Source organism: Carassius gibelio, chromosome A8 (assembly GCF_023724105.1).
Source record: "Carassius gibelio isolate Cgi1373 ecotype wild population from Czech Republic chromosome A8, carGib1.2-hapl.c, whole genome shotgun sequence".
Classification (NCBI taxonomy): domain Eukaryota; kingdom Metazoa; phylum Chordata; class Actinopteri; order Cypriniformes; family Cyprinidae; genus Carassius; species Carassius gibelio.
Window position 1 is genome coordinate 7,686,709 of NC_068378.1, and position 67,027 is coordinate 7,753,735.

The 67,027-nt window shown below is 37.1% G+C and overlaps 1 protein-coding gene across 1 annotated transcript; it reads left to right on the forward strand.

The window, feature by feature from the left end:
* The first annotated feature begins 1,670 nt into the window (after positions 1–1,670).
* On the forward strand, positions 1,671–55,558 carry LOC128018304 (transcription factor 7-like 1-B). Its single transcript, XM_052603748.1, has 12 exons — positions 1,671–2,548; positions 2,660–2,732; positions 3,371–3,498; positions 37,723–37,806; positions 46,415–46,547; positions 46,628–46,730; positions 46,837–46,920; positions 48,689–48,829; positions 48,970–49,129; positions 49,336–49,443; positions 51,173–51,224; positions 54,674–55,558. Exons 1-12 carry the CDS (start codon positions 2,363–2,365, stop codon positions 55,120–55,122), a joined length of 1,701 nt encoding a protein of 566 aa, XP_052459708.1. The 5' UTR covers positions 1,671–2,362; the 3' UTR covers positions 55,123–55,558.
* The last annotated feature ends 11,469 nt before the right edge of the window (positions 55,559–67,027 follow it).

A 67,027-nucleotide genomic window follows, 5' to 3' on the forward strand; every position in this document is an offset into this window, starting at 1 on the left:
AATCAACTTTCCTTGATTGAGGCACATCGGCCTCCGAGCGAGTTTCTCTCACAGTGCAGGAAATAGTAAACCCAGAGTGGAATTAAAGTCATTAGAGAATGCTTTGAGTAGAGAAGCGAATCTCAACCACTCCGGTCCACTCATACAGACAATCCAGTCCGTTCTGTTGCATGAGCCCCTTTCACACTGCACGTCGGACCCGCAATATTCCCGTAACATTGCCTGGTCGCCTTCTGTGTGAAAGCAACCACGTCCCGGAATTGATTACCGAATCGAACCCGGGTCGGGGACATAGTAACATTGCGGTAATCGATCCGGAACGAGCGCTGTGTGAACAAAAGCCAGATCTAATTCCGTATCGAAGTGATGACGCGCGTTATCGCGCGACTTTTTTACAGGCTGTTTTGAAGGAAGATCAACGTTCGCGACGAAAACATATGTGCAAACTGTAATGAAGCAGAGATCAGTTAGTTCCTCACTTTCCGCGCTGATGCAGAGATCGTTTGCTTGCTTCAGTTAAAGTATAACGTGCCAAGCTTTGTCGACTCGTACATTACACGTCACGCGCTGATGTCACGTGTCGTTACGGGATCTTCAAGGGTTGTGTGTGAAAGCACGCACATATGCCGGGTCATCACTGGCAGTGTGAAAGTGCCAAATCTAGCGACCAGGGAACAATTACAGGAACACTTTACCCCTGTATATGCCGGAATGGCAGTGTGAAAGGGGCTTTGGTGAGGCAAAGACCTTCATTTGGAGCATTTCATTCATGAGCCCCTTTCACACTGCCATTCCGGCAAATACAGGGGTAAAGTGTTCCTGTAATTTTTCCCTGGTCGCTAGATTTGGCACTTTCACACTGCCAGTGATGACCCGGTATATGTGCGTGCTTTCACACACAACCCCTGAAGATCCCGTAACGACACGTGACATCAGCGCGTGACGTGTAATGTACGAGTCGACAAAGCTTGGCACGTTATACTTTAACTGAAGCAAGCAAACGATCTCTGAGTCAGCGCGGAAAGTGAGGAACTAACTGATCTCTGCTTCATTACAGTTTGCATATGTTTTCCTCGCGAATGTTGATCTTCCTTCAAAACAGCCTGTAAAAAAGTCGCGCGATAACGCGCGTCATCACTTCGATACGGAATTAGATCTGGCTTTTGTTCACACAGCGCTCGTTCCGGATCGATTACCGCAATGTTACTATGTCCCCGACCCGGGTTCGATTCGGTAATCAATTCCGGGACGTGGTTGCTTTCACACAGAAGGCGACCAGGCAACGTTACGGGAATATTGCGGGTCCGACGTGCAGTGTGAAAGGGGCTATGGAGAAAGAAAATAACTAACTTGCCAATTTTGTCAAAGATGTAAGCTACTTGATATTAATGGCTTGTTTAATGAACTGTTTTATAAAAACAGTTCTGCTGTTGTATTGAATGTGAATTACAGCTGTGCTGAACTGCTCTTGTTGATACTGCTTAAATAACGCAATCCCAAACCCTGTGTCACTGAACTATTTCAAGAATCAAGCCCTGAACAAACTGTTCCTTTAAACTTTTCTGAGTGTGTGTGTGTGTGTGTGTGTGTGAGTGAGAGAGAGAGAGAGAGAGAGAGAGCGAGCGAGCGAGAGTGTGTATGCTGAATGGAGTGTCGTTTTTCAGCGCTTAACTCCTCCTCTGCATTCTGCTCACCCAGCACACACACACACACACACACACACACTCTCACTCGCGCATTCCCCATCAGCAGCTCAACGCGCAGGAAAACAGAGCCTCTTCGCGTCCGGACACACTGTTTTCAGTGTTCGTGCCTCAGCTCACCAAACATGACGGTTGCAGATCGCAATGTGGAAGAAACGAGCAGCTGATCTGGGGCGGAATCAGTGTTTTATGTGACTTGAAACACGTCTTTGGGATAGCGACCACGGAGGCACCGCGACCGTTGTTGCAACTTTTGTTGCAGGCAGCACGTACGCGCGCTTACTGACGGTTGCGCGTTTTTAAGAAAGAGTCGCTCAACTTTTTGCGCTCGATTGGTTTGATCATCGTGGAAGGTAGAATCGGCCGAGAACGTGTCTGTTTCAGCCTCTTTTATTTGTGTTTGGTAAGTTTGTTAGCAGCGGACACGGCGCTTCACGTCTGGAGTCGAGTTTGTTGCGGGGATACCGATGAAACTTTCGAGCTTTGTGTGATCACTTCTTAAAATAATCATGCACGACTTGGATTTTAATTCGTGTGTCAAGGATTACTTCTGAAAGCTCTCGTGTGTTTTCCTGCGTTGAGTGGACTGCGCTGTTCTCGTGCACTTCAGAGTCAACACAAACTCTAGATTTTGTTACCGTTGCAAGACGCTCGTAAACATGCCACAGCTTAACGGAGGCGGAGGGGATGAGCTGGGGGCGAATGATGAACTGATCTCATTCAAAGATGAGGGCGAACAAGAGGAGAAAATCTCCGAAAACGTGTCTGCCGAAAGAGATCTGGACGACGTGAAGTCTTCTCTGGTGAACGAGTCGGAAAATAACAGCAGTTCATCCGATTCTGAGGTAAGTCAGACTCCACCGCGTGCTGACAGACGCATGGATGTGGTTGTTGCCGTCGGAAAAATAACTTTTTCGCTTTGTTTTTCTCTGTTACTCGTTCTTTCCTTCCTTCAGCAAACCGAGAGGCGTCCTCAACCGAGAGCTGATCTTGAAAGTTATGAGAAAGCCCGAGAGTATTTCACTGAAGGTAAGAGTAAACTGCTGTTATGGCATGCCCAATTAACAATTAACCCTTAAAAATACCTTGTTTTTCTTACTAGTATTTACTCTTAAACTACTTGTAAGTAATCCAACACAAAATATTTTTTTTCAATTTCACTTATAACTATTAATTACAAAACAGTACTTTTTTAATACTATAGGCCTAACTGTTCAAATAGATCAGTATGCTTCAGTACCTATTAGTGCACCAGTTCCTAGTAGCAATTTAAATACATATTTAAAGTAAAAAGCAACTGAAATGAGTGATATAGTTGTTACAGTTAAAATTTTAAGGGATATTAATATCATAACAAATAGGTATTAGTATCCAATGAGTAGTAGTAAATCTGGAGTAGATGCATTATTTGGATAAAGACTTGTAACAAAAAATAGTTACATGTTATAAATGTGTGTTAGTGTTTAATGAAGAGTTACTAGTGATTAAAAAAAAATCATGCTACCCAATATTAGATTAGTATAAAAAAAAACTACTTGCAACAAATCAGTACAAGTGAAAATATCAGCAATAGGAATAAATGTTGAAACAGCTTGCCATACTTGTTTTTTTGCTTAACTTTTTTGTCCACGCATTGATCCCTAATCATTTGTCTCTCCACTGTCAAGCTTTGAGAAGACAGCAAGATGGAGGATTTTTTAAGAGCCCCCATTATCCAGGCTACCCGTTTCTAATGATCCCAGATCTCGCCAATCCTTACTTGTCCAACAGCGCCTTGTCTCCAAGCGCAAGAACGGTGAGTGCCATTGAACATGCTGTTCGTCTCGGTGCCACTCTGGAGATAGATTATAATGGGCCTCATATGGAATGAAACCAACATCTTTCCTTATAAAGTATTCCTTTTGAAAATCTGTTCTGATCAACCGCTATTTTGAATATTGTAAGGTCGTGTCGCCTTCAGTATCTACAGTTATGATCCTTGTCTGCCATCTACTTGAGAGCGTAACGGATTGGTGTCTTTTCTTTAAAAATTGAGTTTTAGTGCTTGGGATTTAATAGCTCTCCAGTCAGTGTAGGCTGTGTTTTTGTAATTCCAAGTGATTTAGGGAATATGCATGTGGAAGTGGATTGCTGGTGTCATTTCAGCATTAGTTCATAAGTTATTCAACTGTTTAATTGGTTTTAATTGTGTACTTTAGCAGTTTGACTTGAATTTGACAGATTTCTATTCATTTATTTGTGCTCCAAGAGATCATGTGTAGTTATCCCCACCGTTTACTGGATCAGATTGGCCCAAGTCTTGCATAAAGCGTATTTTAAAGCATTTTGGTGCATAAATACGCTGAAGATTCCTCATGTTTGTCTGTGAAATGGTTTACTAATTGAACTAATACCAAGTGAATCTAATTCGGTGCTGTCTGCCACTGGGCTGTAATTAAGCATTTTCAAGCTGCTTGTTTAGCCTTCTTTAAAATAAGATTAGTCTGAGCAAAGAGGTCTGTCACAGTGAAATACTATCTGCAGATAGATAGAAGCTGCAGAGTTTGCCTGTTCTTTCCCTATAGATGTGTTTGAGTTTTGTGTCCGTGTCTGGGAAAGGTTGACTGCCTTTATAGCCCCAGCTTTGGGTCTTTTCAACCCAATTTGCAAAGAACTCCGCAGGCATTCATGTATGGCTTTGCCGCGGTGTTATGCGTCAGCGCTCTGCAGTAAAAGAGAATGAACGTTTGGGTCTTTGAAAGCCTTAACCGGGAATGTTTTTTTGGCTAAACTGTGAGCCATCTCCCAAAATCAACAGCCATTGTTTATTCCAGAGCTCAAATCCTCCTTCTTTACTCTGAATCGCAATGTGATTTGATTGGACCAGGCCAAGCGTTTAAAGCAAAACGTTGCTTTTTTACCCCCTGCCTTCTAGACACTCGTGCAAGTTTTACTTGGCCTCTCCGTTTCTTTTCACTCGTCCGTACGAGCTCTCCCTCCTTCCCAATCCCTTCCATTCAATTCCTAGGCGTTAGTCTTACATTGTCATTCTGACTGAATGCTGATGGCTTCATTGGGATCTCCATAGGTCCTCATTAGCCTAATGCTGCTCCTCACACACTAGTTGCATAGTAGTTGTGGTACCCAGATCCTCTTTTGAGTCTCGGCCTACAGAGTGTTGTTGAAGAGGCTATTTCTTAAATTATCCTGGAAGAGCATGGTTCATCCCACCCTCAAAATCGCCAAAAAGTTCATAACCTCTCAGAACCTGAGCGGTTTGGCGCTCGTATTTAATCTGAAAGTTTCAGAAATCAGGAGTAAATTCCCGAGGAAGACTTTTGCCCCAAAGCAGATCAGACCTGGACCAAGTAAATCAGGAGGTCATTGAGGCAGATGAGCTTAGCCTGTCGTCTGGCACCTCTAGAGCGGGCCGAGCGTCAGACAATGAGCGGTTGGTATACACTAATCTTAAACTCTCGCGCAGACATCCTCAGTCACAGCTGTCAGTATCACATAAGGAGGTTTCCAAACAAAGCAGAGGGACTTGAAGGAGCCCGTCAAAATCTGAATCATCTTCTGTCTTACGCTCAGACAAATGCACAAATGTAGAGCGCGTTTGCCAGGGAAAAGCATGAGACTGTGTGGCTGTATGCCAATCCCTACCCCCCATTTTTTCTTCAGAATTTGACTAATTTGACAAAGTCATCCTAAAAGGTATTCAATAGGTTCAGCTTTTTACAGTAGGCTGAATGTTTTGTAAAGTGGAGAATATGAGGAACTGGATTGATTATAAAATATTTCAATGTTCTTTGTCAGGATGAAAGCCATTCAACTTTTACCATGGGATGAAAAATTGTCAGAAGAAAAGGGTTTTTACCAATAGTGATTTTTTACTTCTAAAATTATTATTATTTCTTCTAAAAGTATTTTGGTCTCTTGCTTTCATATGGTGCGCTTGTGTATACGTAAGAGTGAAAATGCAATAAAATCAGTCTCGGGTTCTCTATATAGGTTTGGTTTATATTTATTCTCGTAGTTATTTTCGTAAAAAAAAACGTCTGTTTGGTTACTACCGTAAAGCACACAAATCATATTACAGGAATCTGAGTACACACAGCGCTTGGGAAGGCAGGCCTTGAACGCCGAAGTGAAGCCCCAAAGCAGTCGCAAATAGAGTGAACTTCTAATCATGTCGCTTCTAAACTAATATGTACGTTTCTTGTGCTTTTGCTCTGATATCCCTGAGGTGGAATTGAAAAGCTCCTCTGAATTCATAGATTTCATGTAATATTTATAGTTGTAGGAAGGGAGGATTTGACAAAGGGAATATGGAGCTCTGAATACCTGTGGCTTTAGTTAAGAAATACAAAGACCATTGCTTAATCCTTAATATTTCGTAACATTCTTCAGTGACAATAACACGCAGATGGGCCTGCACACATATGGCATTGTGATTAATGAGGTTACTGGTGTTGAATGCTTTGTTTTTTTATATTAAGTGATGTTTTGAGATAGAAACTTAAATTTTAAAGATTTTTAATTGGGTAAGATTTTTGCAAGATGACATGTCAATTTAAATTCTAATTTTGATTTGAACAATGTTTAGAGATCGTTGCATTCAGAATGTGGTTCCACCAGATGTTTTTGAGCACAAGAACATTCTAACTCCTTGATTTTGAGATGTGTGTAACCTCTGGGGCAATTAAATATCAGTGTGAAAGCTGTTGCATCTGTCGGTGGGTAGTGAGAGTGTTGAGACCTACGGTTTCATCCAGATAACTATCCTTGAATGCAACTGTAAATGCTGAAGGCCTTCGTCACATATTAATGAAATAAAATTCCGCCCCCACCAAAAACATACGTTTTCTTTATTTTCGTGGCCTGACAGTCAGCTCTACAAGATTAGCCAATGCCGTTGAGCAGTTCAGATCTCATGCTTTTATATTTACATTCATCTAGTCGTGAGAGCAATCGTCCACATAACATTTGAAAAAGCATCATATATAGTGAAAATGGAAAAGTCTGGTGAAAAAGAGCTGAGAAGAGGACCGAAATAAGTGGAAGATGGAAAGAAACAGAGGTATGATGTGACAGAAGGGAAAGCTGTGTGGAAATGGCGGCGTGCAGATTTCCCATAACTGATTTAGGGCCTGCTCCGAGCTGACATTCCTCAATAATCCAGTGGGACTGTTTTTAAGGATTGAGTGTGTTGGCCAACCAGCTCTGCTCTTCTCAATGCTTGTCACTGAGATGAACGCTCAAGCCTGGCCTGGGGAATCGTCTGCTAGGGGCTCGTGTTGGAAGTAGAGAGAACTTGATATGTGAAGTATTCAGAGTATATGCACAATGCTTTTATTGGCAAACAAAATTTTGCCACAATGTGAAAATTAAGTACACTTTTATGTGGCTTCCTAAAAAAAACTCTCTCTCGCGCGCGCTTTCTCTTTCTCTCTCTGTCGCTCTCTCTGCCCTGTTAAACTTGCATGTGTTTTTCTATAAACTTTCACTCTATGATGGTTAAGCTGTGCAATTAATCCGCAAATCACATTCGTCAAGGGCCTGGGGAGCAGTTGGCCCGTACAGTTAATGAATAACGGATCAACTACGACAGCCTACATCGCACATCCTGCGATGTGACTCTCGCTCACGTCACTAAAACACGCCCTTTACACACCTCTCAGGAACAACGTCACGAAACCCCGTCATTTCACCAACAAAGAGAAGTTATCAGAAAACTAAGAAATAAGTCACTGGAACTAGCGTGATCACAAAACGAATATGATAAAGGAGCCGCTTGTTTGCATGCTTTGTTAAATATTCAAATTCAAAAGCAACTATGTTTTACTACAATATATATAATTAATATCTCTATTTTTATAAAAGCTCACGAACAAAATCCATTATTATATTTTTATGATAGGCTACGTGGAGGTAAATTCTCGAGATGAGACTTATGACAGATCGTATAAGTTACTAAATCAATACACGATTGTGACGTCTGATTTTTTTCAAGTGGTCATATTTACCATGTTTACTATGGTAATGCTAATGCCTAGTGTGCATAGTCTTTTGCGTAGTAGTCTTTTGCATCGTTTATAAATATTTCTGCCTTGTATGGTGATTATAATCCACATCGGATCAAGTTATTTCAAACATTCGCTGATGACTGAAAGTGAGTTTTGAGCTCAACTTATTTTAAAAAGTCTTTAATGCTGGTGTTATAGCTGTTATCTTTCTGAAATGATCCGCGGCGCTGAGCTCTCTAGATGCAGAGAAACTCCTCCTCTAGCCACAGCTGGCCTGCTTTGGCCCAAGGTTTTTGTTGGGCCAAAAAACCCTGGCCGTTGACCCCAAGGAAGCCCCGACGAGGCACGATCAAGCCCCGGAAGTGACAGTAGAAACGCGACTGGCTCTGGCACGCACTAGCACGGCCACTTTTGGCCCGACAGTGGAACCGCGGCTAATTGCGCTTCCTAAAAAAAAGAAAAAGAAATGTCGATCCATGCTTTCTTGCAATTTGTAGAAATGAGATTCTGAACAAATGAGATCTGAACATATTGACCTATGATGCACAGTTGGCCAAAATGAGTTCAAGTCCAGCTCACAACAGGCTAAAAAGGCAGTTCTGTTGGTATAGACAGTCAAAGATAAACAGTCATTGTCCTGTACTACAACCTGTTCCCTGTACAAACCACAGCAATGCCTCGCTTCATTTTGATGACAGGTTTTGACATGTAGCATGATAATGTGTTGTAAACATACTGAATGAATTCACTCCTAAATGTTTTTCAGAGGCCTGTGGCGTTTTTTAACATTGAATTTAATGCATTTACATGCTGAAACGATTTTCTGGTCATGTCTTCATTCTTCTGGAACAGCCATTGAAACATTTAGTTTTAATCGGTTTTCAGACTCCCTTTTCATTTGATTCCACTCTCTACCTCTTGTTGCAAAAGCTGTGAGCACAATCCTGTGTTGTCTTAACACAGTCAGGTTTTGGGCCCAAACAAGGAACCAAGCGACTCGCCAAACCTTGTAACTGCAGCTTTTGTGTTGCGGCGCCCACATCGGCAAACAAACACACCTCAGTGGAAACACATTTTAAACTGTTTAGTCTTGTCTTTTGGGGAAGAATAGCACAGGGCACACTCACACTCACACAAACACACGCTTTTGTAATGCCTGAGCATGTCATCACAGCTCAGGCCACATGTCTTTTCCAGCGCCGGGCATTTTTCCACATTCAGGTGTTCTCACTCTGCCAGCAGCTCTTAGCACTTAAACTCTTTGAGACACAGTTGAGTCAATAGTGCTATTGTCAGTGTGTGTGTGTGTGTGTGTGTGTGTGTGTGTGTGTGTGTGTTTTCTGAGTGTTTTTCCTGTACCTGTAAAGAGAAAACTGCAAATTCTCTTCGTTTACACACCCACATGTCGCTCATTTTTTTTTTTTTTTCGTCAAACACAGAAAGCAGAAAGCTGGCAGAATTCTGGACTTCTCTATACAGTGAAAGTGAATGGGGACTGATGCTGTCCAACTCCCAAAATAACATTGGAATACAACACACGTGTCATTTCTACTACGTTATGATAATATTATGGTGATTTTTGTCATTTTTGGACCCGTTGGTTACCATTCACTTTCACTGAATGGAAAAGAGCAGCATTAACATTGTTCTAAATGTCTGCTTTTTTGTTCCATAGTAGAAGGCTTAGGTTTGGACTGACTTGAGGGGTGAGTAAATGATGATGAAATCTTTATTTCTTGGTGAACAATTTCTTTACGTCTCCTGCTGCTACATTGAGTGTAACTGTACTTTCAACAGACTGAACAACATGCTTACACTCCTGATGTGTGTTTGTTCACCAGTGAGCGACAGAGAACGATCTGTTTATGGCAACCTGAAATGAAGTTGCCAAATGTTCTCTTTGTTGATGCTGGTCAACAAATAATCCCATGTTTTAGTTTATGCTTTTCTTCATTCCATTAGATGTTTCACGAGATAACTAGTAGAATTTGAGCCAGAGTAGTATTTCAGTTCAGGCAAATGAATGGTTGTGAGGGATAAAAGTGCAGTGTATGTAATGTCGTGATTTCTTAAGGTCATCTCATTTCACATCCTGTGATTTATTGGTCAGTGGAAATTTTTTGGACCCTTTTGAAAATCGGTTGTAAGATGGTAGTCATGTTTTGGAACACGGTTGGTTTTTAGCTGGTCTTTAGTTGGTCGTCATCTGTTTAACCACACTCTAAATGAAAGTTAAACCACCAGTGGTATGAATTACTAGGAAGTGCATTATTATTGGTCTAAGATGAAGCAGATACAATACAGCTGCCTAATTTACAATGACATATCAGGCTTCTTCTATCAACACAAGCTCATCAAATTTGTGTATTACATTTGTAAATCCATTGAGTAAAGTGTTAAAGGGATAGTTCACCCAGAAATTAAGATTTGTCATCCAAACCCAAAAGACTCCTCTTTGTAACCCAGATAAAGACATTTTTAATGTTCTCTCATCTAGTTTGTCCATCCCTTAAAAGTACACGTAAACACAACTTTCATCCATCAAAAAAGTACAAAAAGATCTGTATGAATTGAGCGAGCCTTCTGAATCAATGAACAGATTAATTTCTCTATCTGTTATTCACGTATAAATACGGATCAATTTACATACATTGAGTGCATCGAATATGGCTTTTGAAGGACGTGCATTAGGTAGTTTCTGTATTTCCGTATTTCTGTCCTTCACAGATGTTTACCTTAGCACTGGAGCGTTGACTTCCTTTGAAAAGACGTTGCACAACACAGAGGAGCAAACGCCTGTTGAATAAACTTTTTCAGGTTTTTCTCCATGATGTCGAAGGTTCTTGTCAAACTCTGCATACACCCACCAGCCATTCAACTAGTGTCCTAGAAAAACTACGAGTGCATCATGGGAGCATGTTCACGCGCTCCATTCTCCGAATTGTGTGAAACACTGCCAGCCTTGGCCTTCCCTCCTCCTTCCTTTCTCTTAGGAGAGCGGGAGTTGGCGTCGCCCCCTTCTGCCACCCATATCTTGCCCATCGTCCCTCCTTCTGTTCCGTCCCTGCCATTACATATTCTGTTTATAGCCTTCGCTGGCTTTTCAAGAGCCGGGCCCTTTAGGAGAGCTTCAAACCCCCGTGAGGACTGGCAAACCAGCCAGCCCTCCTAACACAAGCACACACACACACGCTCGCAACGTTCAGTCACATCAATGAAAAGGCCTTTGAAGCTGCTTGGGATGAGCATGTGTATAAATGTATTTTTTCATCAATTTATTAATCTGAAGCCGGTTCTTAGGAGTCGGTCAGGTTTAGCCAGAAGCGCCACTTTGAGACGCCCACTTTAATTCCACACTGGGATGTTTTTGACAAGACACAAGCTGTTTATATCCAATCTTTAAAGTCTAGATTGGGCTCTCAGCGGACTGTGGTGCTTATTTTTTTTTTAGGAATACATATATCTGAAGGACTGGTGTAGCCAGTCCTGTTTTTCTTTGCCTGAAACTAGTTGTTCATAAACAACTTCTTAAAAGATAATCATAATGAATAGTTCAAGTTGGTCATGCAAATTTGCCATGTTGATTAAAAGAAAGCGGTTTGATTGGAAAATGACTTCTGTGATTCATGCATATTGATAATATACGATGGACATTTTTCGCCCCTTAAAATTTTGCCAAATGTTCACTTATGTGACCACAGTTTAACTGTTCCCTTGTTTCCCATGTTAGTTTTGCCCAGTTTAGGGGAGTTAGCTAAAATCAACATTAGCTCAGCAAATACACCCACTAACCACTATGATCTAACATTAAACAATTATGGCTAAAAACAGGTCGGCCGCATAAGGATACGGTGACTTAAGGGGGGCCTCCATTACTGTGGGAGTTGATTTGTTAGTTCAGTGTCTATATTTGTTAGCTGGTGGTGTGGTGGGCGTTTTCAAACCGTTTACTTCTTGTGATGGTATACTCTCAAAGACCCGGCCTGGTTTAATTGCTGGAATATTCCAGATGCGTTTCTGTTCGCCGTCTATAGAGACTTGTGTACGAGAGCGATGCTTTTATTGAGTGTGATTTGGAGAGTGACACTCCCCTGCATTTTTCGACCTTAGTCAGGAGTGATGTCATATTCAGTGTGATGTGAACAGGATTGTGTGGAGGATTAGTATCGCTTAAAATAACAATGAATCAATCAATTATCAATGTGTTCATATTAGGGATGTCAACGATTAATCGATGATCGATTAATTGTCGATAAGAGATGCAATCGATTAAGGCTATCGATGGTCGGTTAACCGATTCAATGTTGGGCTGCGTGCGGCTCATGCGCACTCAACACGTGCGAGCGGCTGTGAGTGACGGTGACGATATATAAAAGCATCATCATTGATTCACAATGTACAAATTAAGCTTTTAATGTGATTTAAACTTTAAAGTATATTAAAATAGAAACAACATAAAAGTTCTTCAACATTAAATTGTTCTTCAACTGTTTTATATCGTGCGCTTTGCAGGGCTGCGGGACACAGTGACAGGACAGATAGAATTCATTCCTACAACTTGTTAATTCATTCCTACAAATTATTAATGTGGCAAGTGTCCATGTTTCATTAATTTTTGTTCCCTAAATAACCCATGATTTAAGTGAAATAAGGGAACAAATTAATAAATCGAACGAATTCTTAATTCATGAAATCTTTAATTTCCCTTCCCATGTTTACCACAGTAAGAGATGCGAAAACAGTTATTAAAAGCGAAAGATAATAAAATAAACCTGGGAAATTAGAGGGTTAGACTATGAAGATTTAGGAAAAGAAACAATGCCTAAATATAGCCTACTGAATTTGTGGAAATTCGTGACCAACCGGCAAACCAGAACAAAGCCGCGTAAATGAAGACTATGGGGTCCAAAAGCATGGTCGCGAGCTAACATTTTCCAGTTAACCTATTATTCCTCTAATAAACAAAGCTTTTATACCACACTTGTCATAATCAGATCTTATCATTTCTAAATAAATAATTGCTGGATTCAAAACAGCGATTAATAGGCGCTGTGACCGACACATTCCCGGAGCATTCACTGCTGTCACTAAACGGTGACGCCGAGCATCGTTCACAAGTTTCTGCATGGACCTGACTAGGGCACAGGTTCTAAGCCCTGGGACAAAATGGGATGCTTTAAGGAAAATGTATAGCCTACTAAGTAATAGGCCCAAAATAAAAATAACAATTTGTTTTCATGTTTTTTTTTTTTTTTTTTTTACATCGGCTGTGCGAAATATATCCGACTTAAATAGGCTAATTAAGATTAACGGATTTAAAACAGAAGTGTGGGCGCGTTTTTGCTCATATGAAGAGGATCATCTTTTCCGTCTATATGCGAATGCGTGTTAAGTACAAGCCTAGTTTACATTATAAATAATAGTTTAACATTCAAATACATTGCGAATATGGAAACATTTCGATTTGTGCCGAATGAGACATGAGCAATAACCTCCAAATAAATCTAGCCAAAGCCGCGCTCGCTCATCCTCGTATGCACGCATGCACTGTCACGATCTAATGCGCTGTATGCCGGATTTTTAAAAATCTGACATTTTCTAGGACAGAATCCAGCAGGATCAAATTAATGTGAGCAACTGTGTTTTGGTGCAGCAGCGCCGATGTAGTTCACTTAATGTGCAGCGCAGTCACACGCGCTCCACATTTCGGATAATTTTATACAATAATGTCAGTTGAAAACATTGCAATTGTGCTTTAAAATACAACAACGAGCACCACAAAACCATTTAAAGATGCGCGTTCAGCGTTCTCCGTGCGGGATTGGAAACTGTCAACAAAGTAAAATGACCTCAAAAGTATGGCGCAATCTCTTCATTTTATCAAATGATCATAATCGCATCTATTCATTTTATAATCCTGCTACTAGCATTTTATTCAGACTAAAACCTCTTTAATTCAAGTGAGAAAGCGTTTTGTGTGTGTGTGTGTGTGGCTTTTGCACATCCTGTCATACCGCTGACTGCGTGCCTGCAATAGACGCATTTTGCAGTATTATGGTTAACGATTAATCGATTAATTGATCGTTAATTTAAACGACGATCGATCATGGAAATAATCGAAATTTGACATCCCTAGTTCATATATATAATATATATATTTTTTACAATTACCAAAAACTATTTATAAAAAATAAAGGTTTTTTTTAAGTTAACAGTAATGCTACTGGTTATGATGCGTAAAAGAACAAAACGTTCGATTTGTCACATTGTCCTACTCCCGCATGAATGTTTGCCATTCACACCCACAGGGAAATGTACACCTCTGTACACAAGGGCTCAGCCTAAACACTAGCTCTCTACAATGTGGGAAATGCTTGGGAAAACAATGCAATGCACTTGTGTTGGTCCAACAAGATATCACAGCTGCTCACAGGTCAAAAATAAAGCCGGACATCATGACATAGAAGCCTGTTTGTCTGCAAGTTATAGAGTTCATGCTTGTCGTATGTCAAACTGGCTCGTCACGTGCACTTTAAGAATACAAATATGCATGCATGCACTTATTATGTGTCCCACTAATACCCACTTGCCCCACTAGGCTGTGGTATCAGTGTTAGACCAGATTAAAGCCCCCAACTGGCGGGCCAAGGTTAACCCCCTGTGGCCTGAAGGGGTGTGGGGGTCATCCATCTCTCTCCAGGGTGATAAGGGCTCTCTGGCTGATTGATAGCAGGGCTCCGCACACCCTCCACCCCCTCGACTACAGCAGGGCCCCTCCGGATCATGTGTGGCCCCTCACGTGGAGACCAGGGTTTTATTTTACATTAAGAGCCATCAGTGCTTTTAAAACCAGAACACTAAGTGCTGGAGTGTATGCTAATAAAATCTGATTGTGCAGAAAGAGAGCGAGAGAAGGGGGGTTGTGAGCGAGGGCAACTCCCAAGCAGACCTTCATCAGTCTGGTATTCCAAGCAGATGGTTTTAGTTAAAGCGTAGCAAGAGAGAGTTGGAAAGAGGAGGCAGAGCCGGCCTGACAAGCTGCACAGTTAGTGGGTGGAAGGAGGGAAAAGTGATAGTGATGATAAGGAAATAAGTAAAAGGGAAGTGGGTGAACGAAAGAAAAAGAGGAGGTGTGGATGGAAGAAGTATTAAAGCCTAGTTGTTTCACTGTTGTATGAAAAATGGGATGACAAAGTTGTTTCTAAATGGAAATTTGGTGTGATGGTACACGGAAGTTGTGTATTCATAAATGTGTTTGCATATTTGGTAGATCATATTTCTCCACAAAACTCAAATATGCTGGATTTAATATTTCTATCTATTTGAATCAATAGTTTTATATACTGCTCTGTAGTTTCATGTCATTACGGTTTATTCTCATAAAAGACGTTTAACTATACATCGTTCTGTTTGTGTCTTTCTCAGTTTTTAGACATTTTTAAAAGCTTTTTTCTTTTCTTTTTTTGCTTCAAAAACAGATTTATAATGTTGGTAAAGGCATTCATCTCTCTGAAGAATTTTATATCCATAAATTAGTGGAAAAATAGACTGCTGAAAGGTGGGCGCTCACTGTTGTACGCCATTCAGAATCCAATCCTTGTATTCTTGTGCCAGACATTAACACAAACGGTCATCATCTCGGTCGATTCTATGTCAAATTCTGTCATGATGGAGAAACAGTTTGAAAAAGTAACAATACATTCATATTAGGGGTGTAACGGTTCACAAAATTCACGGTTCGGTTCGATACGATTCACTGGTGTCTCGGTTCGGTTCGGTACGGTTCGGTACGTTTTAGATACAGCAAAAAGAAAAAATTGGCAGATACATTTCCTTGATTTAAAAAAATATATTTATTAAAACTAACAAAGTATGTTTTTTTTACATTGAACAATGATGGAGCTATTCTTTACCCATCTTCTATGGTGTTTTCTTAGTAGCATACTGTATAAAACAAAAACAGCTCCTTATAAAAAAAAAAAATGAAAATTTTATATTATTGTTGTAGTAGTTATGAACAAATACAAAGATGTAACTTTTTATATGGAACTCTATAACTCTTTATATTGAGTGTGTTTTTACTCAATTAGTTCTCTATAGGGCTTTTGTTTTTTGGCACAAAGCAGGAATTACGGTCTGGCTGAAATGAGCTCGTGAAGGAATATTGTAACGGGGCTCAATTACATTAAGCATATTCTTAAAACCTGCGTTTTCCACTACAGAGCGCGCTCGCTCACTCAGTACGCGCGGCGCTGGACCCTGGGCTCAGCGTTGCCCTTCAGATACAACGCAATTTGGGCTGCACTATGCCAAGAGCAAAGTAGGTGGAGTTTTCAAAACTGCCCGTGAATACGTTCTATTTATAACAGTTGTTCTATCTAATAACGTGCAGGCCTGTTAATTGTATCGTACTGCTCAGGAAATTCCGATACAGTACAGTACTAGTCCATTTTGATTTCCGTGCTTGCTCGGATGCCCCGATCGATTGGTAAAGTGCACCCAAACACCAGACCTGTTGGTTATTGGAGGATCTTATATTTCTGGTCTGTTAAACGCATTGGCCATTTTGCAACGAGCCTTCAGCGCGTACTGAGTGAGCGAGCGCCTGACTGAGTAGCCTAACATAAACATATAAGGTGGTGTTTTTTTTCCTCTTCGGGGGTGTCAGGGGCGTTGCCTGTTACGTCGTTTGGGTTATTGAGCTACCTTGTTGAACGCATATCATTATATTTCACAATTTTTTATTTATTTTGCAAATATAATTAATTAGTCCAACGAACCGTTCGGTACATAATGCGTACCGCGTACCGAACCGAAAGCCTCGTACCGAACGGTTCAATACGAATACGCGTATCGTTACACCCCTAATTCATATACATATTGGTTTAATGGTACAGGCCTCTCTGAAAGTAACTCTATCACCCATCAGTCCTGCCTCCAATTCTGTGCAAGAGCACGCATCAAGAATGTACAACAATGTGGTCCACTTGTAATGCATGCAATGTGTTAAGTATGCTTCTGGCCTAATAAGCCCCAGACCTTTACTTACACTATTATCAGTTTTGTCTCCTAGCCCAGCAAGAGCAGGTCCTCATATGCATACGCATGCCCTATGGCCCCTGGACACATCACATCTAGATGAGGATCTCTGATCAATATCATTTGTTTTAAGGGCCAGATTCAGAACGCAGGTCAGATGGAGGCCATGAAAACATTCGAGGGCCACGGCACTGATATTCTCCCGCAAAGACAGCTGAAGCACAGCAGTGCCGGCATGCTAATGATAAGACGACACCTCCAGGGTTAGACGTCCAAGAAAGAATGAAGCTTTTCTTTCCCTCTAGCTTTATTTGTTTTGTCTTGCTCTCGGTTGGTCACGTATGTCCTATCGTCACAGGATATATGCCCCTGTGCTTGTCTCGCACCTCCTGAATATAATGCTCTGTTTTTCCTGTTTCTCCCCTCCATCCCGTCGTCTTCCCCTCATCTGCGCGGACCTCCAGATGTAAACTATTAGCTTGTTTAACAAGGCCACTTCAGGCAAGGCGCTTTGCAACACCAATAGTCCCAAACAGTGGACTGGCTTTCTGTGCAGTTTTCTGAAGAGTCAAACCATGCTATTCAACATTTCCATTGGATCCATGTGATCTCAGTAGTAGCTGTGAATCTGTAAAAAGCTAAATTTTGTGTTAAACTGCAATTACATGGAATAACATCACAGCTTTGGATCATGATTGTGTGAAAGAAATGGATCCAATTGACTAGAATAACCCCACTAAACATCTCCATAACTTCGGTGACATCTGGGTAGATAAAATCCAGGCCTAACATTCGAATAAAACGTTAGTGTAAACTTGTCTAAATCAATTAGACTCATTAGAAGGTCACAATGTTCCACCATCTTGCTAGTTTCGATTAAGTAAGGCTCGCTTTTCTCACTTACTTCCCATTTGTAGATTTATTGACAGCAACTGATTGGTTAAAACATTTGAGAGTCACGGTGAGATAACTGTTAAGGTCAACAAAAATGTCAAAAATCACACACATTTTATCAGTGCTGAACCCATCCAAAGTCCTTTTCAGCAAGGTGGTTCACTCAGCGGCCATCTTGGTAGGCAAACATATACAGCTCCTACTTCCGGTTTATAGATTAAAAAAGGCCTCCTGTAGTGAATCGATGCATTTTTGTGAGAAAAATATCCATATTCAAAACGTAATAATCACTTTAATCTAGCTTGCGCTGGGCTCACTGTTGTAAACGGATGCAGTTCCGGGGTGGATGAAGTATGAGTACGGCTTTGCGCATGCACCACTCACAAGTGACGTCCGCGGAAAGGCAACGGAGAGAAGTTAGTAGAAAACGAGGATTTGTAAAGAAGAATGTCAGAGGATTTCGATATATAAGCCAAGAGGGGAATGTTTTCCCTTCGTTAAAGTAAGGAAACTTTGCTTCCTTTGATCCTGTAAACAAACGTTGGTTTTCAAGGGACTCACCAGCGCTCAATGCTGACCTCCGTACCTCATGCTCCCGAAGCTGCTTCCGTGTACAACTGTTGACACAAGATAGATTAAAGTTAATATTACGTTTTGAATATGGATATTTTTCTTACAAAAATGCATTGATTTGCTACAGGAGGCCTTTGTTCAACCCCCAGAGCTGTGTAAGTCACTTTTTATTTTTATTTTTTATAGATGTGCACTTTTTATTTCACTTCTTTTGGACAGAAGCACTACAACACCCACTGACAGCAATGACAGAGCTAGGAAAAGCCAGGACAATTTTTAATATAACTCAGACTGGATTCGTCTGAAAGAAAAAAGTAATATATACCTAGGATGACTCTAGGGTGAGTAAAACACAGCCTAATTTTCATTTTTGGGTGAACTAACCCCTTTAAGCATTACGATTTCTCTGTCGTTTTCCTGTAAGTTCTTCGGTTCATACTCCCTCTTTCCTAGCACCCAAAAAAAAGAAAGAAAAAATTGATTTAGCTTGTGAGTTCGTGCCTTGGGATTCCCCGCACACGTGACTCTCCATTGTTAATTTCTAAGATGGGTTTAGTTTGCATTTGAGTTTCTAAGATCATTTTAGCAGTGAGTGAGGCGGCCATGGCGTGCTGTCCGCGCAGCATTTAAAAAGGAATGTGTGCATTATATTGGACTGTGGAGAGGAAAGGACTGTGTGTGTGTGTGTGTGTGTGTGTTGGCAAGTGCAGCACTGGTTGTGAATGGGCTCTTTGAGAGTTTTAGACTGGCATGTGTGACAGAACAAAGAGACCAGATCAGCAGCTCAGAGTCTTACAGCTGAGGCCTACACACACACACACACCTTACTTTCTCATTTATACTGCTCATACTGCATCTTTTTATCCTCATGCATCTCCTCATCACTCCTACTCACTCAATTATATAGCAATTATATGCCTCATTCTTAAATGTAATATCTTATGTAAAAAAAAAAAAAAAATATATATATATATATATATATATATATATATATATATATATATATATATATATAATTATATCTTTTCGTCATCAACATTGAGTCACTTTATTTCTATTCACATTACTGCAATTTATTGATTGAGCATGATTCAAGAGCAAGTTTTTCCAAAGAAAAAATAAAAATGACTTTTTTTCATCTGACATCACCAGTTCTTGTTAGAATTTTCAACCGCTTCAATCCAGCCATCTGTCTACATTAGAGTACTTTTTCAATTTTGGATTCAATCAAGTCCTCACTGAATGTCCTGTTCACTTCAAAATCAAATGAAAAGTTTAAGATAATTATGTTTATTTGGTAACATCAGTATAGTTTTAGAAGAGTATTGCACACATTCATGCAGTTGTTTTTTCATCCGTGTGTAAGCGTTTAGCTGAGTCAGTGGGTACACATAGTTTTTTTTCCTTCTAGTCCCCTGCTGCGGTATTACTTGTATTAGGTTAAGCTCAGTAGAAATCTTACTGAATGGGAACCAGCACTATTTTAATAACAACTCATCCCTCTTTCTCCTGTTCCTCTGTTCCTGTCTGTTTCTCTCATCATTCTTTAGTGCTTCATCTCTGACATGTTTCGCTTAATGCAGTATAATTGCCAAACAAATGTGGTTAAATGGCGCAGAGACTTTGACCCAGAATTAGTCTCACTGAGTGAGAATTCAGTGCTGGGGCCGCGGGGTAATGCAACACCTTTTAGAGCTCCGGTGCCAACGGCTCGCTTTGGGCCTGTGTACAAACACACTACGACTCTGCTTCAGCTGTCACTCAGTTCTGCATTTGCCCTTTAGGTTAACGGTGAGAGGTCAAAGTTCAGGGTCAAAAGCTGAGTGGGTTTCTAGAGACTTGTGTCTGAATGAATCTGCCTTTTAAAGACTAAGATGGAACATCACATGAATGCATCTTATTTGTCTCCAATAAAAAGCCTTTGTGAACTTTTCTTTCATGTAACTCTTCACTGCAGTTCAGCATGTTTTCTAGAAGAAAACCATCCTTGCTTTTCCGTTTAACAGGTCCTTGGCCCTGAAAATCTTAATCGTTCTTATTGGCTTATAGATATTATGTCATCGATACTTTGTTCTGAAGTGGATTTGTGTTAGAAGGAATCTTTAGAAATCTTTCACATCTTTGTTTTGTCATTTATAGTGGCAGATTTACCTTGATTTGAATACATCCTTCTGACACTTGCACAGTTCTCCTGAAGTCCAGGTCTTTAGGAAGCGTCATTGTCATTCATCAAGTGTATAGCTTCAGTCTATATGAGTCTGAAGTTCATGTCAGTGTAGTGTCTCTGTAATTGGCTACGTATTTAGACTGAAGTGTGTTTCACGTTAAGTTTAAAAGATGGGTTGAATGGTGAGGTGCTTGCAGCCTTGGATGCAAAACACTGTCTTTTCGAAGAAAAAGAACCACATGTATGAAAGACTAAAGATGTCAGCCCATATGACCAGCTGTTTAACTGTGAAGAGAAGACGTGCTGTGCATGTTACGTGTCTGACGCGTTCAGTTCAATTCAGTTTCAATGTGACAAGTATGTCCAATTCATACAATTTGTGCATACAACCTTTCTTGTGATAGAAAGCATTAACTTTTGATATTCACATTTTGCTGCTACAGATGAAACTGACGCACTAGCTGGGTTTCCATCATCCTGCTTTAATGCACATTTTGAAGTATCGCATCAAAATCAAGTTGGAAATACTGAATTTAGAAATAAAAATTAATTCGCAAAAGTTTCTACGCTTGCTTGAAGTGGTTTTTGACTTCTTGCGAAAAAGGGTTAATGCAAATAATGGGAGATGGAAATGCATTTTGCAAATAAATTCCTCCAAGTGCATCAAAAAAAAAGAAATGGGACTTTGCACAACGGGACGGTAAATTCAGACTAACTACCGATCTTCAACAATATCTTAAATGTTGTTAGATGGCCATTCATAACTGCCCGAGCAAAGTCTGTCATTAAAGTATTTCTGTATAATTACCTCCCAGAACTGTTAAACGACTGCGTTCCCAAACTTCAGCATCCACCTCCGAAAGCAACAGCCACATTTATTGTGTTTCGTCTGCTCGTTCTGAGGTGCAAGTAATTTATTATATAGGAAAATTACTATATTCAGTAGCTTTTCCTACTTTTGCGTAGTGATGTATAGTGCTAGTTTATCAGGAAGGTGACGATTTTGTTCTCTTTGACTCGTTGGAAGGAAACAGTGCTTCAACAGTTCACAAATGTTTTGTGCGATATTCCAATTTTGCGCACAAGTTAAATTCACAACTTTGGATGGAAACCCGGCTACAGTCTACTGGCTGTTACGATTAGTGCACAGTGACATGAAGCGCATGTGGAGCCAAAGTTCCTCCACCAGTTCTTCCTTCACGTTTCTCTCAACTGATTGAATTGAATCCTGCAAATGTAAGAAATTGTTAAAAATATGATTGTCACTAAACATTACGAAATGTTATAAATGACAATTGCCAATAATAACACAATAATATTATATTATAATATAAATTATTATTAGTAGTATTGTTGTTAGACAAAATAGTTATTTTTAGTGGTAGCAGTAATTGCTACGTACCTTGTAGTAAGTATTATTGTAAAAACATAGATCTACTACTGCTACTACTAATACTAATAATAATAACCAAAACATAATAAAAATAATAATTAGTGTTATTATTATTATTAATAATAAACAAAATACAATTATTGTTAGTGGTAGTAATTGTTATATGTTGTTATTAGAAAAGCATAACGATACTACTGCTGCTACTTCTAATAATAATAATCATTATTGTTGTTAGACAAAATACAGTCATTGTAAGTAGCAGCAACAATTGTTACATATGTTGTTGTTATTACTGTAAAAACATAAATATGCTATTACTGCAACTTCTACTGCTAATAATAATAATAAGTATAACATTATGATATTTATTATTATTATTATTATTATTATCATTAAAGACATACCCCCTACAGAGTAATTTGCTCCTGGCATGAGAACCTAGGGTAAACAGGGCTTTATTTGGAGATGAAAGACTTTAATTATTCTTTTGTAGTTTTTGTTTTGAAACCCACTGTTTAAGTTTATTTGATGCCTTTTCTTCTTTTAACCTTTATATCTAAACTACAGATAAAACAAGAATTTAAATGGCTCTCATATTGCATTTCAGATCACAATGACCGTATTTGTCCAAAATTGACCAAATCATGCAGGTTTGATCTGCAAGATTTTTAAAGACCTTTTTTTTGTCTTGTGACCCCTGTTTTTCCTCTACTGTGAGCATATTGTTTTTTTTTTTTCCTTTCTTTGTGTGACTGTGTGTTTCATGCTCTCTTTCTCTTAGTCAGACTCTCTGCATGGGTTTGGTGTAAATACCTGCGAGCTGGCACAGTAATAAATGTCTGTAGCTGTCGCTGTAATAGGGTGTTGAGGAGATTTCGTATTAAAGCTTCTAGGAATCTTAATTCCTTCTCCATTGTTCGCACCTCGTTTTAATAGTGTGACACATTCTTGACTTCTACACAAAAACAAATTCCACCTTTACATGACATCACCCTGCTAGTTGAATATGAAGTCCTAACGTACGTTATCAACATGTGAGCAGTGTTACTTGGCGTTTGGAGCTTTTACAAGCCCTTCAGGACGCCAGCGCACTGACGTAAATGTATTTAATAGCCATTTACAGTTTATGGCATGGATATGTCTCGTTCGTTGACGACTTGCAAAGTTTTTATGATTCAACATGTCTGTTTTGACTCCCCGTTGACGAAAAAAATAAGGCCAAGGAAGCGTTTGTGTTCTAAATGTTCTCACCATTCAAATCCACCTCGCAACACAATGAATTTCCACTAACGCTACGCTTCTAATCCTATTCAAAGTCTTCATTCGTGAATAAAAACAATGGACTTTGTTAGCTTGTTAGTTTAACTTGTCCAGCTAATTTCTCAAACGTGTCATGCACACAGTCTGCTCCATTAGCGAAAAAGCTGATTCCTGTTCTGTTTGGCTTCCCTTCTATAATGCCCTTCTCAGGGTGAGTTTGTGAACCGTGTAGAGGAGGTGAGGGGGGCTCCTGACCCCTTGGACCCCTGAGCCGGTTCATGGAGATCGTCTGTGGACTTCAGCAAAACCTCACACAGTCAGTGGGGCTGTATGCTATTTGCTTTTCTCATTGTGTTGCAAGCTTTCCTGTTTGTTCTGCACTAAAACAACACCGATGATGGAACGTGTTTCGAAGAAGGTCCACTGGTGTTGAAAGCCAACGATTTTGCCCTGGACGTTATGAATGAAGATTATCTTACTCCTGAATGAGGAGATCAGTGGCTAACAAAAGGAGTAGTTCATCTGATAATTGAAAATCCTGTCATTCTTTAGTCACCCTCACCTTGATTTTTCTTTGGGAAGTGGAAGGAAAACATGTTTTTGAAGAACGTTCATGCTGCGCTTCCGGACATTAACAATGAATGGGGATCAGGAACTGTCAAGGTCCAAAAAAAAATGATAAAACCATCATAAGTTGTCCATACAACTCAAACGTTGAATGTATTGTTAATCCTGCATGATAGCATAGCGTGAGAAACAGAATAATACTTAACCTTGTAAAGTCTGACAGAAGAGTTTAAACAATTACATTTTTTTTTATTTCTGTATCATATGATTCATCAGGATTTTATTTGAGAAATAGTGAATACCCAAAGTTTATAGAAAAAAACACCTTGGTTTTATTCAGAGGTCCAAACTGTGAGAGAAAAAAAATGCAATTTTGGTGCAGTTGCTAATATTTATGTGACCGAAAAGAAAAGATGGAAATCTGATTGTATACATTTTTGTTTTAACAGTATAGCAGGCTAAATTTGCATATAAATATGTTGTCCTCTATCTCCCAATAATGTCTTTTATAATAAATATATGCTTCTGTTCTTTAAAAGCTTTTATTGTTTAATTGTAGATATATTGGGGCCAAACATGAGAGATGAACAAATCCACAATCATTTGGAGATAGACAAAAATATTTTTGCATTTAGACCTACTTTGTAAAAAGCAGAAAGGATTTCTCAACAAAAAGACACATGAACCACAATTATACTAAAATTATCTGCTAAAAATATACATTTTCAATCAAATGACTGCAAGTCTGTAGTGGATTGCATGCAACAGTTTTTTTCAGCAGCTTTGATTATCTTAATAATCTAGAGGTCTTAGAAATTTGAGTATTAAAACAGTATGCTCTAAATGGTAAGTTATTTACTGAAAACATTGCTTGACAGTCATGGTCCCCATTCGCTTTTCATCATATAGGAAAAGAGCAGCTTGGACATTCAGCTAAACATCTCCTTTTCTGTTCGTTTGTATTGAGACAGCCATATGGGTTTAGAAAGAGTAAATTATCATTTTTAGTGAGCTGTTCTTGTATTTGTGCACATAGTTTGTCTCTGTCATGAGTGCATGCCTGCAAGTACAAGTTTTTGCAGTGCTTGAGTCAGTATGGGAGCTTCCCTGCTGTGTGTATGCGTTTTTCATAGTGAAGAAGGATGTGTGGAGGGTGTATTCGGTTGTAAAGCTCAATCCAAGCACACAGGAGGTCCGGGCCTGTTTCTATATGCCTTTACTGCTGAGCCACACATACATCCAGCTCTCTATAGACAGCTGTGTGTGTGTGTTTCTGTCAGAGAGGCTTAAGAGCGAACACAATCACTTCTCTGTTTTCATAAGACTTGTGGTATGTGTGAGCAGAAACAAATGTGTTTAATTTAGCCCTGTCTGTTCCTTCCACCATCTCTCTGTCCGTCTCTCTCTCTCTCTCTTTCTCTATAGAGTGATGTGTCATGGCAGTGTAAAGGCTAGTTTAAATGGTAGCAGTGTGTGTTCAGCCTCTCGTAGCACAAGCCCTTATTGAGGAGCTGCACGATCAGATTTACACATGGGCAAATATTTGAAGAAATCAGAAAACTTTGAAAAAGTCTGGGTTTAAAGTGATACCTGTGCCTCATTTTGTAATCTTAAGTCTGTCTGCTATATAAACTAAACACTTCTGTAAAATAGAGCCGGTACAGTTACAGTGCCTCATATGCCACATCTGGACAGAATTTGTCAGACTGTAAATGAAGGTTTACAGGTTTTATGGCAGAAACTTAATCTATGCTAGTTTGCAAGCATACAGAGCCAATAAATACGAAGCATGTTGTTATTGTGTTGTATGTCCGTAAAGTTCATTTTTGTGATGGATCTGTTTACCAGCATCTGTTTTAATTTTACACAACTAGCTATAAATGTTCATTTTCGCTAACAAAGTTAACTGCGCTAGTTTGCTCAGCAATATTCTTCATTAGGACCATTATAATAAAGTCTGGTAATGCTTTACAATAAGATTTCTGTTATGTACATTATGCTCCATTAGTTAACATGCACTAACATTGAAAAGTACATCAACAGCATTCATTCATCTTTGTAGAAGTAAATGTTAATAATTTTAATACATTCTTAAAATCAAAAGTTGTTTCTGTTAATATTAACAGACTGTGAACTACCATGAACAAACAAGGAATTGTATTTTTATTAATGTTATAGCTATAGATCTTGTATTTACCAAAATTTGTCTATGGGCAGGTTTCTTTTATTAAAGCTATATATATATATATATATATATATATATATATATATATATATATATATATATATATATATATATATAAAACAGAAAAAAAGGCAGAAAATAAACAATGCATGTGTGCTATGGATAAATAGAATGGATAAAATAATCTTACAAGCTCCAGGCAAATATTTCATTTTTTATTTAATAAAAATAAAAAAAAAAGTAAGGTCATGAACACCTGCCTATAATTTATTATCTTATTTATCAACAGCATTTTAATATTTCAGCATATTTTACTTATCAGATTTAATCGGTTTGAGTCTGATATGATTATTGATGATGCCAATATATTGTTCATCTATACTCGTATCATGAGTTGCATTCTGGCACATATTGGTGCGTAACAACACATGATATTGAATTAGAAGTCTTTGCATTCTCACATGCATGTTTCAATAACTCAGCCTCATGTCTAGTGTATTCACACACACCTCAGCTAAATATTTTATTTTATAGCAAACATCCATTCGTTCATTTGACAGCCGGCTCCATCAGTCATCCATTCAACAGCTACAGTTTATGGGGTTATTATGAAAATGTTTCAGGCTAATTTTACCTGGCAGCTTGAAGAGTTTCTCAAGCTAAAATCTCCCCAAAGAGCTGGCAGTTAATATAAAGGTCTTTATCCATCAGCATTAAGGGTTAAAAATATTGCCCTGCTAGGGAGCTTAATATTTGTAGAAGTATCTGTAACAAGATATGCCAGGTACTGAGAAACCTCCGAGCACACTGGTAATTGACTGAAACAATATGGCTGTCTTCCCTCGGCGCTGACAAAACGCCAGCTCTCGACAGATGCCCTGATTATTTTCTTGTGCTTTTAATTATGCGTAAGGTTTCAATTGACCTTGCGTTGTGTTCTTGAGTACAATAGCTCAATTATTCCATCACGCTCGACTCTATCAGTCTCTCATTCTATGAGCGCTGTGTGAATAAAAGCCTATACATATCCAATGCAGTGGTTTTATTCCAACTATGCTGTTCTCGGTAAAAAAAAAAAAAATATTCACAGACTCTTCTGATTCACTTCTACAGGAAGTCATAGAATCACAGCTTCATTTCCTTCTTGATACAGAGATTAGATAAGGACACATTAAACTGAACAAATAAGGACACTGGACCAGTTTTAAAGAGACAGTTTCCCCGAATATGATAATTCTGTCATTATTAACTCACAATTAAGTTATTCCAAACCTGTGTGAATTACTTTGAACACAAAAAAAGAGAGATATTTTGAAGAATGTTCAAACGAAACAATGGCTACCATCAACTGTTTGGTTACTGAGACTCTTCAAAATAGAAGAAAGAAACTCGTACAGGTTTGGAACAACAACTGATGATTGAAACTTATTATTACAACTTACTATTTTGGTAATCCGTTCTTTTAATATGATAACATTGGCACACAGTAATCCTAACTGTGCTAATTTAAATATTATACAGCAAAAATCTGAATATCGATTTTGGTTTTCCAGTTTCCAACCAATATTAAAGACGAGACCTCTATAACTCATGCAAATCTCCACCAGGACTTTGCAGTTTATTGAGCATTCACAATATATTCACAATGATTTGTCTGGTAGTATAATTGTGACAAATGTGAATATTGCAATGACTTTAATGTTGTTTAATTTGACCATTGTTTACTAAAGAAACAATGGTCTTTAGTAAAAGTAGAGTTAGTGGTGGTAAGTTCAGTTAATTTCCAGAAATCAGTTCAGATTGGGGCTTAATGGTTAGAGGGAGTCTGACTTGTAGCCCAAAGGTTGTGGGTTCGAGTCTCTGTACCAGCACTGAACTCCCAACTATTCCTGGGGCTCAGCAAAAATGGCTTTTTTTTAATGGGTTAAATGCAGAGCACAAATTCTGAGTATGGGACACCACATTTGGCCACACGCCACTTCTGGTTCTTTTTTCAAATTGTCAGTTTTCAATGGACAATTCATTTGCATAATTACTCAGTGTTCACGCAAGTCCTAAGCGTGCCATTTTTCACATTGTTTCCTAAAAAAAAAACTTTTTGTTGATTTTCTAATGAGAATGTACTGTAAATAGGCTATTATTTCCATGCCACAGAGTACAGATAGAGATTACGGTGTGATGAATGATCTCAATGATCCTCGTGTTGCTTCATAGCTAACATACAAGAGAGGTCTTCAATAGAGTGGGAAATGGGCTCTTCATGCTGTCCTGGCTTTGTTTGATTGACTGTTGGTCACCTTACTATCCAAATCCATCCATCAGTCCTGGTCAGACCTTGGAATCTCTCAATTGTTCGGTTAAACCTTTGCCCCATCTCTATGCTTCCCTTACTCTCATAGAAACTCACACGCATCTCCGTCCGTCTTTCCTTACTAATAGTTCTTTTGTGCTCAAGAGTGTGTTAAGAGGCCCGTGAGTTCGGCCTTAATAGGACCATGTTGCCATGGAGATGTGTGCACTCTGGCAAGTTGACCTTTGACTTGGTTTTTAGTGTTTTCAGGCAATGAATGGACGTGCAAGGAGGGCGCGCGGGTCACAATAGACACCCGATGAGAGCAGCAGAGTCCTGTCAAAGGCACTTAACTTCACTCTGCCCAAAGACTGAGGGATACTTCAAACATAACAGCCATTACCTTAGTACTAGATACATACTTCATACTACAATTTGCCTAGCTTTAGCGTTCGGCATGGATTTTATTAATTCATTTTATTCATGCATGGATTAAAGGTCCATTTGGTTTTAAAAATGTGGCTTATGCCGCTCAATCTGGTCATGCCAATGCATTTCAAATCTGCCATTTCCTTATCATTTCTCTCATTCCTGTTCTACTAATGTTATCATTAAAAGTGGCAAAATGGGAAATTAGATAAAGTGCACTACCATCTTCTTGAGAGAAAGGTGCACTTTCGGTCAGATTTTCACTTGGCAAACAAATTCAAAAACCTCTCCTGCAGTGTCTCATTCAGTCTGGTGTTCGACACATGGTCTGAAGACTTCAGTTCGAATCATGTTACATTTTTTGAGTCACAGATTGGATCGTTTTTCAGATCAGCAAGAAAAATATTTCACTGTGGCTTTGCTTTCCATTCATTACTTAAGTTACTTAAATGATAATTTACTTAAGTGAAGTAATTCTCCGAAATCACAACAAAAACTACCAAATCACTAGCCTAATAAAGTTTAAACATGATTAAAGACAAGTGAACTGCCAGTACACAGCACAAATTACAAGCATAGATGGATAAATACAACAGAACAAAGTTATAAATAAAATAAGGTCTGTAGTATTCAGGTACAGAAATGTAGTAATACTGACAAATAACTAAACACTGTATAAACTAAATATAGTATAACCTTTGTCAAAGCTGTGTGTTGTGAGCATTAATGACAGTAGCAGGTGTTTATAGGCTGCTGTCACTTTAAGAGTGACAGCCATTACTCTGATTTTAAAATGACATTTTAATAATCAAACAGGATGTCTAATCAATTGAGTTACTAAAAGTTTAACAAATTAATCATTTATTAACAATTTCAGCAGTGCCCTAAATAATGTTTTAATTGTTCTGGATTTAGTTTTATAATTTAACAGATTTAATATAAAAATGGTGGCAATCAAATTAATACAATAACTTTAAACAATTTATAAACTTATTTTAAAATCTAATCGAATAAAATCTGACAACTTTTTTGCCATCTTTATTTTGCAAAACTAAGGGATTCTTAAAAGTTGTTTTATGGTTTAATAAAAAATTATTAAATAAAAATAATTATTGAAATATGGATGCAATTGTGCGATACTCCTGAAATACTATTTTCTATACTACTATATACTAATTTCTGTTAAATTATCAAATAAAATGGGGAGACTCATGAAGTGATGCTCACTACAGAGACACGCAGAACATACAGACTTCATATTTCAAGAGCAGTCTTTTTGCACTTTAATGTTCACAGACACTACTCCACATGGTGATTCGATTAGGGGTACCCGCTTTTGATTTATACATTCAGTTTTGGCAAAACTCTGAGACATTCCGCACTGCAGTAAAATAACCTTTTAAATATTATTTCAGAAATCACAGGGCCTTACATTATGTGCTTCAGACCCAGATAGTTCAATGTGAAAACAGGCCTGCGGAGGAAGGGAGAACAAGGTGAATTAAATTTGAGTTTGAAAAATCAATCGAACGGAGTAAGAAAACGGCCTCAGATGTTGTTATGGTGTGAAAAGCGCAAATAAATAGCCTCATTGAAATGTTTCGTCTAGCTGTGCTGTAAATAACTCCTGCAGCCAAAACAAACATACCTGCATGCGGAGCGGACACGCTAATGTGGCAGTGTTTAACTATGGGAATCTGATCCCGTAAAGGCACTTCACCCAGGGATCTGGATCTATCAACATCCCAAGTTAAGCTAGTGAAGTTAGTCTGGTCATTTTAATCTTAACTGTAAACCTAGCGTGTCATTGAGTACTTATTTGACGCTTGGGTTTTCTCATCTTTGAATGTTGTACTCCTTTACCTAAATCACTATCAGTGCTCAAGATTAATCTCTGAAGTTTGGTTACATTCCAGACGATCTGACAAAGCATTGTGGGTAATGATCTCACCGCAGCTGCTTCAGGTCCACCCAGTTTAACTGATAGTTAATCTCTCCCTCCAATTAGCATGATTGTATCTCGTTTGAGTAAGAATGGTTTGTATGATTATTTAATTACCCACAACGCACTTTCACAAAGGCGCCCGGTTGGAAGCAGGCGGGCTGTTCTCAGCTCTATTGTGTGCGTCTGAGCGCTGGTTGTGTGGTCAGGTCGGACTAACAGTAGGTGTAAATGACTAGTATTAAGCTGATGGCATGTTCTGACAATAGGCCGTCATGTGGGGCTGGACGGTGTTTTACCTGTGCTGGGCGGATCATATTGAGAGATGTGGTTAACACTTTAACACACCGGCCACAGGGGGGTCCATTTGGGTGCATCAGGGGGTCCTAAATAAATCAAGGCCACACGCTGGGGGACTGGCATGATCTGCTGGGGCTGAGGACATGCGTGGAGTTCAGCTACGGTATATAGCTGAATATATAATATATATATATATATTAGAAATAGAAACCGATAATGTGACAAAATGTAATTTAATAAAATGGTTTTCTGTTTTAATATATTTTAAAAAGTAATTTATTTCTGTGATCAAAGCTGAATTTTCAGCATCATTATTCCAGTCTTCTGTCACATGATCTTCAGAAATCATTATATGCTGATTTGATGCTCATTAAAACAAAACATTTCTTGCTATTATCGGTGTTGAAAACTGTTTTTGCTGTTTGTGGAAACAGTTATACTTTTTTTCTCAGGATTCTTTGAAACTTCAAAAGAATAGTATTTATTTGCAATAGAAATATTTTATAATATTATAGATGGTCTTGGATTCCCTTTAAATCAGATTATGCATTAATGCATTTTTGCTGAAATATCGGTTTCTTAAAAAAAAACTTCCTGACAAACTTTTGAACAGTAGTGAATCTGTTTCAAACTGAGCTGATATTCGTTAGTTAGATTAACAACAAAACACAGTATAACCAGCCAAGTTTGCGTAATTAATATTTTTTTTCTTATGTACTTATGAATTTTTCTTATAACTCTTTTGTTTAAAGCACTATGAATTGAACTGTGCCATTAAAAAAGAAAAACTTGCCTTTGCCTATCACCTATAATCTAAACCTTTAAATGTATTATTGTTTACGTTTATTTTTTAATTATTTAAATTATTATTTTTTGAGTTATTTACTTAAATGATGTGCTTTACTAAGGAACTAAGGAATTCATTAAGAAACTAAAAGTATCACAGGGTGATGGTAAAACTTAAAACAGGTCCCATCATCATCATCCAGGCTTTTAGACTAAACTTTTTAGCCTAAAAACTTGGTAAAGCGAGCAACACAGATCTCCAGCGAGCGATTGAAAGCATGTCAGCCTCTCATTACCTCCACAGAGGAGCTGTAAGTTTGTCAGGCTGATTCTATTTGGGTGCTGTTGGCAGGCGCAGCTCTCTCCCTCAGTAACAAATGTCCCTCACATCTGCCTCACAGCATCCCTGGCAGCTCTGCCTCGTCTCCTCCGAGCTCCTGGCCCCCCGTTCACATCTCTCTCCATGAAAGAAGGCGAACAATTGGACTCTGGCGCTGGCACCTAGCGGGCCCTGGAGCATATGCCATATTCTCTCTGTTCACCAAACCAAAGGGTCCAGTGCTTGGCTTTTCTCTGGAATATTCTCCACCACCTTTTGTCGCATCTGTGTTCTGCCTCTCATTAGGAGAGCGTTCGACTGATGTTCGCTCTGAGCGCTGGAGGCCGAGGCAGAGAGCTGGAAGACAATTAGAGAAGAGAGATGGATCAGATAGCTGGAGGATGACGGCCAATGAGAGGCCTAGTTTTGAGAGACACTATGTTAGGATGAGGAAAGCGGGACCCTCTATGGAGAGAAAGTTTCAGGCACAATATAGATTCTCTAAGACGGTGAAACATGTTCCAGTATCCGGATGCATCGAAATGTTTGATTCAGATTTAAAAATAAATGCAGTGTCAGCAAAAACAGTATAATAAAAGACACATATATGCAAAAATTAAATACATCTGTAGTAGTAATAATAACTGTACATTTAAATACATTTGATTTATATAGCAGATTTTAAAACTCTTATTTTGCATTAGTGTAATATATAAAAACATTCTTCCACCTTGTAATAGTTTGTGTAACATGAGTATAATAACTATAAACAATTTTCACCTTGTAATATAAAGAGATTAAAGATATTAAATATAATTAGATATTAAGTAATCGTATAATAATAAGAATAAATCATTTCAACATTAGTGGATACATTGGATTTTATTTGTTTCAGAAAATTCATATTTTTTTTATGTAGATATATACATATATAGTATAATATAAATACAAATAATAAATTATTTGTCCTTGTAATACAACTTGTGTAGCAGATATTAATTTACATTTTACATATTTAAAAATACTACTAAACATAACAATTAATATGAATATGTAGTATAATATAAAAATAAATATAATACCTATAAACACATCTTCTACGTTATTATCTGTAATAATTTAATTTTTAATATATAGTTGATTATAATTAATGCTATAAGTATGCTATTCAATTAAATTTATGATAATACAGATAATTGTAACATTAGCAAATTCTTTTGAATGTGTAGCTGATTTAAAAATTCAAGCTTCCTATATATATATATATATATATATATATATATATATATATATATATATATATATATATATATAGGAATTTTTATTTAAATAAACATTGAAAAAAAATTATCGCTGCCGAAAATATTAGAGCAAATATTAGAAAATATTTTTTTTATTGTGCGATAAATTATATATATATAAAATCAATATAATCAGTTCTTCCACTATCTACACATATTGTGTATAAATGCACCAGGTTGCAGATTTTAAGGACCGAACTGTCCCTTTTGTTTAACATTTTAGTAGTAATAAATGCATTGCCTGGTGCATCTGACTATTGCATTTTGCTATGTAGTGTTGATGCCATTTTTTTTCTCAAGGTTGTGTGAATATGAAACAATATAAACATGATCTGAAGCCGTTATCAATGCAGTGGTTGATACATGGAGGAGGTGCAACTCCTTTCCTCTTCTTTCTCTTCTGCCTCGTTCTCCATTTCATACCAGTTCTGTCTTGTTTTGAGCACAACTCAAGGGCACCTGCAACACATTAGCACAGCGCCTGAAGTCTACTGTAAAAGGTAATTGGCAAATTAAGTTTATGTGTGTGTTTCCACTTCTGTGTCACTGTAAACATTTACAACAGGATTGCAGCACAGTTCTGCCCAAAGCACTTTTCCTATTGTAACCACCCTTGTCTTTAGGAGCTGAATTCTGCTGACCAGCAAGAGAGGTGTTGTTTTTTTCACTGCTGACCCTCTGAGCCAACTTGAGGACAGTTTTAGTGGGCCAGGGCCTGACCGCAGCGGCACCAGTGCTTGGAGAGAGCCGGAGTGTTAAATGGACAGGATGCCAGCATGCAACAGTGTGTGAGGCTGAGGTGTTGAGAATGGCTGGAAGGCCAGAAAATGAGAACAGAAATCATTTTAGATGAATTAGGTGTTGAAGGTTCTCCTCATCACGTTCCTAGTGCTCTCTTAGTCACCAAAATCAACTCAAACCGTCCCGTGAGCCTTGCAGAGAGCAGAAACACTGATACGATCAGCTGTTAACTGCCGCAGATGGCCTGCTATTACCCGTTTAAACTCCAAATTATACTAAAACTGACTGCGATGTCCTTGATAAATATCCCTGGTCTGTTGTGCGTGATTCATCAGTCTTTCAAAAGAAAAACGTATTTGTTGTCACTCTCATAATCTTGAATCCAAATGTAATAACATCTCTGAGCTACTTTTTGTCCTTACCATAATAACCAGTAATAATATATCCTCCTTCCACTTTTATAATCTAATGGACTAAATCAAGTCCTGCCTCACTTTATTTCCTGCTGAACATTATATTTCATTTGAAAATGTCACTATTATAGAAATCTTATCTTTTAATAATGACAATTTTAGATAAAAAATTTTTTTTAACATTACGCATTTTTAAATCACTAATATTGAAATCTTAAATACAATTAAAAAAAGACGTAATTGTACATAAAAATATGTATGCATTATGCATTTTAAGCTGTCACTATTATGGAAATTACATTAAAAAAATTACCACATGACCAATTTATTTAAATGTTTATTTATAATTGTTAAAAGAAAAATCACTTATGGAAATCTTGCATTCAAAAAACATAAACATTACACATTTGAAATTGAAAATGTTACTTTAAAAAGAAGTTTTATTTTATTCATTATTACATATATAAAAAAAGTGACTTTGGAAATCTTATTTTAAGAATGACCAAATTTTACGTTAAAATATGTATTTCTGTAACATTAAACATTTGAAAATGCTATTATTATGGAAATATTATATATAAGAAAATCTAATAAAATATTTATTCATTTTTGTAAGACTCTTACTTTATGGAAATGTTTATTTAAATCTCAATTAAAAAAGTTAGCTCAAAAAAAGAAAACTTAAAAAAAGCTTAACGTATTTTTCGGAGTATAAGTCGCACCTGAGTATAAGTTGCATCAGTCCAAAAATACGTCATGATGAGGATAAAAACATGTATAAGTCGCACTGGACTATAAGTCGCATTTATTTAGAACCAAGAACCAAGAGAAAACATTATCGTCTCCAGCTGCGAGAGGGCGCTCTATGTGTTCAGTGTAGACTACAGGAGCACTGAGCAGCATAGAGCGCCCTCTGGCGGCTGGAGACGGTAATGTTTTCTCTTGGTTCATTTCTCTCAGTTCATGTCAAATTAATTTTGATAAACAAGTCACACCTGACTATAAGTCGCAGGACCAGCCAAACTATGAAAAAAAGTACAACTTATAGTCCGGAAAATACGGTACTTTTTATTTTTATTGAAGTCTCCATAATAGTGACCAAAGCTTTCTTTCATTATACCATGTGTTTTTAGGCTTGAAAGTAAAGCATTTAATGTTGAATCAATGTAAAGTCTTGTTTAAAGCACTGGTAATAATAGAAGACAGATCTAGAGACCTTTACTGGAACTAGGCATCTTTACTGGAAGCCAGTGTCATGTTAACAGTGCTTTTTATGACTTCGCATGTAGATCAGTGTGTTTATATCTTGGCCTGGATTCCTGCAGTGGGATAAAACATGAGTAACTAAAGAGAGTAATAATGGCTGCCTTCTGTTTCTCTTTAGCACTTGTGTGGGCCTGGTATTCCTAGCCTAACATCAGCTTTCTGGATAGATACATATATATGTGTGTGTGTGGCAAGGATAGTAGAGGCAGATGACTGATGTCAACCCTATGAATTTCCTCTCTTTTGGATGGGAACGAGGGGCCCTCTCTGCTCCCCCCCGAGTCACCCAGCTGTCAGGAAACAATACCCTTGGCCTGTTCAGACAAAACTCATTCCTGAAAGTGTTTTTTTTTCTTTCTCTGTCCTCCCGCTCCCTCCCCTCTTCCTTTTGTGCTATAATGTCTTTTCCATTTTTAACCTTCGCCGTGTCAACTTCCTTCCTGTGAACGCTGTGTATGAAAGCAAAGTCGAAGTTGTAAAGGTTCAAAAGTGGACCGGACCCCACATTAATTCAGTAGATAGCTTGCTTTTTCCAGCTGGATTTCCAGTCATGAGCAGCATCAGCGAGCCTTAATATAAAGACCAATTAATTAATTCCAGTTATCATATTTATCAAAGGAAAATAACATTTTCCAAACCCAATGACATAATGTGGTGTTGTGTGTTTATTTGTGCTTAAAATCAGAGCAGGTGGACTGGAGAGTTTGTCTTGACCAAGTCAGATGTTGATTGCACAAACAATGTGGATTATTAGCCAATAATCATGAAGAAGAAACATGATTAAATAGATTTTAAGAGAAGCCATCATCCAAGCAGTGTACAGCGAGCTGTTCTTGACAAGCTCTTGTTTTTTGCATATAATCACATGCAATTTGATAAAACTGCGTTTAGATGAAAGCATTGACAAGGTGTTGTCTCAATCAAAGCTGTTGTTCAAATACACAACTTTCATATTTTTTTATTATAAAATGATGACTAAATTTGTATTTATTTGTCTTTTAATGTGCACACACACACACACACACATATATTTATATACATATACATATTTATTTGAAGATTACTAACAATTTTTGAGCAAAAAATCAACAAGCCACGTTTTTCTTTTCTTTTCTTTTTTAATTCAGATACATGCTTTAAGTAAAAGTTCAAGTAAAGTTTTGATTTCCTGTTGACTTCAATGTGCTCTGCTCAAACACACATTAGTATGAGAATATTAGCTCAAACTAAATTAGTTTTAATGAATTTTAAATTCTTGCGTAGCCTTAAGAAATCTGTGCACATGGAAATCTGCTTTATCCGGCAGTTTCAAACTGATACATAAACCAGATGTCTGAACTGAACTCCACTGAGGCTTCAGCTATGACCATAAGACCAAATGGAGCAAAACAAGAAGACCTGAACACAACCTCTGCATTTATTAGAAAACTGCGTTGTGCGTTAGTGAGTATCAGTGCACCTGTTTAGCCCACGGTGGAGTGCATGTGGTCCAGGACACACGGAGAGAGCGGGACGGTGTTTGCTCTGTTCACTAGTTGAAGTGATACAGGGAGAGGTCAAAAGTGCAGGGCTGTTCACTTGAGCTTTATAGATGTGGCTGTGTTTTTACCACGGTCCAGTTTTCCCACCTCTCTCCATGGGATTTCCTCTCAGCTGTCCCCTACACACACACACACCATCGATAGTCGCTCACAGCTGGGCTCTGGGAGGAACACATTCTCTGACAAACACAGATTTCACACTCTCACTCTCTCTCCGTTACACACACACACACACACGATACAGACACAGGTGTTTGCCAGTAGAACTGCTCTCTGTTGACTGCTCGATTTATTTATGAGCCCCTGAGAAGTAGATCTCATGCTGGAAGATTCTGTTAAGTCTCTTTTCAGTTCATCGTTTGTTTCACTCATTCATCCACAGTTAGTCATCAGCAAAACCTGTCTAGACACACAAACACTCCTCTGTTTTTTTTAAGGTGCTATTGTAAATGTGTCTGGCAAAACGTGTTGGTTAACTTTGCCACCCACTGAGGTGAAATTTAGGCACCTGTTTTGTGCCTGAATTTTTCCAGTGAAGTTTGAAAGAAAGATGTGAATTAAAATGTGCTGTTGGAGTCTCATCTGTGTTTTGTCGTTGTGTTTGACAGTATCTGCAGATGAAATGGCCCCTTCTGGATGTTCCAGGCACGGCAGCACTCAAAGACTCACGATCACCTACTCCAGGACACTTAGTGAGTATCTCATAAGCACACACACACACACACACACATAGTGGCTACAGTAAGTCAGAATGCAGCATGTCATTGCATCAGATTAAAAAATGTAAAACTAACGGGTATTTATTGTACAGAAAGATGGCACAAACATAATGACTTTATATCTCAAGTTTTGCTCTTTTTGTTTCTGCAACAGAATAAAAAATAAAAAAGTAATTGTGACTTTTTATCTCACAGTTCTGACTTCTCAGAACTGAGTTTGTCTCACAATTCTGACTTTTAGAATTGTTGGTTAATATCTCATAATTCTGCCTATATCTCATAATTCTGACTTTTCTCAGAATTCTGCGTTTATCTCACAATTATGTTTATATCTCATAATTCTGCATTTATATCTCATAATTCTGACTTTTCTCAGAATTCTGCGTTTATCTCACAATTATGTTTATATCTCATAATTCTGCATCTATATCTCATAATTCTGACTTTTCTCAGAACTCTGCGTTTATCTCACAATTATGTTTATATCTCATAATTCTGCATTTATATCTCATAATTCTGACTTTTCTCAGAACACAGCGTTTTATATGTCATAATTCTGCCTATATCTCATTCTGAATCTGTATCTCATAATTCTGACTTTTCTCAGAACTCTGCGTTTATCTCACACTTATGTTTATATCTCATAATTCTGCATTTATATCTCATAATTCTGACTTTTCTCAGAATTCTGCGTTTATCTCACAATTATGTTTATATCTCATAATTCTGCATCTATATCTCATAATTCTGACTTTTCTCAGAATTCTGCGTTTATCTCACAATTATGTTTATATCTCATAATTCTGCATCTATATCTCATAATTCTGACTTTTCTCAGAACTCTGCGTTTATCTCACAATTATGTTTATATCTCATAATTCTGCATTTATATCTCATAATTCTGACTTTTCTCAGAACACAGCGTTTTATATGTCATAATTCTGCCTATATCTCATTCTGAATCTGTATCTCATAATTCTGACTTTTCTCAGAACTCTGCGTTTATCTCACAATTATGTTTATATCTCATAATTCTGCATCTATATCTCATAATTCTGACTTTTCTCAGAACTCTGCGTTTATCTCACAATTATGTTTATATCTCATAATTCTGCATTTATATCTCATAATTCTGACTTTTCTCAGAACACAGCGTTTTATATGTCATAATTCTGCCTATATCTCATTCTGAATCTGTATCTCATAATTCTGACTTTTCTCAGAACTCTGCGTTTATCTCACAATTATGTTTATATCTCATAATTCTGCATCTGTATCTCATAATTCTAACTTTTCTCAGAACACCGTGTTTATATCTCATAATTCTGCATCTGTATCTCATAATTCTGACTTTTCTCAAAATTCTGCATTTAAATCTCATTCTGACATTTCTCAGAATTTTGATTTATATGTCACAATTTTGTTTGCATCATAATTCTGTGTTTATATCTCACAATTCTGACTTTTCTTCTCAAGGTGTTGAGTTTATATCTCACAATTTGGTCAGAATTGAATTGAAGTTGGAATTGTGAAAGTCAGAATTGCCTAAAAAAAAAAAATTCCCATGGCAGAAACAAGCTTGAAAAACCTATTAGTCTTTTCTTCATATTCAGAACACAAATTTAATTTTGTTTATATTCTAGCATTTTTATATTATCTATATCTATTGACGGTCCGCACAACAAAAATCTTAAAGCTTCAAAATGTACATGTAATGTACAAGACATCACACTGTTAATAAAACAGATTATTGGAGTATGTTTTACAAGAAAATACTACTTCAGTCTTTCTACTCAATAATTTCATGTTTAATTCAATCTCTTACTTGCCATTTCTTAGATTTCACAAAAGAGTAAAGTAAATCTTGCACCACATTTTTTGGGCACATAAATACATATCAATCAAGTATTTTCTTGCTGACTTGGCAGGGATAATTCACCCAAAAATGAAAAATCAAACAAGTATTGTCATGTTTTGTGGTGCTCAGACAGTCAACATGGGTTTGAGTCCATCGTGCATAATTTCCTGTTCTCTCTTTACAATCCCAGTCAAAATTAAAGTGGAAAATTTGACATTTGACCTCCAAATTCTAATATCTGGATTAATGAACTGCACAATCTGCTGTTAGTATTCATCCTTTATTACGTTTCCAGTCCCACGTCCTCCCATAAACACACACACACACACACACTGGCTTTGTCAGATTGAGCCCATAAGGTCGCTATGCTAATGTGTTATTCTGTTCACTCCAGAACGTTTAAATAATTCAGGAGACCGGTTTGCTTGGTATTCTGCTGCACCACATTTTTGGGCAAATAAATGTAATCCATATTAATCGAGCATTTTCTACACAATAACTTTACTGAACAGATTAATTTATGCTTTTTTTTTTCATTTGTAAACACTGATCAACACATAAGCACAACAGATAAAGTAAATGGAATGTGCACATGTTGGATGTGCTCTATGTGCATTGATCAATGTATATACATCTTAATCTTAAATCAAAATATCATTGCTCAAACTTAAACTTGCTCTTCAGGTGATAAGCCACACTCGTTTTTGTTGACACATGCAAGACCACACGGAGTTTAAGCAAATCATTGAAATCAAATCAAAAACATTCAAATGTTTTCTTTATTGACGGACACAAAGGCTACCTGAGCTCGTACTGATTTGTGTGATTGATGTGAATGGCCATGCAAAGCATTTGTTGGTAATGTTGTTTGGTGTGCACCGAGAACAGTTTTTACGAAGCCTAGTATTTGCAACCTACAACGTGTTTGAGAACAAAAATGATTAATTTCCTACATGGTCACTTATAATCAAGCCATAGTGATTCTTGCTCAAACCAGAATGTGTGGTTCATCTGTGCCACTCCTCAGTGCACGGTGATGGCTGTAGGATAAGAGCGAGCTTCCCTGTTGGGCAGATCTGTGTGTATTCCAGTCAGGCTGGTTGGAGGTCAGGAGGTTTGTGTCCTCAGCAGACCTGTGTGGTTTGATTCACCTCTGGTGGTAGATGATGGAGAGGTGATAAATTTAACCAGAGCGTTACATTCTTGCTGTGGTCGAGCTTGTAAATGTTTGTGTGTGTGTGTGCGCTCGAGAATGTGTCAGAATGAAACATGCGAACACACACCATGAGGAACCTCAGATGGTGCGTCAGGCAGACTGACCCGTACTAAACGGGTTTAAATGTAGAGCAGGTGAAAGAGTGACTTTTCTGTACGCAGGTATGATCTTCAAACATTGGTAATGTCTAAAAGAGTGATTAATTAGTGATATTTAATATCAAATTTATATAAAAAAAGATATATATATATATATATATATATATATATATATATATATATATATATATATAAAATGGATAATCAACATCAAATTTAAGAATAGAAAAGTGCAGTTTACTGTAAAATTTGTTGTAAAAAAAAATGGAACCCTACAAAATAGATGCTAGTCCACACTGAATGTAAGAATAGTGTTGTTTAATGTCAAATTTATTGTAATGCAAAATTGACAAACACCATTTTATAATGTTAATTTTTGACAATAAATTTTACATTGTTAAATTGTATTATATTTTTACAGTAAAATTTACATTAAACAAAAGTGCTGTTTAATGTACAATTTATTGTAAAAATTTAAACATTCTAAAATGGATAATCCACATTGAGTTTAAGAATACAAATAGTGGGAAATGGTCAAATTAAAAATAGATTTTTCTTCAGCGTTTTGTCTTTTTTATTTTGTGAAAAGTTTTGCATAAGCGTTTGCGTGCTTTTTTTTTTTTTTTTTTTTTTTTTACAAAATAATGTCAAATACATTCTTTTAATTCATTCCATTCGTGTCTATTCTGTCCAAATACATTTTGAGGGCACTATACATGAAAATGTGAATCAGAGTCTCATGACATTGTAATCAATTAGATTTATCCTTTATCTGATAAGAAATATGATTAAGTTGAATGACTAATCAAAGTATTAAAGCATAACCTAGTTAGCAGTTATTCCCAGCCTTTAAAGAACAGTTTAGCTGCTTAGCAGTTATTGGTGGTTTTAATGACTGATTTGATGCTCTTACTCAGTCTGAAATAATAAATAGTGACATAATAATACAGATGGATGACGGACAATGTCATCATTGAGTCTTTGGCAGCCAGAGGGCATTCAGTTTTTTTTTTGGGGGGGGGGGGGGGTGGGGGGGGGGGTCGTTTCAGTCTCTTCTTGCTTTGTCACAGTAACCCCTGAACTCTCTGTAACCTCTGAGCACTCCATAGGATTGTCCTTAAAAAACATAAGGAGCCTTGTTTCACCGCCCAGCCTGGCCATTAGGACTTTATTGTATTTACTTAATATGACGTTCTAAAATGCATGCTCTCGCATTACAGGATTAGCAGAAAATGCAATGTGTAGATGGGTAATGGCAATCAGATTAGCTGTGCTTGAACAGCAAGTATTGAGGTTTTGATGAGAACGCAGTCTTCCTTCCTGTGGCATTCCTCCGCCCGGACGCCTCTCTCTGGCCCTTTTTACGGCTGACAGCTGGAGAGAAGGGATTTGCTTAACCTTGGAGTTGGCTGGAGGATTGTTTGAGAACAACATCTGATCTCGAATGTCAGACTCGATGAGGCGAATTTGCATCAGGGTGTGAAGAGGGTGACTGAAGGGTGAGCTCAGGTGTGTCTTTATTTAAGGCTTTTTATTTATGGAGGAGAACGGCGCCGTGAATATGGCGTGCAGGGAGCGAAAACTATCACCAAACAAGAAGTGTCCACAGCATACCTGAAAAATATCACACGTGGAGCTCAGTTCTAATGTGTTGATCGCAGGTTGATCTCTTTTTATTACTGAAATTGGTAGCTTATTCAGCCAATAAGAAAAGCGATTTAAATTATTAAATAGCTTATTAAACTCAACTGTATACATTTCGGCAAATAAATATCTGCGTAAGAATGTAACGCATTGTAACAACCGTGGAAGGCCAAACTGTGGATACTCATGTCAGCAAAAGGAAGAACAAAAAGACAGAAGATAATTGTAAGATATTTTTTGTAATTGTGACTTTTTCCTTGTAATTACAGCTATTATTACTACCTAATATCTCATTTGCAATTTTTTTTAATATATATACTTTATTTCTCATCATTTCTACTTTATTTCTCACAGTTGCGTCAACTTCTTGGAATTGCAACCATTTCACATAATTGGAAACGCATCATACTTGCGACTTTTTCTCAGAACTGCGACTTTTTCTCACAATTGCTTCTTAACTCATTTCCAACTTTTTCTCCGAATTGAGAAATTTCTCACGATTGTAATTTACAAGTACAACTACAGGAAACTGCAGTTATGAGAGATATTCACAGTTACACGAAAGGCACAATTACAGAAAACCATTGCAAAATAAACCCAAATGTTTTGTTTTTTCATAATTGTTACTAATGAGACGTATTCTGTTTTTAAACTCGCAGTTACCACAACATTTTTACTTTGATCTGAGGAAGAAACGTGTTGTGCAATGTTTTGTGGTGCTCAGACAGGCAACATGGGTTTGAGTCCTTTGTGCATCATTTCCTGATTCTGTTCACCCAGCATTTTATGTTTTCTCTTTACAATCCCAGGCAATTAAACTGCACAATCTGCTGTTAGTATTCATCCTTTATTTCTTTCCAAGTCCCACGTCCTCCCATAAACACACTCACACACTGGCTCCCTCAGATTGAGCCCATAAGGTTGCTATGCTAATGTGTTATTCTGTTCCCTCCAGAATGTTCAATAATTCAGAAGACAGGTTTGCTTGGTGGTATGCTGCACAACCTTTACTGTGTGTGTGTGTGTGTGTGTGTGTAAGAGAGAATACAATGGAGGCCTCAATGTTTTACTGTGTGTCAGCATGTGATAAGCTAGGTCAGTTGATTGAGTTAGCCTAGCGATGAGGCCTCAGATGGGAAAGCTTTGTGGCTTGAGGATTGGGATCCATATTGTACCCCAACCAACCGCCGATTGTGTGGGAGTTTTTCAGTACAACACAGTGGAGAATTGTTATTCTAGAAGTAAGGAACAGCCATAAATTTCCATGATCCTCTGTATGTCTTTCTCACTCAGTTTCTCTCAATCTTTTGAGATTTTTGTTGCATAAGGGACTGAAAAACCCAAAGTCCCATGCACAAAAAGACATTGAGGTAGCCATGTCAGTAGCATTAATGTGTGTGTGTGTGTGTGTGTGTGTGTGTGTGTGTGTGCTAAATGCTGATGTCACGTTCTGCCCACTCTCACATCCGCTTCCTGCCTCAAATGACAAACAAAGCTGAGCTATCCCAGCATGCCATGCATTCTCCTTTTTTCCTTCTTTTCTTTTTCTGCCCTATTTTTTCCCCTTTCCTCCTCTTTTGAAAAGACTCCTCAGACTCAGACTCCCCCACTGGAAAGGAGAGAGCAGCGCACACACACAGGGCTCAGGAGGTTGTTTGGTTTGTTAGTTACTCTTGTACCCAGGGGCTGTTTGCCTAGTAATTTCTCTCAGATGTGAGGGATTGAGAATCATGTTTGGCTGAGCGATATCCTCCTACCCTCCACGGCCAACAGCAGGCCGCTCTCCTCTCCTCTGCTCCTCTCTTGGCCAGACTGTCACGGATCTCTGCCAGCTCCAGACCCACACCAGCACCGTTTAGCTTTCCTTTCTGCAGCTCTGATTTTTCACGTACTCTCACACTCGTGCTCTGTAGATAGTGAATACCAAAGTGCCCTCGACTTGGCAGTGTATGCTGGGAAATAGTTGACAGCTTGTTAGTGAATTTTAAAAGTTGTTGAGTCTTTCGGTGCCACAGATTGACCGTCCCCACTGTAGTCTGCCCCCTGTTGACAGAATTTTTTTTCAAGGATTTTTTTTTTCAAATAATTATCCATTTCAATATTGAGGTTCCTTAGTTTTTTTTAAGAAAACAAATGAAAAATAACTTACTTGGTTATCGCTCCATATTACAACGTGATGCAAGTATTGTAAAATCAAAAGAAAAGAAAAAAAAACATTGTGCTTTTTTAAAATAAAGAACCAACGTAGTTTTTCTACACCACACCAAACCATTGTACCATTTTGACCGTATTCAATGTTTATCTTTGCCATCACCGTGTCATGGAGGTTGTCAAATAAAGTTTGTGGAGTGACTAGTGAGATGGTTTATATTTTCTCTCCTCACCTTATAATGCAGTTCTTCTCACGCCCAGACTCCAGAATCACATCGCTGTGGTTTCAGCAATGTTTTCAGGGTGATGAAATATTGATGCAGTCATTCCTCAGTCCTACAGATGTGCTGCCCGAACCACAACATCTCTCGCTCGCTTCTGCTAACAAACAGACAAATGTGAACTAGTTTGTGCAACTTCAGTCATTCATAGAGATTTGGGTTTCATAACACTAAATGAATGTCATAATGACATGCACTACATGTGCATCGTGCACTACTGATGCGTAACCTACCGTGATTTTAGTGAAGGACATGCTGTGTACATAGGGCTTTGATCTGGCAATGGGTTTGAGGCTGAGCTCTCCCAGCATGCCTTGGTGCACAGACATTTTGCTTTATGCTTGTCACTCATGCATATAGATATATATCCTCATGTATATCCTCTCATACACAAGCAAACGTTGGACTTTTTTTTTTTACTCAAAAACCATTTTGGTTTTACGTCTGACACTGTTAATCTGCAAAACACATAAATGTAAATTCACTGCACAACTAATTAAGTTAAAACAATGGCAAGAGTCTTTGAGTATTTCTCAATTAAGACATGTTAAGTATCATTGCTTCAGATTCTCAATTATTCAAGACGAGTTAACAGTCGGTAGTAAAATAAAGAGCAAATAAACTCATTACAAGCTATAAAGCAAATAGCCCAAAAACACAAAGAACAAAGATGCTAATTGAGTAAACCGTGCTTTATGGGTATCTAGCTTGAGTCATTAATTTATGATGCATACATATATATGTAAAAAAGCAAAACTAATCAAATGTAAAGCAGAGTACAAGTGGGATTGTGGAGGTTAAAATCCCATTAATTTTCTCTTTAGGGGAATTGATGATGATGTATAATAATTGAAGTTATTAAAAGCAAACACACTGTTATCTATAAGGTTTGTTAGTCGACTGCATGTGCTTTTTTTTTACCATCACCCCACATTATTAAATACTCTATTTTTAATTTTTTATAATTGCATTAACAGCTACATTTTAGGAAGAAAAATTACATTTCCAATGATTTAGCAAAGAAATGTCCACCAATCAGAGAACTCAATAGCACACACACACACACACACAGATAGATATGCATATATGTAGATGGATAGACTGCTGAAGAAGTGGACAGGCATGGTTGCACTCTATAGAATTAATGACTTAGTCTTGAATTATTGTATTACTTGCTATAATTATTCCCATTTCAAGCTGTTCTCACTCACTATCACTACGTGTAAGCAATTGTAATGTTTACACTATCAAACAAAACTCTTGAAAGGGTTCATTTTGATCCCTAGTCTTTATAAAGAGTCTGGGCCTGACTCTCTCTCATTCTCTCTTTCAGTCTAATAAGGTCCCGGTGGTCCAGCATGCTCACATGCACCCCCTGACCCCCCTCATCACCTACAGCAGTGAACACTTTTCTCCAGGAACTCCTCCAGCCCACCTCTCGCCGGAGATCCTGGACCCAAAGACAGGTATTATACGCTCTGCTTGCTTTTAACTGGACTTTTTGTCTTTCGTCATGTGACTGACTGACTGTGTTCCTCTGGTTCAGGTATTCCTCGGACCCCCCATCCCTCAGAGCTGTCCCCCTACTACCCACTGTCTCCTGGAGCCATGGGGCAGATCCCTCACCCATTAGGGTGGCTCGTCCCACAGTGAGTATCCCAAAGGTTCATAGATACGACCCACACAGCCTGATTGATACTGATTCGCTCTGATTCACTCTCTCTCTTTCTCTCTCTCTCTCTCTGTGCATCTCAGGCAGGGTCAACCCATGTATCCCATCACTGCCGGGGGTTTCCGTCACCCTTACCCAGCTCTTGCCATGAATGCGTCCATGTCCAGGTGAGTTGTGCGTGGCTGACTGATTCATTCTCCCATTCTACATCAGGTTTTGAAGAGTCACCACATTGACTCTCTTCACAGAGTTCGTTGGTGTATTTCAGTTTAAATTGATCAGGATAGAATGCACAAAGATTATTTAAAGGTTTAAAATCTTGATGAAATAGAAGTAGTGACAGATCTTTTATAAGTGTAGCGAATTATCAAAAACAATGATTTTGATTTAGTTTTGTGCATCAGTTGTTGATTGGAATTGAGATTTTGGGAGTTTCATATAAAAACAGAGATCGAGAGAGTAAGCTGGCTGGCCTAAAAAGTCAGTTATATTGCAAAAAAATAAGTGCAGCTGAATCTTTCACAGTTAGATTAATAGCATGCGTTTAGAAAATAGATGGGTCGAGTTGTCAAAACCAAACAGGCCATCAACATAGTAAGTACATTTGTGACCTCGGAGAACAAAACCAGTCTTAAATCACTGGGGATTATTTGTAGCAATAGCAAAAAATACATTGTATGCGTCAAAATTATTGTTTTTCCTTTTATGCCAAAAATCATTAGGATATTAATTAAAGATCATGTTCCATGAAGATATTTTGTAAATGTTCTGCTGTAAATATATTAAAACTACATTTTTGATTAGTAATATGCATTGCTACGAATTAATTTGGACAACTTCAAAGGTGATTTTCTCAGTATTTCAATTTTTTTTTGTACCCTCAGGTACCAAATTTTCAAATAGTTGTATCTCGGCCAAACATGTTCGATCCTAAACAACCATACATCAATGGAAAGCTTATTTATTCAGACGATTTATCATCAAATCTCAGTTTCGTAAAATGGACCCTTGTGACTGCTCTTGTGGTCCATGTTCACATTTAATTCATTAATATTAGTACTTATTTGTGTAATTAGACTGTAGCAATGTCCCCTTAAAACAAAGTTACCGTTTAGTTTTTGTTTCCTGGTTTGTTGAAAGCATCTGTGGTCTTTACAATTTTGTGAGAAATGCAGTATGTTAATTAAAAAACTACCAAATTGACTACCATAATCCATTTTTCTCTTAATTGTTCTTCTTTAACATGTACTGTGGTATTTTACGCTACAATTTCCTAACCATGAAAAGTTTGTTTGGAGTTTAATTCCCAGTCGTACACGCTCAAGATGAAACGGATCTGAATCGACAGAGCAGCTCTTGATTTAGTGCAAGCACTGGATTAAAAAAAGGAACGCTCTGTACTGAGCTTCTCTTGTTTGAGACGTGAGGGATCCCTGAATTATTCATAGAGAGTTCATAGTGATCAATAGTCCGTCCTCCTCCAGTCCTTTACAACCGTTGTCAGTACAAGCGAGTTTCTGCATTGGCTTTTGTGTGATACAGGACTACACTTTGAGAATAGACCTATTTTAGTATGTTTGATTCAATCCCTCCTTCCATTTGGTCCTGAATTGAAAAGAAATATATACTTCACAGTAAAGAGAGCCATGTGATATAACATTACTGAAATTTCACAAGCAAAAAAGATCCATTGTATATTGCCAATAGTATTTGGGTATTATTATGGGATGTTTGAGTTATTTTGAGACGTTGAAGGTCAAAGTGTGTAAATGTAGTCGGAGTGATGGTTTAGTGGTTTGCACACATTGGGCCTTGGTGCTCATGTAGGAAATACAGGTCCACTTTAGCCAAATCCTGTAAGATTGGATTGTGAAGATGTGCTTTCCTTTATTCCAGAAGGCGGTAACGCTTAATCAACGCTTGCTTTCTTTGCAGTTTGGTGTCCAGTCGCTTTTCTCCTCATATCGTTCCTCATCATCCTCACGGCCTTCATCAGACAGGCATCCCTCACCCAGCCATCGTCTCCCCAGCTATTAAACAAGAGCCCAACGGAGAACTCAGCCCAGCGGCTAATACGTAAGCACACACATACAATACACTTCCCTCCTCTTTTATTTCCTTGTAGTTTTTTTATATCTGTTTTTCTCACTGTCACTCCTTCACACACACACACACCAGTACAAAGGCTGACCCACCTGTTGTGTTGGTGTTTGCAGAAAGTCTCCAGTCCCTACTAAAAAGGAGGAGGACAGGAAACCTCACATAAAGAAGCCCCTAAACGCCTTCATGCTCTATATGAAAGAGATGAGGGCCAAAGTGGTGGCCGAGTGCACGCTGAAAGAAAGTGCTGCCATCAACCAGATCCTCGGCCGCAGGGTGAGGGAAAAGTTTAGTCTTCATTTGAGTGAACCAGTCACAGTGGTCCGAAAAAAATCTTACCTACTTGCCTATATTAACCATTCCTTAAATGATTCCTTATATCCTAACATATTCAAATTTGTATATGCTTTTGTTATGTTCTGTATATTTGTATATTGTCAATCTAGAAATTGATGAAGTGACTGTGGTGTTTGTGTTTGCAGTGGCATTCTCTATCACGAGAGGAACAGGCCAAATACTACGAGCTGGCCAGGAAAGAGAGGCAGCTGCACTCTCAACTCTACCCTGGCTGGTCCGCGCGAGATAACTATGTGAGTCAGACGTTTCAGCACACACAGCCTTACTCTCACTTTTGTACACTATTAAATTGCACTTTCCATCAGTACGGTTGGGTTTCACTTGCTGTTTTAGTAAAGAAATAGAGGAAGAAATCCCTTTTTTTTTTTTTTTGTTAGAATGTTATAAATTATACATAGAGTTTTACATTACATTAGTTTTGTCCCGAACTACTTAGCCTCTACTGAATGATATTTAGTGCATTTATAACTAGTGTTGTTTTGGTGTCATTTAATATGCTGTTGGAGATGTTTTTATTTTATTTTTTATATTTTCAATTTCATTTTCATTTAAAAGTAGGATTTAGGATTTGTTAATTCAGTAATTGTTTCTGTTAGTACTTATGTTGCCATTTTTATTCATCTTATAAGGTATATAATTAGGTATAGCTAGTTTGGTACCAAATTAAATTGGAAATGTTTATTTTAGTTAATGTGTATTTTATTTCAAGTAACAGTTTATTTATGGTTTTATTTTTAAATTGCCCCTATTATGGGTCATGAAAGGTTCATATTTTGGTTTTGGGAGTCCCCAACAACAGGTTGACATGGATGCAATATGCATTTATTTACCTTTATTTAATGAGTGACTCTCAAATGATTCGATCAACGATTCATTTTTCCAAACTCCTCCTTTGCGTGACACTAATCAGCCTGTATCTTGCCTGTAATGTCTGATAAAGCAGTGTTTGTGAGCACAGTGTTGCTTTGTTTACAGCGGTTACGCTCCAAAAGCAACATCTAGTGGCAAACAGTTAATTTGCATTTTTCATTCAGACCAACGCAACAAGAACAACAAGTGGACTGGAAATATGCTAATGTTTCATATCGACTTCAACATGAAACAGCTCGGGATTCGTTTGAAAAACGACTCATTTCAATGATTCAGAGTCGACTCTTTCTTTTGACAGACAATAACTTTATACATGGTGCACTTTCAGATTTTAATCTTTGCAGGGTGTTTTCATTCACTTAGAGCTGTTACACATGCCTTATTTATTTATGTGGTGAATTGTTGTGTAATAAGTGGTTTGCCTGCACCGTTTCCCTTAAATGTCCATTTAGTTTGAACTTGGCGCTTGCTCACAACTGCTGTGTTCACGGAAGCTTTGCGTTCAAATATTTAAATTCAAATCAATATTTTGTGTCTAATTATTTACTTATGTTGCAAGTAGCCGTGTAATAAGCGGGATAATGTACATCCAGCCGGTTGTTATCTCAGAATAAACCCTGACAGGGTGATCAGGACCCCAACGCCAAGCTCTGTTACCCTGTTTTTACTGGCTGATAAATTGATACATTTTATAAATGGTATCATTAATTTGGATGTTTATTTAAGGTTTCTAACTAGAAAAAAAAACACCGATCAGTGTTTCAAACTGATCAACACCGATCAGTGTTTCAAACAAAGAGTCACAAAACCAGAAAAGGTTTGACAGCCAGAGGTTGACGCATCTAAAAGTTAACTACCTCGATTCACTGATCATTTGTTAAAGAATTTTAGGCCTAATTTTGAATCCTATTCATGGAAAGTTCCAAATGTTCTTTATATTACATTACTGCACTTCTTTGATGCTTTTGTCCACTCAACTCTATTATTATTTTATTTATGTTTTGCTTCGTTCTGTATTTATCGCTCTAACTCTATTTCCATCTCTCTCGTCCTCTGTCTCTCTCTCTCTCTCTCTGTATTTTTGCTCTCCAGGGCAGGCGGAAGAAGAGGAAGAGAGATAACAAGACAGACTCAACACCAGAGGGTGAGCGTGCACGCACACACACAATCGCACAGCCTTTTCTCTCTCGCCTTGTCCATTTCTAACCGCGCTCTCTCCTCCTTGCTAACATGCAGCTTATGAGGTCCAGTGCTAGTACAGACAGGTACAGTATGTCTGCAGGCTTAGGGGCCGTTCACACAGGATCTTCTATGGTTTAATTATTTGTCTATATATATATACATGCAACGAATGGACGTCTTTGGCAGTTGCACCACGTCTTGCTATATTTTCATCATACTTCACCATTAGCAATGAGAGGCCATATCAGTTCAGTGAATCGCTTTCCGTTTTAAAACAATGGACCGATCTGATTAATGTACGAGTGAGAGATATAAGCAAACTAAGTGTTTATTGTTAGTGTACCTTCTGTTTGATTCTGCTGCGCTCAGTTTAGCTATTTTTGAAGCACGAACGTGTCCTGTGTGAACGTCCTCTTAGACAGCCAGTGTCAGAACTGTAGAGGTCAGCCCACTCTTCATTGTGATCTCATCCTCGACTACGTCTACCATTTGAGTACAGTGACGTCAATAAATTAACACAACACCATTTCCATTTTGTGTTTGGTATTGTATGGGTGAATCTCATTAAAAATGTCTAGAAGAACATGTCTAGGTCATATTTCACCCCAAAATCAAATGATATTTTGCATAAAGATAACGAAACATGACGCTGTACTTTTTTTCAGCTGATTCTTATTAATGTAATGCTGCATTAAATCTAAAGAGACCAGTCTTGTGTTTTTTGGCCAAAGCGTTCGAAAGGGAAAAAAATATCTCCTCGACACTAGGTGGTGCTGTGCCAAAATTTTGCAGATACACTTAGATTATAATTATTATAACACACACCAAGTTTGGTTTGTATATGATAAAGCGGTGTGGGGAGAGCCTCATTTCAGCCCCATTTCAACAATATTACCCCTACAAGCTAATGTGAACATCAATTGCATGGTCTGTAAATTTGCAACAAACAAATGTACTGTACATTAGGGCTGCATGATTAATCGAACGCAATTAATTGCGATTGTCGTGTGAATTAGCTGTAAATCTCCATCACCTGTTTTCAGGTGAAGCAGCATTCACTACGCCAGACCCCCAAAAATTGCCAGAACATTGCTGGGTCGCCTTCTGTGTGAAAGCAAACAAGTCCTGGTATTGATCCCATGTCGGGGACTAATAACATTGCCGGGTTCAGTCCCGGAATGAGCGCTGTGCGAACAAAAGCCAGATTTCATGCCTTAAAGGGTGGGACGTAGTGATGAAGCACGTTATAGTGTGACTCTTTTAGTGAGTGTCTTGAAGGCAGATCAACAATCACAACGAAAAAAATATGTGCAAACTAACGAAGCAGAGATCAGTTTGTTCCTCACTTTCCGCGCTGAAGCGGAGATCATTCGCTTGCTTCTGTGAAAGTTAACATGTCCGGCGTTTTCGACTCGTACATTACACGTCACACTTTGATGTCACGCTTCATTACGGGACCTTTACGGGTTGTGTTTGTATGCATGCACATTTTCTGGGTAATCACTGGCAGTGTGGAAGGCGCAAAATCTAGCGACCCGGGAACAATTGCCGGGACACATTACCCATGTATTTCTGGAATCGCAGTGTGAAGGTGGCTTTACAAGCTCTGCAAAATCCCGTTCATATTTGCAGATGATATAATTGTAGGATTATGAAATCAAAGAAATCGTTCGTGATAATGACAGCTGTTTGCGTATCTTCTCAGTGAACTACGACTCTGTGTAGTAAATGCTGCTCCATCTGAGAACATGTGAAAATATCATATTTAATAACGTTTTTACTCCAAATTCAATTAATAATTTCAGTCGAGTGTTTAACATAAATCCCCTCCCTGTTGCTTCTTAAACAGAATAATTAAGGCACACAATATTTCATTGCATTCTAATCAGTGATAAAGGCTATGTCGATTAGCATTTCATTTATAGATATACTTTATAATGATAAAATGGTGGTGGTATCATGATATTACTGCGTTATTAAGCGCAAGGTTGGGGGTCCGATTCCCTGGGAACACATGATATGTAAAATTTTATAGCCTGAATGCACTGTAAATCGCTTTGGATAAAAGCGTCTGCTAAATGCATAAATTTAATTTAATTTAATTATTCTAAATAGTACTATAATATAAAATTAAAGACTTAAAGAGCTTTTTAAGACCTGCACATATAAAATGAATACCAAATGAGTGAGGTCAATGTCTTTGGTAACACAGTAAACTGTTAATGACTGTAAAAAGTAAGATTTTTTTTTATAAAATTATAATTTCATACTAATTAAAGAACATAAAAATATATCTAAGTGTCTTAATTGTTTCGATTTTTATTATGCTTTAGCTTGTCAATCCGACGGATCACATTTACAAACATGGGTTGATTTTCACATTGGTCTGAACAAAAACAGCTTATTGAAAGTGCAGATTCATTCTCTGTCAGCAGGAGGCGCTTACAGAATGGCAGAAATACAGTGGTTTCCGCGGTAGCTGCTGGAAACAAAGCTGCGCAGGAGGATTTAAAACATGCAGCGCTCATATTTATTCAATCATATCATAGCCTTTTGAAGTTTAATAGTCACATTGCAATTCTTGTCTTTTCCCCAAATTTAAGACCTCTTGAAATCATAAATTAGACAAATTAGGAAACGTGGAAACCATAAGAACATAATTCAGTGCAAACATTTCTGTCTTGAAATTGGCACTAAAGGTTCGTTGACTATGCATTTAACCTTTACCTAATTTGAGGCAAGTGCAACTCTGGCGTTAGAGGTGTATATTTCCTACTTCTTTGTGAGCAGAGGTGTAATAGTGATTTAAATTTAAATCTTTCATTACAACGTTTCCGAACATATGGGTATCCTTTTGAACTTGGTAAAATGATAATCTGTTTAGCATCTTGTCTGGAAAATAAGTCAATTTTTCATTTATTTTCGCTAATATTAGTGAATGTTCAAATTCGAGTGCTTCTCCTGGTGGCTGGAAACTATAGCGACCTCTCCTGGTTGGAGGTAGTATTAAGATCATGAACTGAATGCTATATTTCCATGGCTTAGTTACAAAACTGATCATCTGAGTTTAATATGATCGAGTGGGCCGTGCTCAAAGACACTGCTCGGACCGCCAGTTGCACATCCCTGCCTTGATATATATATAGATGCATTGCGGCAATGAGAATTTGGTGGGAAAATGAAAAGTAACTCAGGGCATTTAAAAATAATGACAAGTGGCTCTAATAATAAGATTTAAAAAAATAATAATTTCTTGATTTGTGATGAATGTTAAAAATTGCAGGTTTGTGCACGTGTATCCCTGTTTCTGCTAAGTTTGCTCTCATCTCTGCTGTTATTTAACAAATCTGTTAACTCTGAACGGTTGGAAATCCTCATCATTCATTTAGTGTGACTTCCGTCATCTTTCAGATTTCTCGGCAGGGAATAAGAAGCCATGTGTGCAGTACTTCCCTCAGGAGAAGATGATTGACAGCCCGGCCTCCTCCCACGGCAGCATGCTGGACTCTCCAGCCACGCCCTCTGCGGCCCTGGCCTCGCCCGCCGCTCCCGCCCCCACTCACTCGGAGCAGGCCCAGCCGCTGTCACTCACCACCAAACCTGACCGCCACCATCACTTCCCTCTACTCTCCAAAGCCTCCTCATCCTCATGTACTTCATCATCCTCCTCTTCCTCCCAGCCAACCAGCTCCTCAGGCAGTCGGTCAACCCCGCCTCTTTTGTCTCGGCCACTCCCCTTGGCTTCCCTGCACGCCTCTCTCTTGTCTCCGTCCTCCCCGTTCCACCAGGCCGCTCTTCACTCCCATCATGCTTTGTTCCAGTCCCAGCCGCTCTCTTTAGTAACTAAATCAGCTGACTGACTCTTCAAAAGCAATTCTCTCTTAATGTCTTTTACATAATGCTGTATATTGCTTTTTACCTTTTGGAGAAATAGATGTCAGGTTAACTTTTTTGACAAGTGAAAAGGAAATAAATATTATTGGTCAATATTTGATCACCTGCTTTTCTGTGTCTGTATAAAACAATGTATTTTTTTGTAATGTCTACTTTGGAACTGGTTTCTTATTTGATGCATTTATTCAGTAAACTTGTATAAAATAATACATGTATTAAAAACTACTTTTAAAAGACAAGAAGGAAAAAATCTTTAAGCTTGCCTGTAATTAATGGTAGTTTTGGAGTATAATTCATAGTACTGGCAATTTATTAGACCTCTTTGCAATGACCCCTCTACCCCAGTTTTGAAGTGCGTGTGAACTTGTTAAATAAAACTTGTAAATTGTTTCTAAAAATGAATGTTATTGTCTTCTTGGGGGTCACTTTTTAATAAATTGGTTATGTCATGATTTAAACCATCTTTTCTATCAATAAATATTAAATAAAATCATAATTTATATAAGAGTGGTTGAATATGTAGCCTGAGTTTAGCTATCGATTAGTAAGGGTGAGTTAGTTTGAGATCAAATGTAGATATGTAATAATTGATAAACAATTAAATAAAAATACACAAGCATTTAAAAGTTCGGTGTCAGATCGGATTTTTAAAATGATAGATATATCATGATAATATGCCGATTTGAAGCTCAGGAAACATTTCTGATGATCAATGTTGAAAACAAAAAAAGCTGCAATACGTTTTTAGGAGAATCTCTGATGCAGCCAACATTTCATTTTGCCTAAAAATGTTGAAAAATTCTGGTTCTTTATTTTCTCACCATAATTAATCATGTTTTTGTTTTGTTTTTTTGTATGTGAAATGTGTTTAATATTATGTTTTGGTCATTTAAATGTTAATTTAATTAAAGTACTGAATATCAGTTCAGTGCCTTGAAACGGTTTTAAATATGGGATAGTGAAAAAGAGGTCAAGATTACAAATCGACAGGCAAAAAAAAAAAACATTTTGATGTGTTACGGCTTTTTAGTTCATTAGATGAATAATAATAGAAAAAAAAAATTGTGAATAATTCTAACAACTAATATTTGCTAATATGATTCTAATCAAATGAATGACTTCGAATAAGTCAAGGAACAAGTGTAGGCTACATTGTGTTTCACAAATGTGTCCGTGGGAAACGCCACACTGTTAGCTCAAATGCAGGGATTTTGTAATACTCTAAAAACAACATCTAGAGCACCGAACGATAGCATAATAATCTTCTCCAGAAACCCTGCTGATATAAGAGGAATTAGAGTTAAATCTTTAATAGGTGGAATTTAGGCAAACCGCACTGGAAAATAAACAGATGAGCCAGAGCAACAAAAAAGTCTGCCAAAAATAAAGACGGGTTTAAAAAAAAAATTATAGACATCTGTTCCTTCCTGGAATGCAAAGTCCCAAAACAACGACAAAAAGCAGGTCAGACCCTGCCTTCTCTTTTCCTCTCACTTTCTCGCGCTGCGTCTTTATTTGTGGCTTGGCGAGCCGCTGCTGGCGCTGTGATCGAGAGCGTGCTCACAGGATGGAGCTCCAGGGAGCTCATTAGGCTTTTCAATTAGTGGAAAATACACAAGGTAGAGTCCTCTGCTTTTTAGGGTCTTTAGAAACGGGAAGAGATGCCAAGAACGGTCCCCTTCACTTTCCCCTGAGCTGAGAAGCAGGGCAGAGGTGACACCCTCCACAGACCTCCTATAATCCTGACGGGTGTCCGAGCCTCCAAAGACCACCGAGACCCTAATTAAACCCTGACACTTAAATCGGCCGCTCATAAAATTTACATTTCAACAAACGCGAGGCCTCACAATAATGACCGGGGTCCCAAAATTGAGCTTGCTTGCGAATTACATTACACCAGTGACATGAATGATATATTTTCAGTTCAAAATAGAGAAATTGGACTTTTATTTGCACCCCTGATTATTCCTCTCAGAGCTTTTCTCGTGAAACCGCTGTCAAGAAACTCTCTGTCCACAGCCTCAGTGAACCAGGGTTGCCAGGTGTGTGTAACAAAATAACCCCAATTGCAGTGACCATATACCAAATATCAAACTCAAAATATACCCCATACCTAAAATAAATATTTTTCAGTCACTGATATGAAAATTTAAATCACTAAACTAGTGATCATAAACACAGCTGGAAGGCACTCTACTAGTAGCCCTTCTTCACAAACATAGTATCTTGCACAGTTTTATCGCTAGCGGAATATGAAATATTTCAACACTCTTTAAAGAATGCTGTGTTGTTTCAGTCCAACTTTGTGTCTGAAATTGACTAACCTAACTTTTGGGTTAAAGATGTTACCCAATGGTTGGTTTAGTCCATATTTGACCCAAAGTTGGACTGAAACAACCCAGCATTTTTAGAGTAAATACAAGCATTTCAGTCAAATGTAGTTTATGTAATATGTCAAACTAGCAGGGATAAATCAACAAGAAGCAACAGTTTACAAGAAGCCCAAAACTGAACAGTATAATCTCAAACACGATCTCAACTCCAATTTGTATTTTTTATTTATTTATTTATTTTTACATCTCGCAATTCTGTTTAATTATTATTATTATTATTTTGCAACAGAATAAAAATGTAAAAGGTAATGGCGACGTTTTTTTGTTTTTTATTTCCCAATTCTCACTTTTTTTTCTCACAAATTGGGATTTTTATGTTTTTATAAAGTGAGTTCATATCTCACAATTTTTACTCTTTTTTTTCTGAAATCTAAGTTCATATTTCGCAATATTTTCTTAAAGTTCTGAGTTTATATCTTGTGATTAAGGTTTTTGCCCCCACCACAGAGTGAAAAAATAAAAAACACAATTGCAACTTCTCAGAATTCTGAGTTTAAATCTTTAAAACTTTTCTCACAGGGTTTATATCTTGCAATTCACAGAATAATAATAATATTAATAAAATGACAATTGCAAACCCCCCCCCCCCCCCTGCAATTGTCAGTCTTTACCCTTCACAATTCTGACATTGTGAGATAAAAAGTTGATCATTTTCATTTTTTTTTTACCTTGCATCACCAAACTTGATTTAATAGCATGCAGTTATTTCACAATTCCTATTAAATACACCTTGAAAAAAAAAAAGTCCTCAGTGGCAGTATTCAGCCATCTGTGTGTGTTCACTGCAATAATGTGCCATAACAAGATTCAGACCCGCTCCATCCAGAGCTGTAAACGACGCTCCTCACACTGCCAGCAAAAGCCAATCAAGTCAACTGTGAGGAAATGCAACGCATCATTTTCACTAATTGCTTAATGATGTCTTACAGTTTGTGCTGGTTCCCATATGATTCAACTATGAGCGGTTTTAACAGCATACGGTGGCACTGCCCCCTCTGTCAGATGTATCTGTGTGACACGCGGTGTGTGTGCGAGTGTGTGTGTGTGTGTGTGAGCATGCAGACAGACAGGTTGACACACGTTGAGTGCTCATTTCCCTCTTTGCCCTCAGGTGAGGTACAGACCTGTCAGTCACATGCACACAAAAGCTTATATTTTATTTTGCTCGGCAGTCATTAGAGAAGCGAGAAATATGCCTTGCATCATCCAGGGCCCTGCAATGCTCTCTGGGGCCCCGTGTGTCTCTGTGTGTACCCTTAGCTCTAGACCCATCAACCAAATTAAAGGTAATGAGTTGTCAGACAACAGAGAAAGCCTGGCTCCTTAAGGCTAGGACTCTGATGCGCTGGCCTATTCTCCATACGCCCACCGACACACACACACACACGCCGGGCTGAGTGACTTTAATATGACTGGCCTGTTAGAGAGATTGGCTGGAGAAAGATATCTGTGGTTATTCTCCCAAGCTTGTTTTCTCCAAGTCAATTCTTGGAAAAGTGCTTGTTAACTCCAGTGGATTGCAGGCACAGCACTGTTTTGTGTTTACCTGATGAGTTCAGACATTATTTAATTGTGTTGCACTTTGTTGCATTAGCTTTTCCTTTATTACACCTTTATTTTTATCAGTAATGGTATTTGTGGTTTTATAATTTAACTGTAACATTAGATTTTTTTGTGCTAATAATTGGTATATATTTAAAGATAATTTTTTTTGTATAAAAACAAGTATTTTATTATTTATTTAATTTCTAAAATTACATTAAATATTATTATTATTAATGTTTTTATTAATATTAAATGTTTCTATATATTTATAACTAAATATATAAATGTGTTTAAGTATAAAATAAATATTTTATTCTAAAATGCAAATTTTTCTAATCCATTATAATTTAAATAGATTTATACAACAATAGTATATCACTTTAATTCCAAAAATGATATTAAAGTTATTTATAATTAAATATATAAATCTATTTAATCATTAAATAAAATATTTTACTCTAGTTTAAAAATCTAAACCCAAATATTTAATTTACATTTATTTTGCAGTTGATCAAAAATCCAGTTAATATTGTGAAATATTATTGCAGTTTAAAAATAGCCGTTTTGTATTTGAATATATAATCTAAAATTCTATTTATATATTATTTTATTATCATTCTAATAGGCTGATTTGCTGCTCAAGAAAACTTTTTATTATTATTTTTATTATTATTATTTTTTTATCAATGTTGAAAACAACTGTGTGGCTTCAAATTTTTGTAAAAAACCATATTCCTTTTTTTCCAGGATTATTTGATTTCAGGATGTATGAATATAATGTATACTACACTTGTTTAACTGTTCTATTGACAAATGTTTTTGCTAAATAGCATGAATTGAAAAAATAATAATAATAAATTAAATCATACAATTGTCTAACATTTAGCCCCTCACACATCTGTGATCTCTTTCATTTTAAGGATTGTGTCTTTAATAATCAGACGCGGCCGACGGGAGACCTTCCTCTTTTAATGTGTGTACTGAACAAAGAAGCGTGCGCTGAACTCTCTCTCTCTCTCAGAAGAGACATCTGTCTGCTCCTCACAAGGTCAGAGTTAGTATGTTAATTCAGCTCATTAGAGCGCACTGGCCCCTGGCCAATCGTCTGCCGGTGCGCCCGCCTTTGATCTTGAATCTGTGCCAGGTTCAGCCTTTGATGTGTCTGAATCACTTGACATTGTGTTTACATTCCTCTGCTCCGACAATCAATATTAAGACAAAAGAATACATACATCAGCTTAGCTCTTGAGTGCAAAGCCAAATGAATTGAGCGGTGGCCTGATTGTCAGCGTCTGAAAGAGGAGGAACAACGTCATTTTCAGTTGGCTGATTAACTAGCCAGTGCTTGTTGTGGATGTAAGCTTCTTGATGGATTTGCGATTGATAAAAATGGTTGTATTGTGTCATGACAGGAACTGAAGACCGGACGTGAATACGACTTCGGGTTCTGTAGCCTTTCATGTCTTCATCAATAATTTTCTATAAAGTGAAGCTGAAAACCGACTCTGTTTCAGGACTGAATGCTTGAACTTGATTCACAGAAACGGTGCACAGGAAGAGTAATGTCAGGTTCACAGACAGTTTACACGAGTCTTTATTCAGCTCAGAGCCGTGGTGTGGATTCAGAGACCTACTAACACTCGTTTTGTTTCTTCATAATAAAGTCAGAAGTTTAGAGTGTTAATAGTTTTAGATAAATACAACAAGCCTTCATTCTCATGAGTTGCATATGTTTTTTACACAATATTGAAATATATATGATAACATATATGCTGTAGATTTCTTAACAAACCACTCAGAATCACTCATTTTACAAATAATAATATATGTATAATAACAAATTACACTGTGTGCATTTAAGCTGAAGCCTTATCACATGTATCTAAGCTCATGAGAAACATAAATTCAGTGTTTTCAAACAGTTGACTGGTAGTGTAAATTAACTTTATATAATGAGAATCTACATCCAATATTAATAATGAGGTTTCAGATTTTCACTAAATGTATTTTTAGGCCTGTCACTGTGTTAACACACACACACACACACACACACATGTCTGCACACACACACACACACACACACACACAAATCAGTCAATAAATTAATAAAATGCAATAATTTTATAGCACTGCTTCAGAACAATATTTACAATGAAAAACACTTTACAAAGAGATCCAAACCAATGTTATTTAATATCACTGAGATATTGTTATAGTTTGTAATATTTACAATTATTTTATATTATTAATTATTATTATTATTATTATTATTATTATTGTTATATATCTATTTTGTTTTATAATTAAATTGTAAAGTTTTTGTTGTTGTTGTAATTTTCATTGTTTTATATATATATATATATATATATATATATATATATATATATATATATATATATATATATATATATATATATAATTAATATCACTGAGATATTGTTAGAGTTTTTAATATTTAAAATAATTTTCTATTTTGTTTTCTAATTTAATTGTAAAGTTTTAGCGTTAGTTTTTGTTGTTGTTGTTGTTGTTGTTTTGTAATTTTCATTGTTTTATTTTAATGAGTTAATGTAAAAAAATGGCTTACTAATCATATCGTTTTTAACAATATATTAATATTTTTATTTTTTCTTAATTTGTATTTCCGTTTCAATTGTATTTATTATAGCACATCAAGTTAAACTCAATTTAAATATTGCCTCGGCAACAGATAAAATAGAATAAGGATTTTCTATATATTTTATTTGACAAATTATTTTTTTTACGTATTTTTACATATTTTATTCATACTTTATTTCTATATATTTTATTTTATTTGAAAGTGGTGTTGTTGTTTTTAGATTGATTTAACTATAATAACCTCTTTAACAATTACAGAGGGCAGAAAAATAATATTTCAATAATCTGGATTTAATACAGTGAAAACATAAATATTATTATAAATAATTTCATTTGAAATAATAATAACAATGAAATAAAAACATTTAATTTCTATATTATAAAATCAACCAATCTATCAATATAATATCAATAATATAATAACATTTCATCTTTATAATAACTATATTTTACTTACACAAATGAGGTTCTATAAATGAAAATAAAGAGCTGCCTTAATAATTTTGGAAGGGGGTCTGTAATAAGTGGAAAATTATATTCGGGCCTTAAAATCCTTTCCATAAGTTGTTCCACCTTAAGGTAACAGCAAAGTCTCTGGCGTGTGCAGTGATGTACAGTTACAGTATGTGCATTACTGCTAACACACTCATTGATTGTTTGATCAACATCTCATTACATTCGGCAGCGTCTCAGCTGGCAGCTCCTCGTGAAGACACCCGTCCCCTGGCCGCGCGCCCAAGACCGCCTCTTAATGTTTTATTACCAGCATTTGACCTTAAAGAAGGAAACGCAGATGAGGAAAAACAGGGATCATTGTCAGTATCAAGCCTAGTGGAGTATTTGAGGCTGCAGGGGTTTCATTGATTAACATGAACATGATCTGCATGTTGTGCAAGATCTCTGGTCACTCCAAAACATTAATCATGACAGTCTTAAAGGTCACACAAGATAACGATTATAAAAATATAATCTCATGCATGGTCTGACAAAAAACAAAGACATTTTTATTTGGAGGGAGGTGGTTTTTGCCATAAATAAAGAGAAGTCATGTATGACTAATGTCAGGCAGAATGTAATGCTGTGCTTTTCCATGTAACGAAGACAAAACCGGAAAACCGGCAAAATCTTTGCGTCCCACAGAAGGCAGAGAGACATACGAGTTTGGAAACTGAGCAAACGATGGGAGAAGTTTCATTTTGACTAAACTATTCCTTTAGGAACCCAGACTTGGAGAAACATGAAGCTTTGAGTTTTGTTATTAAAATTAAAGAGGACATCTGCTGTGAAAGAGACACTAGGAAGCTCTCTAAATCTGCTGGCCCCGGTCTGCTTCCTACCATTCAGTCTTCTGGGTTCGTGTTCTTCTCAGCGACATGTTCAAGCCATATCTGTGAATTTGGCGGGGTGTTTTGCGTGAGTCTGGCCCTCGGTCTGCTCGTTCTAGATTCAGAGTCTGTTCTGTTCTCGAGTCCGTCTCTAGAGAGTCCTGTCAATGCACGCTCCGAGATCTGAGCTCAACTTCAATCAGTCTTACAACCATCGCACTCTCTCTAACATTGTGTTCTCTTTAGTGATGAATGAGAGGGCTAATTAAAAATAACTGACAGATCACATTCATTTTTCTTGATGCATTTGAAGTTAAATACAGACAGCCTCATTGAAAGGGTCATATTATTAAGAGTTAGTGAAAGAGGAAAGGGGAGAGCAGCATTGGGGGAAAAGCTGAAATATAGTCCAGTGAACCAAAGGTTTTTGACAAGTTCATGGTCTTATACTGCCCTTTACAGCCCAGACTCTAATTGCACATTATTTCTCAACAATATATATATATTTTTCTAATATTATTTTTTTATATACTTAATAATATAAATGTTTTAAATATTTATGAATAATTATTAGTTACTCATTATTATTATTAGTAGTAGTAAAAAATATTATTAGTTAAAAAAACGTCAGATTTTTCCACATTTGGCACCATTTTAAATGTAATTTGTTGATTAAGCATGCAGATTAAATGTAAAACTAATATTGAATCTAATAAGTAAATGTTTTATAAAAAAAAATAATGTAGAAATAAAAATTAATCTAATATTTATATTGATTTGGAGTGACTTTAGTCTTTTTACCCCGTCTCACTAGGTGAGCAAGCACTAATGTCCAGATTACCTGACTGTGATGTTGATAACAAAGCTAGAAATGATGTGCTGCGTGAATAGTTGAAGAAGAAAACACTAAACAAACCAAGCAAAAAAAGAAACAACAACAAAAAACTAAAAAACAAACAGCAACAAAAAAACATTAAAAACAAAAACAATCTAAACAAAACCAAAAGAAAAAAAACACAAGAAAACAAACAAAAAGAGCAATACATCAAAGCAAACAACAACAAAAACAAGCAAAACAAAACCCAAAGAAAAAAGAAAAACAAACAAAAAGAACAATACATAAAAACAAGCAAAAAAAACAACAACAAGCAAACAAACAAAAATAAAATAAAAAGCAATGACCTGCGTTTGTTAGTCACTCCATAGACTTCCCTGTTCTGCTTACACATGCACACAATGCAATTTCACATTAATTTTATTCTCATCGAAGCATTCAGTGACGTGTGTCTCATCCTGGGTTTGGAGAGGTGCTGTAGATGAAGGTTTGGGGAAATCTCTGGTGGCCTCTGGTGGAAGAGAGCTGCAATTACTAGGACATTAGCAATTTTAGAATTACCTCCATGTCAGTTCATGAGATGAAATTAAACTCAGTTTGCCACATCGGAAATAAGGTTTAGGAATTTGAAATAATATATATATATATATATATATATATATATATATATATATATATATATATATATATATATATATATATATATATAAATATAAATTGTATCAACCGGAATAAAACAAGCCTTTCGAGAACATGATCAAGTGGGTATGAGAGTGATCCAGAAGGAATTGAATTGTTTACTAAGAAATACCAGGAAAAAACAGAAGGAGATTCTAAAACAGAGTTTTATTTCTACAAATTCTAAGCAAGTATGGGACACAATTAAGGTCATGACCAACGTGAATTCAAATATGACCCGTCTTATTACTAATGATGATCTGAGAGATGTAGAGAAGCTTTGGAGTCCCTTATAATAGAGGACACATTGGACACGCAGAACGCTCGTTTAATCTTCAGTCGACTGTGTACCAAAAAGTCCGTAGGTCCTGATGGTATCTCTACTTTATTATTAAAATCTTGTGCAGAGGAAATTACTGTGGTGTGCTATCCTTCAGCAATCTGTGGACTCTCATATTATACCTGATCTCTGAAAAAAAAAAAATCTATAATAGTTCCATTGCCAAAGAAACCAGGTCCAGGTGAACACAATGATTTTAGGCCAGTAGCTTTGACATCCTGTATAATAAAAAGTTTTGAGAAGTTAAGACAGAAGTTAACTCTGTTCTTGACCCATTAGAGTTTGCATAAAAAGACAGGGCCGTAGTACAGAAGATGCTGTTAATACCGTCGCTTATTTTTATTACTAAACATCTGGCAAATTTAAAATATTACGCACTTACGGCTGTTATTTGTTGATTTTAGCTCTGCTTTTTATACAGTTAAGCCCCACCTTTTTAATTCAGAAACTGAAGACATTGAATGTCAATCCATTTTTAATAAGGTTTTGACTAATCGGACACAACAGGTTAGAGTTATTAAAACTAGTTATTAAAAAGCTGAAAGGTATTAGCACAGGTGTTCCACAGGGATTTGTTACTTCTCCTATCCTTTTTACATTGTATACCAACGAGTGTTCAAGCTGTGATTCTACTAACTTTATAGTGAAATTCTCAGATGACACAGCGATATATGTCAGAAGTATCAAAGTTTGTAGAGTGGTCATGTTTACCTAAAATCGTCTAGTTTTAAACAAAAAAGACAGTGGAGATTATCTCTGACCCAAGATCAATAGGTGATCATCAGTGTTTATACATGAAACGTCAGCTAGTTCCAGTATGTTCCTACAAGTACTTTGCTATCCATATGGATGATAAACTCAGTTGAGGGATTCATGTGGATGCAATTAGTTCTTGTGTGCAGCGAAGATTGTATTTTCTGCGTAGACTCCGGATTTTTGGAGTGGAGCAGAAAATCATGTATTTATTCTATCAGGAAGTTATAGAGTATAATTAAGGCATTATGGTATAGGTTTGGTAACCTTACAATTCAGGTAATGTCTAAGCTTGCTCGCTTGTTAAAATAACAATGAAGGCCACTGGGAGAAAGGAGTATATGCCACTTGAGTCACTGTATTAGGGAAGCACAAAAGGTTATTAGGTTATTAGGTTATTAGGGAAGCACAAAAATCTGTAGCAGACCAACTGTATGTATTGCATACAGAGTATGAATTGTTGCCTTTTGGAAGACGATACAGATTTTGTTCCTGAAATCCAAATTTTTGGAATCAAGATAATAAAAGTAAATCAAACCAAGCACGACCTAATAAAACATGGTTCAAATATAAATGATTTTGGAAAAAAGAACATGGATATTCTAATATTAAAAACATGTGGGTCACCCTTATATGCTGCAGCGAGTATAAACAATATGGTCCCATTGATTCGGAAGTATGTTCCTTCTCCCAACATTTAGACTGATTTCATTGAGTTTGTTCGTGGTGTATAAATCTCTTTTTGCCATTAGTTGTTCATATAGGAATTTAAAACCGGTTTTAGATCCATAAGAGATATTACTTACCACAGAAATCCTATGATGTGTGCTTGCTTGTGTTGATCAGTAGGCCTATCCCTAAACACCTATACAAAGCAGACACTTGTGTGGCTTTGACCTGTTTTTTTAATATATATTTGTCAAATTTATTGTGAAGAGGAAAACCCCTTGAGATGTAACATCTCGTTTTCGAGGGGACCTCAAAATTTGATATTTTTAAAGATGTGTTGTAAATGTCATTTATGGAATGCCTTCATCACATTTGTTAATAAAACACAGAATCAGTTGCTGTCTTTATTCGCAAAAGTAATCTACTTTTTTCTTTGAAAAGAAAATATACAAATTACTGTATGGTTTGATTTAGCCATTTGTTATTAAAATATAAAACATTTTAATTGCTACAAGTTTGTAGAATATAAGTAAAATATTGTTAAAGTACTGCAAGGTTGCTGATTTCGCAACTTTACCAGTCAAAATATTTTCATCTGAATCTCAACTTCATCTCAAATTGCATCACAATGCAGAATATGATTAAAGACAAAAATCATGTGAATGGTTAAAGAAATTTTCACAATCTTGCCCTTTTATTTAGTTTTAATTTATT

What these genes read in the sequence shown, in the direction of transcription:
- LOC128018304 (XM_052603748.1), top strand. Translation starts at nt 2,363, where the DNA reads ATGCCACAGCTTAACGGAGGCGGAGGGGATGAGCTGGGGGCGAATGAT. An exon ending in GCAGTTCATCCGATTCTGAG is followed by an intron (nt 2,549 to 2,659) that starts GTAAGTCAGACT and finishes TCCTTCCTTCAG; the next exon opens with CAAACCGAGAGGCGTCCTCA. An exon ending in CACCTACTCCAGGACACTTA is followed by an intron (nt 37,807 to 46,414) that starts GTGAGTATCTCA and finishes TCTCTCTTTCAG; the next exon opens with TCTAATAAGGTCCCGGTGGT.